The sequence below is a fragment of the Corvus kubaryi genome, unplaced genomic scaffold (assembly GCF_017639235.1).
Source record: "Corvus kubaryi isolate FWS band 111438036 unplaced genomic scaffold, C.kubaryi_AGA036_p1.0 split3-37344, whole genome shotgun sequence".
Classification (NCBI taxonomy): Eukaryota; Metazoa; Chordata; class Aves; order Passeriformes; family Corvidae; genus Corvus; species Corvus kubaryi.
Genome location: NW_024582088.1, coordinates 384,745 through 455,563, shown reverse-complemented (window position 1 = coordinate 455,563; position 70,819 = coordinate 384,745). Strand labels below are relative to the sequence as shown.

At 53.8% G+C, this 70,819-nt stretch overlaps 1 protein-coding gene across 1 annotated transcript; it reads right to left on the bottom strand.

The window, feature by feature from the left end:
- Positions 1–10,861: 10,861 nt before the first annotated feature.
- On the bottom strand, positions 10,862–63,996 carry EPHA8 (EPH receptor A8). Its single transcript, XM_042015871.1, is given in 18 exon segments — positions 10,862–13,127; positions 14,425–14,580; positions 15,586–15,776; positions 16,987–17,136; positions 19,116–19,325; positions 19,665–19,726; positions 20,334–20,519; positions 21,328–21,421; positions 21,423–21,454; positions 21,941–22,008; positions 22,663–22,759; positions 23,530–23,692; positions 23,814–23,938; positions 26,142–26,477; positions 27,755–27,910; positions 41,049–41,712; positions 51,360–51,424; positions 63,732–63,996. Coding segments are annotated over 18 exon segments (2,955 nt in total). The 5' UTR covers positions 63,817–63,996; the 3' UTR covers positions 10,862–13,012.
- Between the last annotated feature and the right edge of the window lie 6,823 nt (positions 63,997–70,819).

The window sequence follows — 70,819 nt, the reverse complement described above, 5'->3', positions numbered from 1 at the left end:
AAGAAGTCCAAGAAGATCATGGCTAACAAGGTGAGGCGAAAGCAGCACCTGTGACAGAAGGTGGACAATGACTGAGGTCTGTTTGCCCCCAAAAGCACCTCTCTAGGGGCTTTACCCGCGTCTGGAAGAGACTGCATGGGACCCTACTGACGTAAGGTGGGGGGTGGGACACAGATCCCATCAGAGAGGCAGATTGCAGTCAGGACCCTCAGCCCATGGCAGGAGCGGGACTGAGGGGCTGCAGCATATCCAGAGCAGGGCAGTGGAGCTGGGGAATGGAGCTGGGGCAGGGCTGGAGCACAAGTCTGAACAGAAACAGCTGAGGGAGCTGGGGGTGCTGAGCTTGGGGAAAAGGAGGCACAGGGGGATCTCATCACTCTCTGCATCTACCTGAAAGGAGCTTGGAGCCAGGTGGGGGTCAGCCTCTGCTCCCAGGTACCTGCGCCAGGGGAGGTTCTGGTTGGATATTAGAGAAAATTTCTTCACCGAAAGGGCTGTCAGGATTGGCGCAGGCTGCCCAGGGCAGTGGTGGAGTCACCACCCCTGAAAGTTTTCAAAACCTTACAGATGTGGCACTTGGCTACAGGGTTTAGTGGTGGCCCTGGCAGTGCTGAGTTTAATGATTGGACTCAATGATCTTGGAGGGCTTTTCCAACCTTAGTGTTTCTGTGATTCCAAAGTTTCTGCTGTGCAGCAGCAGAGCAGTTTCTGGGTGTGAGCAGCTGTGGGGGGACTTGGCTGCAAACTCCCAGCAGGGATGGTGGAGGGAGGCATGCAGGGAAGGCTGATGGAAGCCATGATCAAGGCTGATAAGCAGGAAGAGATAAAGCAGGATTAAAGGACACACAAGCTGGAAGTTAGACAAACGGGCAGGGAGCCATCCCCACTCCTCTTGGAGTTCTGACAAAAGGCACGGAGGACCAAGGCAGGAAACTCCCATTTTAGCTCCACTTGGCCCATTCGTGGTGCTTCTCCCCAGCACACCCAGACCAGTACAGCAGCTGGTGGCAGCTGGTGAGCCTGTCGCTGGGAGAGCCTGCTGCCTTTCCCTTTCCTGTGCTGGGTTTCCATCTCCCACCTGTACTTTCTGCTTTGGCCTTTCATAGAATCACAGAACCATTAGGTTCGAAAAGCCCTCCAAGACCATCAAGTCCAATCATTAACCCAGCACTGCCAACTCCACCACTCAATCATGTCCCCAAGTGCCACATTCACACAGCTTTTAAATCCCACCAAGGATGGTGACGCTACCATTGCCCTGGGCAACCTCTGCCAATGCCTGACCACCCTTTCAGGGAAGAAATTGTTCCTAGTATCCAGCCTAAACCTCCCTGGCCCAGCTTGAGGCTGTTTCCTCTTGTCATATCTTATCCTTCCACGTGGTTCAGGAGATTGCGTGGAGAAGCAGCTGGTGTTGGAGGAAATATCACTGGTGCTGGCCCAGAGCAACCCATGGTTGTCTGCAGGACATTCCATCCATCCCACCACCCTTCCATCCCTGCCTTACTTCCACGCCTACTCTGAGCAACTCTTAGGAGCACAAAAACCAGCAGAGATCCTCCTGCAGTTCAGCAGCAGCTGGTGGGTCCTGCCCTCCCCAAGGTGTGCCTTGGTCACCAGCCAGGTGTCCTGAGCCCTCAGGCTGTGCTCTGGGGGGGACCAGGCTCCCTGCTGTGGCCAGACCCGTGGTGGAAGCTCCAAGAGTAGACTGCAGGCATGTGCCAGTGAAAAGCCCCCACACAACACTGCTGTCTCCCTGGGACTGCGCCCTGCTTTCCACCAGAAGCCACCTCCTGGGCTCCCAAAGCTTTCCATCCACAACTGATGACTCATTTCGGCACCACATAAAGAGGTCCAAGGGCACTCCCAGGCAGCTCCCCCCAGCTCTGTGCTGCCAGCAGGTCAGTGGCAGGGAAGACACCTTTTCCCCACAGCAGATCAGCCCTACATCAGGACGACGCTGAGACAGAAATTTTGCCAATGCAGGCTCAGGGGTAACAGAGCCGTGCAGGAGCAGAGAGATGCCACCACGGGGAAAGAGCAAAGGAAGGACTGGCAGGAGCAGCCGCTGAGGCTGAGGCTCATCAGGGATTGCCACAAGGTTGGGCACCCCTCACCCTCCTCCCAGGGCCACAGAGGATGCTAAAAGGTTCAGGGGTAGTGGCTGAAAAGGTGATTGAACCCTCCAGACTCCAGGTCTCCCACAGGTCTGTGGTATAAGACAGCATCCCACAGTGCGACCTGTGCACTGGGAGAGGGCTGGAACTGAGGACCAACCCCACACGCGGCCTACAGCAACAAGGGGCTCACTTGAGGGCAAACCCAACCTCCTGGAGGTGACCCAGGGCAGGGTGTACCTGTCTTGGCCCCACAAGCTGCATGTTTGCATCCCCAGCTCTGCTCCAAGGGAAAATACAGAAACCACAACAGGGAAAAGAAGGATTCAGGGCAAACAAACAAAAATACCAGCAATTTCCTGCATGGCCACTCTAGGTGGAGCCTTCCCTACCTCTTCCCATCGAGTGTAAACTCACGACGTGTCTGCTGCATCTGCTCTCGTGTCCTACACTTGAGCTTCCAAAGCCCACACAAAAACACAGGCGCAGTGAGAGGCAGCCACAGCAAGATCTGTGAGCAGGCAGCACAGGTGCCTCTCATGGACACTGAACATTCTTTAAAAACTGTGAATGCCACCCCAGCTGTAATGCTGGCCCTTGAAAACCTGTCCCAGGTGCCAACCCTGTGTACCACCCACGGTGTGTGCTGTTGATCCCTTTCCACTGCTCTAAAAGTCCATGGTGTCCCCCAAGCCCCCCAACACCCCTTGCAAAGCTCTGGGATGTAGAGAGGCTTGAAAAATAAATGTGGAGATAGACATGATAGTGGACCTGGAAAATTGAGAACAAATGATGCAGGACTAGAAAGAAGCAGCTGGTACAGACCCTCTTGTCTTCCCAAGACTGTTTCACCAGGCTGGTGGAGAACTGGGCCTGATGCAGCTCATCCTGGAGTTGCTTCTTTTCACCCCAACAGCTTGTTCCTCAGCACAGGCTCTCTCCATCGAATCGCGGAACCAAAGGAAAGTTTGGGCTGGAAGAGACCTTAAAGCTCATTCCATTTCACCCCCCTGCCATGGTCAGGGACACCTTCCACTGTCGCAGATTGCTCCAAGCCTCATCCAACCTGGCCTTGAACATTCCCAGGGATGGGGCAGCCACAGCTGCTCTGGGCACCCTGTGCCAGGGCCTCCCCACCCTCACAGGGAAGAATTTCTTCCCAATATCCCATCTAACCCTGCTCTCCTTCGATTTGAAGTTATTCCCTTTTGTCCTGTCACTCTCTGTCCATGAAAAAAGTTAATCTTCCTCTTTTTTGTAAGCCACCTTTAAGTACTGGAAGGCCACAATGAGATATCCCAGTTACAGGCCGTGAGAATAAAGGTTTTGTCAGACTGCACCGGAGCCCTGGGACGGAACAGGACCAGCAGCCTGTGGATGCTCGGCAAGGGCAGGGCAGGCAGGGAGGGCTCTGTTCGAGGACAGGATCAGTCCCTGTTCAAAGCAGTCATGTCAGGTCTTTGCTGCTGAAATGAGGATGTGTAAAAGCTGAGGATGAGATTTCGTCAGCGGTGGGGAGAGGATCAGACTGAAGGCACAGCTTTGCAAGGGCAGGGAGCTGGTGGCTGTCAGCGCTGGAGGGCTCGTCAAAGCTCCCCGAGCTCCCAGAAGCACACCCCGGGCATTGCTCAGCCCAGCCACGTCTGTCTGTCCATCCTGTCCTCCCAGAGGTGGGCATCTCTGACAGGCTCTCTGCAGAGAGAAAACAAAACGCAGCTCCCACCAGCCCAGGCCCCTCCTGAATACATGTGCGGGGAATTTCAAACGTGCTGCAACTCTGCTTTTCCCTGGAAGGATCTCTGTGCTGCCGTCCTCTTGCAGGCAATGTATTGTCCCTGTCACAGCTGTCCTCCTTGGGCACTGCCCCGCTCAGAGGACACTCTAGGGGAGGTGAAACAGGATTCATAGAATCTGAGACTGGCAGAGATCTGCCACGGGCAGGGACACTTTCAACTATCCCAGGGTGCTCCAAGCCCTGTCCAGCCTGGCCTTGGACACTGCCAGGGATGGGGCAGCCACAGCTGCTCTGGGCACCCTGTGCCAGGGCCTCAGCACCCTCACAGGGAATAATGTCTTCCCAATATCTAGTCCTAATATCCTATTATCTATCAGAATATCTAACATCCTAATTCCTAATATCTGGAATGGGCACTTTGCCTAACCCTGGCCTATTTCATTTTAAAATCATTCCTCCCTCTTCCTATCACTACACGAGTACCATGGAATCCCTGGCCACCGCAGATGTTTCCTCACCCTGCCCACTGCCCTCAGTGGGCTGTGAGGAAGCTGAAGGAGAGGAGGTGGGAGGCTTTCAGGGAGCAGCTGAACACAGGGTCAGGAGAGCAGGGGCAAGGGAAGGGTATGGAAACCAGAGCACGTGAGCTGCAAGAAGTCTCGTGGCCGCTTTCTGCCAGGACAGTACCCCCAGGCTCCTTGCAAGCTGGAAGCAAAGCTTTGCCCGCAGGGAGCCGTCCCAGGTCCTTGTTCCGTGCCTTCTCCCGGCCATGTGCAGACACAAGCTGAGGCTGCCACCATCTTGTCTGCGGGGGCACTGCTGCCACAACGCTGTCAGCTCTCGTCGTGCAGCCTGGACCAACACCAGCCCCTCGTCCTGCAGCCTCTGCCACACCCGGCTGGAACCCACGGCTACTCCAGAGGGTGCAGGACAGGTACAGGTCAGGGTGAGGATGCTGCCTGCAGCTGCAGTGCCAAGCCCTTGCTGCTGAAAAAGGTGGAAGACGTGGAAATGTCTCGGAAAGCTGTGTGATAACATTTGAGTGCTTTATGTGCAGCATTTATTGATGAATTCTGCTGCTTAGAGATGTTTCACTGCCTGGAAAATTCATAGGATGGAGCAGGGCTGGTGAAAGGGACCTCAAGGTTCCCCTGTCCAGCACCATATTTATGGCGTCGCTGTCACTTGTCACAGGTCAGGTTGTCCTGCAGCACTGTGTGTCCCATCCAGGGATGTGGCATGTCCTGGCTGAGCATGGCCGGAGTCCTGCCACCCTCTTCTGACTACAGACTCTTCTGCTGTCTCTCCACTGCCAGCCCCAGCCCCCGGGGCTCTCTGAACAGGCACTCCCAGCCCACTGCAAGCACAGGTGTGTGGTGACACCGTCAGACACAGTGTAGGCAAAGGACCTGTGGCATAGACGGACGAGGGCTGAGATTCTGGCTCAGAAAGGAGCAGGACTCAGAAAGCACTAGGAAACAGAGGCAGCAGCAGCACTGAGGAGACTCACACCTCCCCTCAGGCTGGGTGTCCCTTATCCCCACAAAGCCTGAGAGGGGCCATGCTGGGAACGACAAACCATGTCTGTGCCTATTTCCTGAAGTACCAGAGCATTGATAAAGAAGTGACCTGAAATGAAAGGGCCTGGAAAAGCAAGGATTCGGGGAGGAAGGTCAGGTATTGATAGGAGCAAGGAGTGGAGTTTTTTGCATGGTGAGACCATGCACAGAAATGTGCCCATGGCCAGAGAAGGGGTCACACACCACACACCCATCCTGTTTTCATCTCTCTGAGTAGAGAAGCCAAAGATTTCCCTAGAACTTTTGTTTCCTTTGCAAAGCCTGTGCTCAATAAACCTTTGCCTCTAGCTATGAAAAGCCGTTTTCCACACCAGGCACAGCTTGCCCTGGACTCTTATTTCAGCTACTGCCCCACTCAAGCCTAGCTCGACTTCCCTGTGCTCCTTATCTCTCGCTCCTCCTCCTGCCTCAGCCACATCCTACTTCACCCAAATCTGTCCTGGCCACCTTCCTTTTCCCACCACCCATCCCTCCATCTCTCCTGAAGAATTCCACTCCCTGAGCAAGGTGCTCCCCTGCAATATTTACGTCTCTCAGTGATGGAACTGCAGCGATGGAGCCGGTGGACTTGTGTCTCCTCTGAAGTATCTGTAGTCAAGGAGGCTGCTCCCGAGACCCTGCAGAGCCCAGAGATTTCCAGGTCCCCAGGTTCACCCCTCCCCACACCCTGGCAGTGTCACATCAAAGAGCACAGCCTTTTGTTTAGGCTCTGTTCGAAGTTTGCTGCTAATCTTTGGTATGCACGCAGTGGTGTTCAGCTCCTGCTTGTTCCCGGAATAAATGCTCATTGCATTGCTCTTAAATGATTGGAGACCTCCAATTTTAATCTTTTATTCATAATCTTCTTCCAGCTCAGACACAGAAAAAACATGTAAATTCAAAACCTGCGAGAATTGAAAATTTCATAAGTGCTGCTGACCCTTTGCTGGCAGCTCTGAATGTGAGAGAAATAAAGGAATTGTAATGAGGAACCTCATCTTTTGATAACAGCTTTAGCGGACCCGGGCATTAAATGGGGTTTCACACGTTCCTGCTGTGTGTCCATGAGAGGTGTGGTCAGTCCTGCTGGGCAGGGAGCATAATCCCGCTGCTTCTGCCTCTCTGTCCATCTCGTGCCTCTCCATCTCCTCCTGCCTCTCCATCTCAGCACCTCTGCAGTGAGGTGTGAGCTCACCTGGTGATCACCTGGTGACTTTGGGACATGCCCTGCCCATGTTGCCTCGCCCATTGGTCCCCAAGCTCGTGTCCCATTGGTCACCAAAGCACATCCACCCAAACTGTCTCTGTCCATCTTCTCCATGTTCCCTCAGCTCCTGTCCAGGCACGAAGACCACTGCTCGCCGTGGCCTGCACCACATCCCTCACCTCTCCTTCTTAGAATCATGGAATATCCTCAGGTGGGAGGCACCCAGAAAGATCATTCAGTCCAGCTCCTGGCCCTGCCCAGGACACCCCCAACAATCCCACCCTGTGCCTGGCAGCGCTGTCCAAACACTCCTGGAGCTCTGGCAGCCTCAGGGCTGTGCCCATTCCCTGGGGAGCCTGGGCAGTGCCCAGCACCCTCTGGGGGAAGAACCTTTCCTGAGATCCAACCTAAACCTCCCCAGGCACACCTTCTGCCATTCCTTTGGGTCCTTGATTCCCCCATCCTCTCCACTGTTCTGTGCTTGGGAAGGAATGTTACCTGTTGTTACCTGCTCAGTGCCACCCCCTCCCCCCTCTATCCCACTGCCTGCTCCCTGCAAGGACCCCTTTTTAGGACAACTTTGTGAGAGGAGGTTTAGAAGGCAGGGAGGAAATGAGATACAGAATGAGTAATAAGAAACCTTTAAGAGTCAAAGACTCTGGGGTCAGGCAGACACTGGTGAGTGCTGGGAACAATTTCACCTTCTTTCAGCATTAGCAAAATGAAAATAACTTGTTATGGCTGGGATTCGAGATCAACAAGTTCCAAAGCCTTTACCCTTTTCACAAGTTTCCCATGTGGTGTGCAACCCCTTAGTCCTTTTAACTCAGTAAACTAATTCTTGGGGTTTTTTTCTTCCTGGAATAAGCGGGACGGTGTGTAGGGAAATACTCCCAGCTCTGCATCCAGAAACTTTTCTGGCACTTGCAGATTGTCTGCAATTCTATTCTGGAAGGACCATCATAAGCAGGAGATGTGCATTGGGATTTCCCAAAACACAACTGCCAGGAGTTTTCACCCAGGAAATTTAAGAGGCTTTGTTGTTTTACCGGCTATTGGGGATTTTTGACAGCCTGTTCAAAGAGGATTCTGTATGGGGGCCCAACAAACTGCTGAGGGGGCAGAGATGAGGATTCTGCTCACAGGCACAGCAAACCCTCCCATCCCAGGCCGTGGGGGCTGGGACATGGGTCCCTGAGGAGCTGGGCTGCCAGGCAGTCCCCTGGCACTCCCCTCTGAGTGGGATGCTCCAGGGTGCATCCCATAGACCGGTGGGGCCGGCTGGGATGCACATCATGTGGCTGGAGGTTCACTCAGGCTGCTTAGTCCAGGTTTACACCCAAAGGAGAGAAGAAGTCCCTTTTGCAGGCAGGGGATGAAGTGCTATTGCCTTCCTCCTTTGTCCTGTGGCTGCTCCAAGGGAGCCCTCCTAATGTGAGACCTGCCTCTCTGCTCTGAGTCCTGCCCCATATTCCCAGCCCTGCAGAAGTCAGGGTAGTCCTGGCTCATCTCTCCCCGAGCCCGGCTTGCTCAAGGTGGGGAGACATTGGGCTGATGGCAGAGTGGGCACTTCTGTCATCCTGGGATGAGCTGTGCTGCTATTGCAATCCTTGATGGTGGCTGCCAAGACATGACCTATGGGACACTTCAAAACCCATGCAGAACTTAACCCCATAATCCTTCCAAGAGTTAAAGCAGCAGCTGGGGCTGATATTTCTATCTTACATCAGATTATCCTGAGTAATTTACTTGGACATGACGCTGAACAACTGTGCTAAAAGCAGGGAGAGAAGGTGGTTTGGGAATACAGCCTTCCTTGGCAGACTAAGCTGCTATGTGATCAGACAGGAATCATATCAAGAAATCCGAAGCCGAATTCACCATCTGTTCCCGCCAGCCCCGGAATGCATCTGACCCCTGCAAACCTCCGCAGGGCTGGCACCGACAGGGTGTGGGGGGGAGCCGAGGCGGCGGCTCCACGCAGGGCTCTGCAGGTGCTCCGCAGGTCCAGACTGCCACCTCCAGGCACACAGAGCTCGCAGAGCCTCCCTTCCTAATGACACAGCCAAATCGGGCCCGGGCAGCTGCAAAGGAAATGCTTCCGAGATGAGTTACTGGAAGCCTGGGGTAATGCTGGGTGTCAGTAGACAAGAAAAGCTGTTTTACCAGGGAAAGACCAGCTGCCAGCGGTGCAAGATGGGATAAAATTCTCTTGGGGGACATTTAAGAAGGTGTGAACATCCTGTGGGCTGTTTTGGTACAGGAAGGGGTTTATCTGCTGGTGTATATGAACCAGGGTGTCCATCACCTCTCCTTGGATGGAAGACTTTGCCTCTAGACCAACCCCTTCCCCAGGATCCTCTTCCCAAGGATCCCTGGGTGCCAGCCCTGGCCCCAGCCTGGCCAGATGGGAGTGCAGGAGGTCTGGAAACATGGCTCTGTGTCCTGGAGAAGTGTCCCCAGTGATGGGCCTCTGCCAGGACTGCAATTTCATGGCAATTTCTTTAAAAATGACGCAGCTGTGCCTCATCTTCCTGAGGCTGTGAGCAGGGTGATGCCCTGGGTGTGGTGCTCACAGGCTTTGACAAAGTGATGCTGTAGTGGCTGTGGGCCCCTCCCCACACACAGCCATGCACCGCAGCCTGGCTGAGTGCCGCTGCCACTGCCGCTGCCCCTGCTCCTGCCTGGGGAAGGAGCCAGGCACCAGCATCATCCATCCTTCCAAATGTTTGGGTCTGAGAAATGTAAGAAAACTTTGTACATTTTGCACAATGTGGACACTGGCTTTATTAATAACTGAAATAAAGTAGTGAAATGTGCGTCCTCAGTGAACAGTGACAGGTCCCAGCATGCCCAGGCTGTCTCACTGTGCACTGTGCTCTGGACCATGAGCAAGGTATGATGTGGTTGCTGTCCCTGTCTGTATGAAGTGATGAGGGTCTGAGCAGAACCTGCACAAGTATGTGCACTGCACAGGCACCTGGAGGGGCAGGATGACCTTCAGAGATTCCTTCTAACCATATTTATCAGGGAATGGTTTGGGTTGGAAGGCACCTTAAAGCCCATCTTGTTCCCACCCCCTGCCATGGGCAGGGACACCTTCCTCTGTCCCAAGCTGCTCCAAGCCCCGTCCAACCTGGCCTTGGGCATTTCCAGGGATGGGGCAGCCACAGCTGCTCTGGATAAAGGAGAAGGGTCTGGGAGAGAGTAAGGGTTGTAGGGATGGGAAATGTAAATACAGAAATGGGGTGAAGGTGAAGGGGAATGCAGAGCACAGGACTTGTAAGCTCAACCCTCAGCACAGGGGACACTGACCAGGAGCAGCTTGTCCAGCCTAGGGGCCGGTGCTTCTGGAAAGGGGCACGGGAGAGAGCGGTGGGAGGGGGGACCATGAAGAAGGAAGCTCTGGCTGGGCAGGCAGGATAACCTGACAGTGTGCAGGCAGGCTGGGGTAGGACAGAGCCCCGGGCAGCCAGGCTGGCCTTTCCTCACCTGCGGGATGGGGAGCGGGCTGGGGCAGTGAAGGGTCACCTCCATCCTTGAAGCGTGGCAAAGGCAGGGAGCATGCGAGCAGGCAGTGACGGGTTTAGAGCCTACCCCACACTGTGCTGTGGGACCATTTTGCTTTTATAGGGCGTTTACTGAAAACAGTGCTTGCTTTGTCCTGCGACTCATTTGCTGGTAAATCCTTCACGGAAGGGCAGCTGGAACACTGCTAAACACCCACAGGAAGAGTTTTGCAAGCCCACCTACAACATACTTCAGCTCAGACTTCAGGACATGAGGGCTGAAGTTTTACTGGTTGGGTTTTTTGGTGTTAATTTTTCTTTAAAAAAAAAAAAAAAAAATCTGCACTTCCAGAAGAAGGTAAGGCTGGAAAACCTGCAGGAGACCCCCGAGGTTCAGAGGAGCCTTTGCACACAAGATGTCCTACATGAGATGCTCCTACACAGCAGTGACGTGGTGGTTTTGGGAAGTCCTCTCCCAGCCACAGCACCCCTTCCTTGGGAGCCTACAAACATCCTCTTGGCTCTTCCCTGTCCCTGTGGGCCCATCCCATGGATACTCCTGCTTTGCAGGGAAGCATCCTTCACGTGTGGGAGGCTTTCTGGAGCAAGGGAGGTGGTGACTAGCTGAGCATCCCAGTGCTGGCCCCCCCAAAGCAGCTGCGGTGTCCCCCATTCTCACTGCAAGTGGTGACAGCTCTGTGCAGCCCAATGACAATAACAGGCAAGGAGATGGATCACGGAAAGAGGGGTTTTTATTGTCCAGGAGGAAGTGCACACTCTGAACATAAAAGGCAAACCCTGCCCCACCATCCCCACAGCCAGGAGCAGCCCAGTGACCCCATGCTGCAGGATCTGACTCATGAACCACCTGGAAAGGGGCCATCTGGCAGCTCCCAGCCTCAGATCCTGCATCCCACCTGACTGGGGTTGCCCAGCAAACCCCAAGGACACAGGTGTGGCGCTGGTCTGACCTCTGCTCTCACCAGTGTGTCCATGACGGAGTCCCAAATGTTGGGAAGAGAGGACAGGGCCAGCACCCAGCCCCCTGTGCTGCAGGGCTTGTGTGAGCTCTGTCACGTGCTGGCTGCGGGGAGGGAGTGTGCCAGGGCTGAGTGCAGGACGCAGGGTGCAATACAAATGAAACAACACATTGCATCTATCCCCCTTACAAAAAGCTTCCATAGGAAGAAGTAAAGTGCCCGCCGTAGTCAGAGAATCCATCAGGACACAAGCGCCCTGCATGGAAAGCCAAGCCAGCCCTGGAAAGGCTGGTTTAGCCAGAATTATTGCAGCTGAGAAATGGCTTTAACCCGCCCCCCACCCCCCTTGTGCCCAAACAGGCCTGGCAGGAACAGCCCTCAGGCCAGATCCCGCCAGCACCTGCATTGGAGTGATGCTGGGTGTGCTGTGCCCGTGCGAAGGACAGGGTGCTGTGGGCCAGGCTGGACCCCGGCAGGGAGCATGGCTCCCTCCAGTCCCTCTCCCCTCCTGTCACCCCCCAGCCCAGCCATGCTCCCAGCAGACATTTTTTTGCAGTGAGTTCAGCCCCACAACTGAGGCTTCTGTGCTTTGAGACCATTTTGTGTACTTAACATCCTATTTCAGTAAAACAGTTCCCAAACCCATAGAAAATTGTATTTACACCAAAAGAAACTCCCAGCCCACAGCCTGCCCTGCTCCCCAGTTCATCTGTACCTTGGCACCCAGCTCAGCCTCTTGGACCAGCTCCACACATCTTTGGAGGCCACTGCTGAGCACCAGGCAAGCTCACCCAGAGAAATGCTCCTGTGGAGGACAGACCACCCTCCCAGACACTGGGGTCACCACCAGTGAGATCCTCTGTGCCTGGAGCCCCTGCCCTCAGCCACAGGATGCTGTGATTGAAGCTGGAAATGCTGTCAAGACCCTTCCTCTGCAGGTGACCCTGCAGCTCTGGGCACTGGCAGCCAGGTGATAGCACAGCTCTTGGGTTTCTCTAGGACAATATAAGAACAAAGAATTGTTTCTCTGTCCCTCCATCATGGGAGATGGGAGCATACTGTCCCATTCCTCTCTGTTCTGGGGGAGGCCAGGACAATTCTGCTGGCAGAGAAACCTGAGCTTGCGGCCCTAGAAAACATGCCTGGGCTGCCTGGAGGGCTGTGCTGGATCTGGGGAAGAGTAGTGCTGGTGGGTTAAAGAGGTGGAGAGTGTCCTGCAGCACTCCAGGGCTTCTTGAGGCTCCAGGTAGAAGGCCCTGGACAACTCTCCTCCAAGCTCGGAAGTATGGTCTGAAGGCAGACCCAGCTGTTCCTGGCACTGCCACCTTGTACTCTGTCCCCTGCCCTCCTGCTCTTGGTAGAGGTGGACCATGAAGTCACCTTCAGGCTGGTGCAGTTCAGGAGGTCCAGGCTGGAGTACACTGGGAGGTACCGGAAGCTGCTGTGTGCAGCCTGTGGAGCCCTGCTAGTTCAAGATCCAAGGAACTCCCCAGCTGCCTGATCCAAAGGAGTTGTGTGCCATGGCAAGCCCAGTCCCACTGCTCCTGGTTATTGCTGATGTGTCTGATACCCCTCCACCTGCAGGAGCAGCTGGACCATCCCACTGGGTGGTGGGGTTGCCTCCTGTCCTGCATAGTTGTGTGGAGACCCCCAGTCCCACAGGGAAAGAGCAGAGTCATGATGTGTCCCCAGCCCACTTGGAAGGCTGCTCCCCCCTTCAGGTGGGGGAAGGAGGCAACAGGACCACCAAGGTATTTGGAATACCATGTTTCCACCAACGCTGAAATCAAAGAGATGCTGGCAGGGCTCCAGCTCCTGGTGCCCCTGTTCCTGCTCACCACCCTGCTGCCCCTTTGCCAGGGTAAGTGTTAAGGAATGCCTGATGTGGCTCTGCAGAGCTTGTGATCAGAGATGCCTCCTGGGGCCGTTTGTGTTCAGCAGCTGGGATCTCATGGCCTGGATGCTGCTCAAGATCTTCTTCTGGTGGCCCATCATGGTGATTCCCAGGCTCCGAACATCCCTGGAGAACAAAAACACTGTCAAAGACACCTGTGCCAGGCCCCAGGGAGACAACTGCACCCCATGGACCAGCCCAGGAACCTGTGCCTGGCTCTTCTCCACTTGTCCATCAGCACAAGGCTGGTCCTGACAGGGGTCCATGGGCATCCTCCCAGGGACAGAGAGACTGCCATTCCCTTGGGCACGTCCTCCTGACAAGGCCACTGTGACAGCCCTATGGGGAGCAGGATCACTCCTGACAGGCTGGCAGGTGACAAGATCGATGCTCTGAAATTGGATTCAGTTTTAGTGAGATGCCCTCAGATAACCCAGTCAGAAAGATGGATGGATAATGAGCCTTCCCCATTCAAAAGATTCTCTGATGTGCATGAGAAACAGGGATCACTATCAGCTCAATCCCAGAGCAAAGGCCCCATGTACAGCCCCCGATCGATGCAGACGACAACCCTCTGTCTGTGTCTCTCTGTCTTCCCTTTCACTGCCACAGGAACCACTGTCCAGCAGCTCCATGCCTCTGGACAGGGAACAAGGCTCCTTAGAGGCTGCAGAGGTTGTTGCCAGCCCTGTCACTACTGGTAACAGCACGGGATGGGGGATGTAAGCAGGCATAAGGGTAGGAGCTGGTATAGTTGCCTTCTTTTCTGGTACCGCTTGGATGCTCCACCTTGGAAACTCCCTAGACAGGTGGGAGATCAAGTTCCTCACAGCAGGAGGGTAGTGAGACAGATCTTAACCCACCCTTGGTCATGTGTTAATGACCTTCCAGTGATGCCTCCCTGCTGGCTGCACTGAGCAGGGAACCAGTCCTGTGCATGGGGTCTGGCAAAGCTCCAAGGTAATGCCCAGCTATTATGTTTTCCCAGTGATCCCAGAGAAGTTGCACAGGGTAGCACGGCCACACTCTGGTCCAGAGAGGCCTTTTGCAGGGGAAACAAAGATGAGAAGCACAGGGAGACAGCAACCTCCCGCCTGACCCTGCTGTGACCAGGAGGTTGGATTAGGTGACCTCCTGGAGCACCTTGCAACCTGACTTACCTCCTATGGGCCTATGGTGACATTGGAGAGCCACCACAGAGCACTGGAGGTGACTTGGTGCTCACAGCCTCTCAGTACAACTCCCACACCTTCCCTCAAAGCTCAGCACAGCCTTGGACATTGTCCCAAATCTCAACACCGTTTGCCTAGAGATACGTATGGGGCACCAGGGACCAACTAGAATGAGCCAGCCAAGGCAGGACGGTCACTGTTTGGGGCTAGTGGTTTGGTGCAGGGACACCCAGCCACGCCCTGCTACTCACTCGATGTTCATGCGCATCACCATGCCCAGGGAGGAGTACCCAGCCATGGCAAAGTTCTCCCGGTAGTGCCCCAGTCGGATGGAGTCCAGCCAGTCCTCCACAGTCAAGCAGCTGGTCAGGTCGAGGAGACCCCTGTCCAAGCGTGTCTGGGTGAACCTGGGAGCAGGACAGAAAGGTTGGTCCAAGGTGACCAGGCTGTGAGGGCCACCTGAATGCACCTATAGAATCAGGAAAACATTAAGGCTGGAAAAGCCCTCTAAGATCATTAACTCCAACTGTTGACTCAGCGCTGCCAGGGCTACCACTAAACCATGTCCCCAAGTGCCACATCCACACCTCCAGGGATGGTGACTTCACCACTGCCCTGGGCAGCCTGTGCCAGGGCCTGACCTCCCTTTTCATGAAAAAAATTTCCCTAATTTTAAACCTAAACTTCCCTTGGTGCAACTTGAGGCTGTTTCCTCTTGTCCTGTCCCTCATTCCCTGGGACCAGAGGCCAACTGCTGCCTCGCTGCCCCCTCCTCTCAGGGAGTTGTGCAGAGCCACAGGGTCCCCCCTGAGCCTCCTTTTCCCCAGGCTGAGCCCCTTTCCCAGCTCCCTCAGCCGCTCCTGGTGCTCCAGGCCCTTCCCCAGCTCTGTTCCCTTCTCTGGACATGCTCCAGCCCCTCCATGTCTTTCTTGTCGTGAAGAGCCCAGAACTGCCCCAGGATTCAAGGTGGGGACTCACCACTGCCCAGCACAGGGAGGCAGTCACTGCCCTGGTCCTGCTGGCCACACTATTCCTGATCCAGGCCAGATGCCGTTGGCCTCTTGCCCACCTGGGCACACAGCTGTGACCCTGCAGATCCTGCAGAGCAGGACAGAGAGAGCCTTCACAGGCAGGTAAAGGCAGGGATGCTGCTGCATGGGCAGGGATGCTGCTGCATAGGCACTGCTGCACTTCCTTGGCCTTGGCATGGGGGTGCCATGGAGGGAGCAGGGGGCTGAAGTGCAGGAAGTTCCTCACTACCCACCGCTACCTATGCCCACGGGCCCTGTGCGTGTCCATGGTCCCAAGGGCAGCCATTGGTGCCACAGCCAGTCAGAAATAGCCCTTATTCCTGCAACCCACGTGCCCTGCCCAGTATCAGTCATCAGCCCCTGCTCACACAGAGCCCTCACCTGTTCACGGTGCCCATGCACTTGAGATTGTCAGGGTTGCGGATCAGCTTGTCCAGGATGCCCACAATCTGGGAGAAGCGAGGCCTCTCGCTGCGGTCCTTCTGCCAGCAGTCCAGCATGAGCTGGTGCAGGGTGGTGGGGCAGCCCATGGGGGCAGGCAGGCGGTAGCCTTCCTCCACAGAGTTAATGACCTGGAAGGAAGCCACATGCCGCAGTGGAGCTGCACCCCCATCCCGCTCCCAGCCCCCGATGGGAAGATCCGTGAGAGCTGCTGGGGCCATGGGATGGGGAGCAGAGGGCTGGGCACAAGCTTTGTGCTAAACAACAACTGAATGTCTGCGTGCAGGCTCTAAGCAGAGCTGGCAGCAGGCTGGACACCACACACGTACAGGAAATCAATGCTATGACAGCAGAGTTATTTAGTGGTGCTGTGGCCTAAAATATTGCAGCTTCCCTCCAGCAGACAAGCCACGAGGGCTGCACTCACACTCAGTTGTTCTACAGCCAGGGCGTGGCACTGGTCAGCAAGGCTGGAGGAAACCCTGCTTGAAGGAATTGTGTGGAGGAGGTAGTGTAAGCCACTGCATTCATGCCCTGCTGTCACCAAAGCCACCACAAAATAAAAAGAAACCTAGGAATAGAGGGGAGTCCCAGCACAGGGGGAGATTTATAGAACTCATAGGTTAAAAAAGGAGTCCTGTGATTCTGCAGAGCCAAAATACTCATTTTACTCATTTACTGCCTCCTTTTGGAAATTTTGCCCTCAGGTTGTGGTCAGGATTATAACCTACATTCCCCTTCAGATTTTATACTACTCTTCAGGTGAGAGTGGCTCCACACAACTCAGACAAGCCCAAAGCCTACAGCTGGGTGGGGCTAGCCTGAGGCTGTCAGCAACCTCACCTGGGCACTGGAAGGGATGGATGCCCAGCACTGGGACTGGCAGGCTGGTGCAGTGCAGCTGCAGGGATCCTAGGGAAGCCCTAACCCGTTCCAGGGACTCGGAAAGGTGGCACAATGTGCGGAATCTCTCCAGCCAGCAGAAAGGCAGGACTAGGGACAGCCACGGTGCACACAGGCAGCGTGGCAGCGACCTCCCTGCCTGCATTCATACCAGGCACTTGAGTCAGTGTCCCCAGGACGGGGCAGGACTGGGAAGGGCCAGCAGGTAGGTCAATGACCAGTGAGCTCCGGTCACTCCTGGGAGCCACGGGACTGCAAAGGCAAAGGCTGTGCAGTGCAGAGATGGACTGCTGTCCCCACAGAGGGGACGTGCACCCTGTGCACAGCCCTGTGGGGATGTGAGGAGAGGCAAGAGCTGATCCTTGGGGCCCTGTTCCCAGCCCCCCACCACGCTGGCCTGGGGAGGGCAGGAGGAGGGGCAGGTTTGGCAGCACTCACGTCCCGGTTGGTCATGTTCCAGTAGGGCCGCTCGCCGTAGGCCAGCACCTCCCACATGACTATTCCATAGCTCCACACATCACTGGCTGAGGAGAACTTGCGGTATGCGATGGCCTCGGGAGCCGTCCAGCGGATGGGGATCTTCCCCCCCTGGAAAAGTGAGTGAGAGTGGAGGCTCAGAGCAGGCAGGGCTCAGCGTCCTGAGCTCTGCAGCTAGGACAGCTGTTGGACAAGCAATAAGCTGAGGTGGCGTCTTATGGGAAGGACTGAGGAGGCAGTGTGCACAAGATAAGCCCAAAGGTGTGTGTGAAGGACGACTTCAAGGTGTTTCCAGCAGAGCAGGGAGAACACTGTGCTCTTTTACAAGGTCTTCATGGACAATTTGGTCCCCCAGTGCTCAAGAGACAAGGAATTCACAGTGATGAAGAGGACCCCTGGGCTACCAGAGTACACAAGCACAGAGCTGACCCTGGGTGCAAGCAGAGAACCTGACTTGAGCAGACAGGGAGAGTGATGGGATGTGCTCCCTGTCCTTCCCTGCTTTGACAGGCAAACACCGAAAAAGAAGACGCATTCAATTAAAGGACCATGCTGACAAAAATCAGCAATGTATGGACCAAGAATGCTTTTAAGCTGGAAATGTGGTTGCCAGACATCTGAAGAGGAAAGTTGCAGTATAGGGAACATTGGCTGGGCTTCCCAGAGCATCTGGGGCAGGAATGGTGTGTCTGGGATCACCTTCCAGGGATACCTGTATAGGGAGAGTTGCCTCTACCTCTACCCAGCTCTGCCTGCCCTGGCACATGCCTTGATAAGGACTGAAGATGAACAACGTGTCTCTTGGGAGAGTCCCTTGGGGGAAGCAATCTCCTGAGCACGTTGAAGACAACACAGGAGGAACACAAGTTGCTGAACACAACAGAAACCTCATTTGAAGGGTACCCTGACTGAGACCTCACCAGAGATCCTGACTCTGGCACTGCCTCCTTGTGGTTCAGCTCCACCCACACTATACATTATCCAGTCTTCCTCCACAGCAACCAGCTCTGGTGGGTTTCACTGCACTGAGGTGCCTCAAAGCAGCAGAAACCAAGCAGCAGGAACCTCCCCCAAAGTTAAATTATCTGGAATGCCCTGCTACTTCTTGAGATACCAGAGGGAGCAGGTGAGTGCATGGACACACAAACAGTGAGCCCCTCTGGCTCAGCTTCTCCACTTTGCTGAAGCCATGAAGAGCATGAAGGCCACGTTCATCAGGCTGGGCCATGGTGCACTCATCCCTCAGAGCTGCAGCTGCTCTGGGACTTGCTCGGCATCAGCTACCCCAAAGGAACCTGAAGCCCTTTCTGCTTCTGTAGTCTTGGTCTTTCTGAGAAATGATGCTTGGAATCCTCAGCTACAGCTCCAAACTGGCCTCCATCAGGAACAGTCTGTCCTCCAGATATGTGCCAGGGGAGCACACTAATTCTTTTCATGGAGAGAGAAGAGCAAAAAGAGTTCATTTTATTTAACATATTCTATGTATTTCATGAAAATGTGTTTCATTTTGCTTCTGATGACCTCCCATGGAGGAGAACATCAAGCTCCAGAGCTGCCAGGTTGGCTAGAAAAATCTCAACATGGCTTCACAGACACAAGTGTCCTGCATGAAATAAAAACACAGGTTGCAAAATCAATTCCCACCTTTTCCACATCCATGAATGAGGCAGTCACATGGAAAAACCAGTGTGTGGCCACAATGCTGAAGGGTAGACCAGAACACCCCCCAACGGATTGACGGGTCTAGGACAACTGAGGAGTGAATGGAGCTACACAGCCTAGGGAAGGACTCCAACAGGGACACGTAAGCCACACGTGCCCATGGGAGCAGTTGGTTGGGGATGTTTGATAACTCCCCGCCCTCCCATCCTGCTGCTCTTTGTTCACTGCACACTCAGTTCTGGGATGTCCCTGTGCGAAGGACAACGCTCAGGACCTCTTTGGGTTTGAGCTCTTGGGCCAGATGTCAGCAGGAGGTGACATCACCATTCCTGCCCTACCTGTATTGGCTTGAGAGTCTCTGACTTTTCCATGTGTCAGTGGCCTGAGGCAACAACAGTCACTAGGGACCAGCACTGTGAGCCACCCACCGTGGTGGTGTACGCAGCATCAGGGTCGTCCTCCAGGACGCGGGAGAGGCCGAAGTCGGACACCTTGCACACCAGGTTGCTGTTGACCAGGATGTTGCGGGCGGCCAGGTCCCGGTGCACGTAGCCCAGGTCAGACAGGTACCTCATGCCCGCCCCGATGCCCCGCAGCATCCCCACCAGCTGGATCACCGTGAACTGCCCGTCGTGTTTCTGGAAAGGAAATAACCATCCTGTTGGTGCTGCTGTCATTAAACCAGCCCCCCAGTGCCTCTCATCTTTGGCTTAGTACCAAAGTGCCTCCAGCTTGTGCCCCTGCCCACTTCCTTGCCCTCTCAGTGCCTCTGACACATGCTCAGGCAGTTGTCCCTGCCTTTGCAGTGTCACTCCAGGGAGCCAGACACGATGCCTGGAGCCTGTGTCTGCCAGAGAGGTGAGAGCCCAGCACCCACAGCTCTCTCTAACACAGGGCTTTCAGTGGCTGAGAGGCTGAGGAGCAGGAACCAGCCCCAGGGGATGTGCAGTGAATGAAAATACAAACTCCCTCCTTACCCTGAGAAAGGTGTCTAGTGAGCCGTTCTCCATGTATTCAGTAACAATCATTACCAATTTGCCTGCAGAAGACAAGGGAGGTCAGGTTAGCAGAGAAGTCACCTTCCTCCAGGAAGCCCAGTGCCAGGTTTTTACTGGGAGAGACATGAAACCAGGCCTGTGGGTCTTCTGCAGCCCCTCAGACTGGTGTCACCCCTGCGCTGGGCAGGACTGGCCCAATGATGGGGATGTGGCAACAACCCAGACAGGTACCCCTCCCTCCAGGTGCCATTGATATGGCTGGGTCAGCTTCGTCACCCTGCTGAAATTTGCATGCCATTAGTGTAAGGCTTTGCATCAAAATGTGCCTTTTTGGAGGAAGACTTCAAATTGTGATTCAATACAGGCAGCCTTTAAAGTAAATGCCTTTGAGTAGGACATCTCCCAAACCAACAACAACCTGGAGCACACTGCAGAGCAAGGTGTGGAACTGCCACAGGAACTTTGTCCTGGAAGAGAAGGCAAGGGGGTGGCTGTCCCAGGTAAATGCACGAATCTGAAAAGCCACTGGGGCAGTGAAGGATGGAGTGCACCCAAAGCGAACCCTGACCCCCATCTCCCAGGCTGCTCACAGGGAGATACATCCCAACTCTGCCCCGCCATACGCTCCCTCCCCTGCCAGCCACATACTCCTGGTGACCACACCCTCCAGGTGGATGACATTGGGGTGGTCGAACTGTGCCATGATGCTGGCCTCACTCAGGAAGTCCCGCCTCTGCTTCTCCGTGTAGCCTGCCTTCAGTGCTTTGATGGCCACGGGAATCTCCCTCTTCCCTGGCAGCTTCAGGCGGCCGTAGCACACCTCTCCAGACTCCCCTGCAAGGCAAGGGAAAGTGGGGGCATGGAGAGCTCCTCCACTTCTTGCACTCACCCACCAACACCACAAATCATCCAGTCTGTCAGCATACTCACAGCATGCCCCAGCCCCTCTGGGTTTCAGTCTGAATTTCAACCCCCTCCAACCCCTCCAGGATTCAATCCTCTGAAAGGATTGCTCAGCTCTGGCTTCCTGTTCAGGAAGGGTGGGAACATCAGAAACCACCTGTCTCTGGTGCCTTTCACTGAAGGCAGTGGGCCAAGAGCAGTGATTGCAGTGGCACTTGCTTTATTGTTTTTAATGAACAAATTTGAGAGTCTCAGAGCAGCCAGGATGACCCTCATCATTTCTCTGGGTTAAGCCCTTAGGGTGCTGCTCGTGAAGTTCAAGCTCCATCTCTGCACTGTGCTTCCCTGAAAGCCCCTGCTCCTATGCAAAATTCCCTTTTGTTCTGAAAATTTACCATTTCGCTTGCAATTTCATTTGCATCTTGTCACCCCAGGTTTTTCATGGGTGCATGTTGGGGCACCCATGGGGACAGGCTGAGCCATCTGCTGTGCCAGCCTGAGCCACCAGTGCCACACCTGCTGACAAGCAACCCCCTGCACCAGGCTGCTCCAAAGGGTTTATTTCACTCCCCCAAACCCCCACTCTATCCGAGGTTTTGATCTCACAAGGATAAGGAGCAGATGAAGCCCTGCTGAGCACGGCTCTGATCCCAGCGGGCCAGGGGCACGGCACAACCTCAGATCATGGATTTCCCCGAGCAGACACGATCCAAAGAGGCAGCTGGGCCCCAGGACTCACCAGACCCAATGACCTTCTCGATCTTGATCCGGGAGGCCTCTATTTCACGGGTGAACTCATGCACAGCTTGGCAGGGGTCCTCGTACGTGTGGGGGGTCCACATAAAACTTGGACTCGGGGAACTTCACTGCCAGGTTTCAAAGTGGAGAGAGGAGATCAGCACTCTCAGGCAGCCGTGCTGGGAGGAGGGACACCCAGCAGCAGGGCAGAGGATGGGCAGGGGCAGGACAGGCTGAGGAGCCACAGAGATGCAGCACAAGGAACCCTAAGTCACTCTTTGGCCCAGCAGTGTCCTCAGAGCAGTTCAGGACCGGGCTGCCCAGGCGTTCTCCACATGATTGTCCCACTCCATCACTCCCCCCCCCCCGCCCCTGGCCTGCTGCTCTCTGGGATGATCCTGCTGCAGTCTCAGTGCACCCTGTTCAACCTTTCAACCCCATTACCAGGATGCCCCTGGGATCAGAGCCCCCGCTCAAGTCTCCTAAGACATGTTCCTAGGAGGAGGCAAGATACAAAACCCCTCCCCCTGGAAACCACAGCAGTGTCAGGGGTTAACAGTCCAGCTCTGCCCCTCCATGGGGCTGGCTGGGGTCCTTCCCAGAGACTGTCCTACCTTGCCCATTCTGATAATGCATCTTCTCCTCATCAGAGTCCTGGAAAGCCTTGCTGTACCCACAGTGCCTGCCACAGGGGGACAAGGGTCAGAAAAAAGCCCCCATCCCCCATCCACAAGCATTCCAAGAGCAGGGTGGAAGGCAGTGCATGCCGGGGCTGTGGGCAGCCAGAGAAAACACCTGGCCATCCACCAGCTGCATCCCTGCATCTCGCTGGACTGACACTTTGGTCTGGATCAAAGAACTCTCCAGGTGCTCTCCGAGGCTTGGCAGTGCTAAAAGCATGTGTGCTCCACATGCCTGGCTCAGCCACACTCAGACAGAGCACACAGTCTCCCTTGGATCTGTCTGAGGTAGAAAAGATCTCTCCACTCCTGACCTACCCACCAGTCCATCCAGTCAGCCCTTGTACTGGTACTAGTTCTGGTACTGGAATTGCTATTGCCTGTGCTGCTAATGTTCCATATATCATATATTATAGTGTATATACCAATTTATTACTATTCAGCCTGCTGGCATGAAGAGGGGAAGATCTGGAGACTGGCTCTGACTCAGGGAAAGTGGTGACCCTTAAGTGAAGTCTCTTGGCTGCTTATTAATCCCAGACCTATGGATGCTCTGGACAAACTGAAAGGCGAAAAGTTGTGCCAAAGTTCTCCCGTCCCTCCTGTCCCTGTTGGAGACCTCCAGAAAATCCCCCTGGCCTCCAGAAAACCCTTACCTCTTCTTGCAAATCAGAACTACCAGCAAGGCGACGAGGCCAGTGATGAGTGTCAGGCAGATCCAGACGATCGTCATCGTGTCGTACCGGAGAGACGCTGAAGAAGCAGGGTAGGAAGGGGTGAGCTGAAGTGGGGACTGGAGTGGTGAATGCACTGCTGAGCTCAGGAATGTACCTACCCCATGGTCTTCAAAGGTAAAGCCTTGGGATGACCATGGGGTCATGGTCTTCAAAGATGAAGCACTGTTCCACTTACTCCCAGTTTTAAGCCTCTCCCAGTGTACAGGGACCATTTGCATGTGGGGAAACCAAGCCAAGATCTGAGAAAGCCATGGTGACACAGCAAACTGGTACAGAGAGGAGATTGGAGCCTCAGGACCTCTCTACGTCTTCCCTGAACTAACTGCTACATCCTTCCTCCCTCTTCTTTCTAATGTATAAGCATAGATTCATGGAATCATTAAGGTTGGAAAAGACCTCTAAGATCACTGAGTCCAGCCATCAACCCAGCACAGCCAAGGCCATCACTAAACCACATCCCCAAGTGCCACATCAACAGATTCCTCAAGCACTTCCAGGTGTGGTGATTCCACCACTATCCTGCGCAGCCTGTTCCAATATCTTCTTCCAGTGAAGAAATATTTCCTAATATCCAATCTAAGCCCTGTTTCAATTTGAGTGTTTCCTCTTGTCCCAAACATCTCAGGAGTGCAACCTCAAGCAATCCCTGCAGGCTGAAATGCCAGGGGATGTGCCTCCAGGCCCCCTCCTTGTGTGGTGGAGGAACAGTGGCCACGGAGAAGGGCATCACCAGGGTCCATGCTCTCTGCCCCACACTTCCCTCACCCCACACCTGCACACACTCACCCGGCTTCCCAGTCTCCACCTCCACAGTCTGACTGAACCTCCCACAGCCGGCAGAGGTGCGAGCCCGCACCTGGAAAATGTAGCGGGTTGCAGGCTTGAGCCCAGAGATGGTGGCAGTGGTGCTCTTGGATTTCAGAGTCGAGTAGCTCTGCATTTCCTTGTCCTGGGGACAATCAGCAACAAAACTCTCTCTGCATCAGCACAGTGACCAGAGTCTTCCAAAGAAGCCCCTTGTGCAAGGCTGGCTGATAGCAGGGGCCTCTGAGAAACAAGCTCAGCGTTACCTTCTCGTAGTACTTGATCTCGTACTCCAGGATGATGCCGTTGGGCTGGTCCGGCTCTTGCCACAGCAACGTGACACTGTTCTGGCCTGTGCTCTCCTGGTGCACCACCACCACCTGTGATGGGGCTGGGGACCAGACACAGGGGGTTAGGTGCCTGCTGATGGGGGGGAGCAGGACACAGCAGCAGGGAAGGGTGGAACTGGAGCCCCAGGCAGGACCCCTGGCTTAAATCAGGCTTCTGGTTTAATTAAAGCCATGTGGAGATGAGTGCTGTGATGGGGATTGCAAACAGGCTTTTCCTTGCTTTGGCTGCCTCAGTCTCTTTCCCATGGAGTGAAGCAGCTCTGAGAAGATGAGAAAGGAGGCCACTGTCCCAGGACAGGCAGGAGGGGACACTGGTGATTTGCTGTGATCTGGAGCCAGAGAGGAGAAGTACCAGTGGGGCTGCAGGCCATGGAGACCCCTAACAGGACTCTGTCCTCTCTTGTTCCACCTGGGATAAAGGGAGAGGGGCAGGGGAAGAGGGAAAGGGGAGATGATAAGTGTGGTCAGGGTCTGAGCACCAGTCTAAAAGTGCCCTGGGGGTGCTCTGCCGCCCTGGTATATTTGTCATCTTCCCAGGCCTGAGCTGGGAGCCTGTGAATCAGTTCGTGTACCTGTAGCCACGCCTGAGCTGTTGCTGTCACAGCTGGAGGAACCAACTCACCAGCCTCTTTTCCCACTGGGAAAATACCCACTGGAAGTTCCTCAGAGTGTGATGGCCAGGTGCAGCCATTGGGTATGGCTCATGGGAAGTTTCAGGCCCCACTTGTGAGCTTCACTGTCAGGTGAAAAAAGAGATGTGGCAGCCCTGGGGAAGACAGCTGCTGTGGCCATGGCTGCAGTGCAGGGGTGTCACTGGAGCAGCACAGAGACCAAAAGAGGCCACACAGGGGCTGCAGCAGCAGTGGGGCACCCAGGGACTGAAGGGCAGCAATTAAAGCTCAGTTCATCTTTGGGGCTGGCTCCTCTGAGAAGCAGAAAATGCTGCTGGTACAGAGCACCCTGGGGAGATGGGACAGGATGGGATGCTGGGAATCAGTTAAACTGCATGAGCATGGGCAACGCCTTCGCTCCAAGCAGCCCCAAGGAATCTGTGCTGCATCTGCCTCAGCCGTGCTCAGCCTTTGGGGCTGGGGGGACAAGGGTGACCAGCACCCAGGAGGTCCCCCCATGCAGTGTCAGGGTCCCTCAGCTCTCTGGAGGGCAGGGGGCTCTGTCACATGCAGCAGCTGGAGCACAGTAGCTGAACTACCAAATTCCCAACCCTGCTGCTTTCACAGCACCTGCTCAGAATCCATTTTGCGGCTGAGAAGTCAAAATGGGAATATTCAGCACTTCCTGAGAGCATCTCCATCTGAGGCATCAGGCTGAGGCAGCTCATCAGCACTTGGAGGGATTGTGAGGGATCAAGCCAGCAGGACTGAGCCACTTCCACGTGCTGCAGAAGCGCTACAGGCTGGCATTAGTGACAAAGGGACCTGTTCTCATGCCAGCCTTGAGCTATCCAGCAAGGCTCCCCAGGTTTCTCCTGCTGGTACCCCTGCCATGAGAGCAGAAGGGGCTCAGCATCATGGGAAGTTCTTGGGGGCTCATTTCAAACTGGGAGGACTGACAAGGAAGGTCAGTCCCTGCTCTGAACTCTCTGCCCACAGTGTGCTCCACGGAGAAGTGCCATGGAGCAAGGTCCTGTCCTACCAGGCTACAGCACTGCTCAGTGGTTTCCTGGGGAAAGAGCATTTTGCAGTGAGGAATTTGCAAAGGTGAGACATGCATGGGAAAGACTTTTCCCAGCAAACATTGCTGTCACTTGCTGGGGCCTGGCATTGGTGTGAGCTAAGAGCAGAGCATGAACTGCTGCCTGGCCCTTTGGGAAGGAACAAAAGGCTGGAGGATCAGCCTGAAACATTCATGCTCCACTTAGTGTTCCTGTCAATAAACGAGTGTTCTCCATGTCCCCCGTCTCCTGCAGAAAAGGAGCCTCCAACAGCAGCTGCAGGCTGAAGTGAAGGGAAAGGAGGAGGAAAAAGGACACCGTGAGGCAGAACCAGAGAGGGATAAGAGTTGCCTTGGGCAGCAACTTGTCCCCAGCCCATCCCAGCTCCCCGAACCCACCTCCAGCAGCAGAGAGGACAGGGGTCACATCTGGCTGTCCCAAGCCCATCACCAAACCAGCCCTTCACTGCTAGAGCAGGTTCTGGATCCCACAGACACTGGCTGGAGCAACGTCGGAGCAACATCAGCATCACCCCCACAGGCCAAGCCTGGAGGGGGGTCTGCTCCTCCTACCTGCCTGGTTTGTCGTGATGTTGGCGACCGCGGCTCTCCTGGACTCCAGGCTGAGGTCGGAGACGCCGTTGACGGCCTCCACCCAGAAGGAGTAGTTGGTGTGTGCGAGGAGGTTGGTGACGGTCAGCGCTCCCTGCACCAGGCTCATCTGCTGGGGCACGAAGCGGATGCTGCTGCCGCAGGCCTCGCACGGCCCCGCGTCGCCCGCGCAGCGCCGGCACAGCACGTTGTACACGATGTCCGCACGGCCACCCTTGTCCAGCGGCGGGCCCCACTCCAGGGTCACAGAGGTGCCGTTCACACTGGAGATCAGGTTCACAGGAGCAGAGGGGGGCCCTGGAAGAGAAGTAGGGATTCAGACAGAGCGAGGGCTGCTGGAGTATTGGGAATGGTGGAGTGTGGGACTGATGGAGATGCACCTTGGGCAGCAGGAGCTGAGCGCACAAACACTGCTGCAAGGGACACAGAACTGCCCAGAGCAGGGAATGCACTGGACACGAGACAGCAAAGACTCAGCAGGGCTTGGGGTGAAATGCCTTGGAGGTAAAATGGTCTGGATCAGGATGCCAAGTGCCAGATGTTAGTTTTGGGAGAAGCAGGAAGCAATGGTGAAGCATGAAGATTTGGGGGAAGAGCCACAGTGCTGATGAGCTGGATATGCCCACCTAAAGGGAAAGGTAAACCCACATCTCCTTGGCGAATTAATAAACTTGGGTGGATATTCCTTAGGGAAACACAGGTCAGATGCTGCTGACCCCTCTTTCACCCTGGCCTCAGCTAGCAATGCCATGCCTGTCTGTCCTCCTGGACCAACTACAGAAAGGAGGACTCCCCCTGGGATGTCCTTGTCCCCTTTTAATAGCACTGGGCCCCTCAAAGCAGTCTGTTGCAAAGCTGAGCTGAGACCATATGACAAACCCTGGTGTCACTGTCCACCCACAGAGGAGGAGAGCACAGCAACACTTGCACTGACCCCATGGCTGCCCAGGGGTGTCTGACTACCCGATGCACTTCTGGGAAAGGAAAGCTGGGGTGGGGCCAATCACTTCTCCCAGGTAACAAGTGATAGGACAAGAGGAAATGGCCTCAAGTTGTGCCACGAGAGGGTATTAGAGAAAATTGCATCACAGAAAGGATGGTCAGACATTGGAACAGGCTGTCCAGGGAAATGGTGGAGTTACCATCCCTGGAAGTGTTCCAAAAAATGTGTGGATGTGGCACTCGGGGGCACGGTTTAGTGGTGAACATGGTGGTGGTGCTGGGCTGATGGATGGACTTGATGAACACAGAGGCTTTTCCAACCTCAATGATTCTGTGACTCTCTGATTCTGGTCAGTGGTGTTTGGAGAGCAGCAGGATGGGGGGTGACACAGAGGCAGTGAGGGAGTGCAGCTAAGGGGGGCTCCCAGCTCACGTGCCAGACAGAGACTCAGGGTTGTAGGGCTGGAGGAGCACCTTGGGCATCAGGCCCAGGGCCAGGGGAGAGTGCTGGGCTCAGCCAGGAGCAGCTGCCAGGTCCAAGGATGTGCCACGTGCCCCAGTGCAGCACGGCTGGGCACAGGGCAGCCAGGGGTACTCAGGGGGTACTCAGGGGGTACTCAGGGGGTACTCACGTGTGCAGGCGGCGGAGGGGGGGTCCTGCACGGCACGGTAGAAGCTGCTGTCACAGCGGCACACGCGCGCTGCCCGGCTCTCCGAGTGGCTGTGCAGGGGACACTTGGCACACAGCTGGTCCCCAGGGGCTGATTTGTAAAATCCCAGCTGGCAGGCTGCAGAGAGAAGGACCCAGGTCAGAGGGATGTGCCTGGATGAGGATCATCCCACAGCTCAGAGGATCCCACCAGCACAAAGCTGGGCTGTGCTCACACATTGAGCACAGGAAACCAGCCTTCTCCCCTGCACCGGGGTGAGTCCCCTCCAGCTGCCCACCTGGAAACTGGGCTCTGTGGAAACTTCTGTCTGTTCCCCCAGCTGCACTTACTGCCATCCTGACACCTGTTCCCCACTCTGCTGTTCAGGAGCTGCCTGAAAAGCTCCAGCTGTTCTCCTCGCACCTGTGCCTGCTGTCCAGCCACTGTCTGCCCTCAGGACAGAGAGCACTGCAGGGATCAAACATGCAGCACTGGAAATCTATTGGCAACTATTCCAAAAAATCATTTATGGAGCAAATTTACAACACAGTCCCCACTTCATGGTGGTTGCCACAAACACTGGCTTGTGCCCAGGTTCCCAAAAGCATCCATGTGGGAGGTTTCAGAAATTAAATCTCCACACCTGGGACATGGTACATGTCCCTCCACAAGACCCTGGGGTGCTGCCACACAGAGCAACAAGTTCCCCTGCACAAAACTCCAGGGAAAGAGCCTCTCTTGCTGCATGGCACAGCAAAAAGGCACCGCACGCCCACTGCTCTCTCTCTAGAGGCAGAGGGACATTCAGGCCAAATGAGACAGCCTTGAAAAGAAGTTTTTTTCTGACAACACAATCTGCCTGCAGTTCCTCTGCCTCCTCCTGATGCAGGAGCTCATCCCACGCCAGGTCTGGCATTGCTCTGCTTCATCCTCCCCCCTTCTCCCAGCAGCCCCTCGGGTGGATCATTTGTCACACAAACAAACAGCTCGTCTCTTGTTAGGAAAATCGATTTGTTCAAGAGTGACATGTGGCATGTCAGGTATCTGTCTGGGGGTGGAAGGATCTGCCCTCTCTTGCAGGCTTAGATTCCAAATAAGGGAGAGCAGGCTCTGTCTGGGTCCCTGTACTCCTGAGGTACTTTTAGGACCACTTGCAGTGATTCAAGGATTATTCCTGGCTCTGACTCATCTCCATTTTTCCCCCCTGAGGTAGTAATACCTTCATTTTCTCATCTTTACCTCCAGTGGCCAGATCTGCATACAGCCTCAATCTTTGCTTTCAGGCATGTAAAAGGGTTTTGTTTGTGATCCAGCATCCTCAGTGGGCTGGGTCCCTCCATGCTGTTTGCTCTGTTGTTTCAAGGTGCTGATTTGTTTTCTATTAATAACACTCTTTCCTTGCCACAGATCTCCCTGGACTGATGCTACCAGCATATTCCACCTATCACACACTGCACAGTGACACAACAGTTTTATAACTGAGCTACTCTAGCAATGGCAGCTGAAGGCAGTGCTCCAGTCACACATCCCTCATGTGGAGACCACTTGCTGGTCCCTCTCCAGGCTCTGTCACCAGTTTCTGTGGCACTTTTGCACCAAACGCTCTGTTAACAGCAGAGGAGTGATACCACTGGCAGGATTGACATGTGCTGCACGTGCCAGAGGTGGTACCACAGGCTGGTGTCACAGGCTGGTGTCACAGGTTGGTGTCACATCTTGGTACAGCAAAGGCCAGCAGTTCCAGACTTTGTTCCTAAATTCCTGCTCCTCCACTCCCCAAAGGGCATCAGGGCAAGGAGCAAAAATGCCCAAACGTGGGGATGCAAGGGAATGCAGATGTGAAATTGCAGCAGCTTGGGGCTGGTTTTGTTACCCAGCTCTTCTGGCACCTTTCACTTCCCCAATGGCATCAGGAGAGGAGAGAACACAGGGGATGCAGATTTCAGGGGAGGTTTGCTGTCCCTTGCCAGCCGCACCAAGGACAGCCCAAGACATTTGGCAGGTTCTGGTGCTGACTGGTGCTGATGATACCAAGAGATTCAGGGACTCTGCCCTTGCCAAAGGCCGCCTGATGCTGCAACACCCTCCAGTCTGCAGCCCTTTGGTTTTGGGTGTAAGACTGAGATGAGCACTGATACATCCTGTTCTCAGGTGGGGACAAATCTGGGAGGCAGCTAGCTGGTGAAAAAAAACCCCAACCAAACTCCAAAATAAATTGGAAGAAAGAAGATTTCCCAGTTTTTCTATGTGGGAAAGGATGAAGACACTGCATGAGCACGGCTGGGAGGTGAGCAATGGGACAGCCCCTGTCGGTGCCGGGCAGGTGCAGGTCAGGAACTGCTGCCTCTAACTTGTGCAAATGTCCCTTGGACCTGCAAACCACCATCATCTCTACGCATGCAGCAACCAGGGACTTGTGATTCCAGAGGCATTGGAGTGGCTCCCTCCACCACTATTTAACTAAGAGCAGAGAAATCAGTACTACCTCAGGTAGGGAGAGGCAGGCAGCAGGAAGGATGGGAACACGAAGCACAGCAGATTTGCACAGAGCAATTGTAATCACTTAGCATTTAATGCTGTAAAAAAGCCATTAATTACCTGTAGCAATGAGTCACAATTATTTCAGATGCACTCAAGGGGAAAATTATACTAAATGACAAATTACAGGTGAATTTGTGCACCAGGGCAGAGCCATCGGGAGCCAGCTCCCGGCACATGGACAGCATGAGCACACAGGGAGGGCTGGGGAGCACCTGGGGCTGGGGCAGGCACTGCCTGGGGGGTCATGCACCTCTGGGTGTCTCAGTGCCCACTTTAGAGGGAAGCAGGACACACGTGCAAAGCCTTTCACAGGCACGGGAGAGGGCACCAGCTTGAACCTGCACAAGGTATAAAATACCTCCAGTACAGGACGCCAGGCATGTCCTGCTCCAGATTGAGCTCTCTCATGCCACACCAGTGACATGCAGAAGACCCCCAGGTTAGTTCTGGGAAGAGCAAACAGCAGAGAAGTGCCCAGCAGGAAAAATTCAATCAAATGCACCAGGTCTAAAACACACAGGGCTCCAGAGGTGTGGCTGTGGCACACACAGAAGCCTCCCAAATCTGCAGCCATGCAGCAGAGAGGTGCAAGAGTGGTTGTTCTGCTGTCTTCACTGCAGTCAACTATAGCCACCTGCCAGAAATGCCCTCCCTGGAGCCCTGGGGAAGGTGGGGTTTCTTTTATTCCCATTATTTGATGTAATTGACACCCTTGCTCTGAGTCTGAGGATCCTGCCACTTTGTGAGCCACCAGAAGTGCTGCTATGGAGTGCTCCTGTCCCCAGTGCCACCCCCAGTAACAGGCAGCCCCGCTGCCTGTCCCAGCAGTTTGATCTCACATGACGGTGTGGTTTTGCAGTGCATGTGGGACAGCAGCACCCCTTCACCTGCCACTCAGCTCAAGATTTGCACATCTATGTTCTTCCTGCAGCCCAAACACCTGGCTGATCCCAGTGTCACCAGCAGAGCCTACAAAACCCAGCACTGAACCTGTGCTTGGCAGAGCACATCTCTAGCCCTGTATCACCCCAGACCTGTTTGGATCTGTTCCATGGGGCTTCCGCTGATCCCCCCACCCTGCACTGCACACCTTGCCTGTTTGCCCACCCCACCAGCCCCACTCTCATGCGCCGCCTGCCCAAAGGACTCCGGAGCAGCAGGTTTGCCTCAGGAACAGTGAACATGGAGGGATCTGCCAGCCATCTGGAGTTCGGTCCATTTGTTTCACTCCCCCTCCATCCTCTGGGGACAGGACAACATCTGCTAATAAGCTGGCAGAGCTCAAGAGATGATGGATGGACCTGTCAAGGATACGCTAGCAGGCAATGAGCTGCTCCTCTCCCTCTCAAGTGGCTGCCTGGGAGCAGTGCTCTGCAGGTGGCCCTGGTGGGACCACCAAGGGCTGCTCCAGTGGGGCTGCAAATGTGAGCACTGCCCCCATGTCACTCCCTCTTGGCTCTGTCCTCAGCCCAGGAGGTTTGGGTGGGGTGAGGGCATGGCTGAGAGGGTGACATGGGGCAGCTCTGTGACACTGGTGCCACGAATTGCCCCTTTTCCTGACCCTTTGACAGATCTGGGCATCCACAAGCACCAGAAGAGCAGTCATGTATCTCTCTTTGGCCATGCTGGGAAGAGATAGAGATGGAAATAAAGGTGTCACAGCCACTGTGACAGCCAGAGACAGGCACCAGTCCCAGAGCCCCCCAGGCTGCACAAGCCAGCACAGAAAATCCCAGCTCCTTTCAATCCAGTTTCAGCATGATGCCTCCAATCTCAGCTCCCATATGACACAGACACTGAAACAGAAGCAGGTTATTCTCAGCCCTGTCTTAAAATGAGGCACCTGCCTCATTGCCCAAAATCTTCTGTTTTAGCAGGGCTGTTCTCCCCCTCCCCTGCAACGCCAGGTCAGTCCTGGCTCTGGGCTGTTCAGTGGCCTGGAGGGAGTTTGGGGGTCTGGCTGGGCTGGTGCTCTCAGTAATCTCCTGGTCCTGACATCATGCCTCACCCCACAGTCCTGCTGGTGCTCACACACCCTCCTTGTGCTGCTTGTCCCTGCACTACCCCAGCCCTGGTCACCTCTGGCCTCTGAGCACCACATTAGCCTGTCCAGAGCCCCACTCCCACCTTGCAGCCCCTTCGCACAGTTCACAACTCTTCCCACCCTCAGTACAACCCATCACACCAGTACACAGCCCTGAATTTGTCTTTTACCACCCCAGACTCCAGCTCACATCACCTCCCTGCTGCTTGGCCCTTCTTCCCACAATTAACCCACTTCACACCCCATTGTACCCCTGAGTCTTTCAGAGCGGGGAACAGGAGGAGTTTTTTACCCATGACTGCCTTGCAAAGCCAGCAGAACCCTGTGCTTGAGGCTCCCAGCAAATGGCCCACACAGCAAAGGACACCCTGAATCCCTCTTGGTAACACCCAGATTTCACTGCCGCCAGGACAAGCTGTATTTAGGAGGGTCCCGCCCTTCCAAGTGGAGTAACTTCACTTGAAGTGCTGGGAAAACTGGAACCATAGTTGTACAGACTGGCTGCATCTCAAACTGGAAATCTGCATGATGCTGCCATAGAAAAATCAGCAGGTCTTAGAGTCACAGAATCACTTAGAATCAAACCCCCAGCCTTCGAATTCCAGAATCCCAGAATGGTTTGGTTTGGAAGGGACCTCAGAGATCATCCAGCTCCCCTGCCCTGCCATGGGCAGGGACACCTTCCACTAGACGAGGTTGCTCACATCCCCATTCAGCCTGATCTCAGTACTGTTGGACACACACCTGACTCTCTTCTGCTCTTCCCCACATCTTAAAAAATGAAAAAATAAAAGCAGGAAACACCCAAATCTCAGTTTGCTACGAGTGCTGCTCTGCTGCCTGGTGCAGACATCCTTATGTGGGAGTGGAGGTGACGATGTGCAGACTTGTGTAGGTGAGACAGCCTGGCACGCTCGGAGCAAAGGCTTTTTTATAAAGCTCATCCAGGGAAACGCTACAGCTTGCTGGAGTCAGATGGAAACAGGCAGCCTAGTGCCAGAATTAGAAAAAAAGCTGTTTCCCAAACTCAGTCTTGTCAAAGAGTTTTAGATAAAAGTATCCAAAGCTTCTGAAAAAACCCCACAGATTTCACCAAACCATAAACAAACCCAGAAAACAGAGTCTGGAGGAAGGGGTGGGGCCGAATGGGGCACCCCTGAAGGGGACAGTCCTGGAGGTAACCCTGTGTCGCTGTTGCAAGGCATGAAAGAGGAAAGCACACACAGAACACCAAGAACTTCATCCCATCCCTGGCAGGAGCTGGGATGCAGTTTGGGGGGGCCCTCTCAGCACATCCATATGGCTGTGGATGTGTAGAGGGGCTGAGCTGGAAAATGAGGGTGCCCAGACATCCCAGGGCCAGCACAGCCCTCGCCCCCGCACAGCTGAGCCCCACCAGCCTCTGCAGAAGTGTCAGCAGCAGCAGCTTGTTTTCAGAAGGGGAAGAAGTCATCACACAAACAGTGACATGGGTGGCATCTGGAGCTCCTGCCAAGGGCAGAACAAGTTTCTGGCAGGGCCCTACTGCTCTCACCAAGCCTCTGAATGTGCTGGTGGGGAATTTGAGATCCCCGCCCCCCACAGTTGTTACACTATCCCCAGGGCAAGGACTGGTGCAAAATCCTGGTCTTTCCTTCACTGTGTCCAAACTTCCCCACAACAGCTTCTAAGGCACCTGCACACTGGAAACCCATAGCAACAGCCTGTGTTCACCACCTAAACATGGCCAAATTTTGTGGAAGAGTTCAAAACAAAAATCCCCAAACAAAAAAAAACCACATTCCCAAACTGGTGAATGTCTTCATCCATCACAGCCCAGCTGCTCTTCACCACTTCTCAGAAGGCCACAGAGACCTGCTAAGCACAATTAAAATTTGATTAATCCCCATCACTACCCAGAACTCCAGCTCAGGATCATTCTCACCCTTCATTTCTGTCAGTGCTGAAACACAGAAAACTCAGAGGAAAAGTAGCACACAATAAAATGATCAGCCAAGGACAAACCCCATACTGTTGTGTTGGTGGGACACAGTGCTGCTCTGCAGGCACCTCCATCCTTTTTGTTTGTTCCTTAGCAGAGAAATAAATAGATGGGTTTAGGTGCTGGGGTGCTGCTTTGTTTTGTTTTCCAATTAGCCATTGGATTTTAGAGGAGGGAGTGTTGCTGGAGATCCTGGGATCACCCTGTCCTGCCTCCTGCCCTCTCCAGCGATCTCACTGGGCTGAATCAGCCACACACACACAGCCCAGCACCCCTGGGGTCCAAGCCTAGCAGCCAGGTCTGAGACAGTGAGCTGGAGGTCCCGGTATGAGACAAGTGTGAACCCAAGGATCCCACCCCAAGGCTGGATAAGCCTCTAGGGGAAGAAGTCCTTGCTAATGAAAAAGGAAAGAGAGCAGGTTTAGATGGCATATTGGGAGAAACTCTTCCCTGTGAAGGTGCTGAGGCCATGGCACAGGGTTCCCAGAGAAGCTGTAGCTGTCTCTGGATCCCTGGAAGTGTCCAAGGCCAGGCTGGACGGGGCTTGGAGCAACACGGTCATGTGGGAGGTGTCCCTGCCCGTGGCAGGGGGTGGAACAAGGAGAGCTTTAAGGTCCCTTCCAGTCCAAACCTTTCCATGATTCTGTGTTCATACACAGTCACAGATTATGTGTCTTGGAAAACAAACTGTTTTTTCTTTCTTTCTTTTTCTGGGAGGATGCGGAGCTTTGGGATAACCAGGAGGTGACGTGGTCTCACCAGCCAGTATTCCCTGTATTTTACAGAGCAGCTGGTGGCCTTGCAAATCACAATGAAAATCTTGTGAGTCATCAACTTTTTTTGATTCCCGTTTCTGGCATCACGGAAAGGACTTTTGCATAACTCCCACAGCACCACTTTGGAACTGTTTCTGCCCCTGCCCTCGGAAGCTTTGACTTGGTGTCTTGGGGTGACTCTATGATGTGTATCCCCTATCGCTGCTCTATGCCCAGACATAAATCCTGTGCCTTTGTGTGTCTTCAAGCTGGATTTGTGAGAAAGGGAGAAAAAAAAATGAGCAATTTTGTGTTCAAGGACACAGATACACACTGCCCTGTGTTCCTAGCTGCGACAGAGCAGAGGAAAGCACCTTCCTGCTTTTCCCAGCTCTTGGCTCCTTTTCTCAGGAGAGAGATGGAGAGTTAAACTCCTTTGCTTTTCAGCTAGTCTGCAAGCTGAGGCAAGAAAGTTTTTTTTCCCTGGGACTTTGGCTTCTTCTTCTTCTCTTCTGGAACTGTTCAGAACTTTCCACCAAGGCCTGGAAGGGGCCCAGGCCGACCCAGATCCGAAGAGGAGAGAGAGAGACCACGCCCAAAGAAAGGACTCTAAAATCTTACCAGGTTTCTCTCCACAGCGAGAGGTTTTATTATTTAGCATTATTATTCTTTTCCCGTGTGTCTGTTAAAGAAATAGGTTTTTTCCTTTCACTTTCCTCTGGGGAAAATTTTTTTCCCCCTGAAACTTGGTGGGGGACGGATGGCTGTAACCTGCCTTCTATCAGAGGACGTTAAATTTGGATGTTCCTCCAAATTTGTCTCAAACTGGGACACTGGGTACACTCACGGCAGAACCCCTCTGTGGGGGACACCTGGAGCATTGGTGCCACCAGCTCTGAGTGTGACAGCCTGGTACCCAGACAGCAGGCACAGGATGCTGCAAGCGCTTAAGGCTGTGGCTTGGGCCTGCCATGTGTGTGCTGCGGCTTGCACAGAAATTCCTCTTGAAATCCACACCAAGAAAAGTGAAACACCTTCCAAGATGTTTGCATGGAGCTGCAGTAACAGGGTATTCTCATAGAATCATGGAATCACCAAAGGGTTTGGACTGGAAGGGACCTTAAAGCCCATCTCGTTCCACCTGTGGCAGGGACACCTTCCACTAGACCAGATTGCTCCAAGCCCCATCCAGTGGCTTCACTTGGAACCTTTTTCGCAGGTGTTTCCAGGGCTTTCCCTGCCCCTATGCCAGGCTGTGCCCCCAGCACAGTACATTTCTCCTCCTCTCACACAGCTCTGCTCCCCCCTTGCCCCACCAGCTGTGGGACTTTCTTCATAAATGCCCATGGACACAAAACTATTCACAAGCACATAATTACCAAGCTGGGTATTTTCTCCTCTTAATTAGCAATGCCATGGTGCTTTAATTGCTCGATTAAAGTTGCCCACAAGGAAGGTTTAAGGTACATTAAATCTGCTGATTGGTTCATCAGCATGAATCCCACCAACTGGAAAAAATTAACTGGCTTCCAGATTGCTAACCAGACTCTCCAGATCCATTTCCACCAGCTGTGTCCCACAGGAGGAATGAGAGAGCCCAGCAGTCCTTCCTCTATTCCCACCTCTCCTTCACTTTGGGGGCTGGAAGGGAAGGGTTCCAGCAGGGGCAGTGTCCCTCTCTTCTCTTGTCCAGAGGAAAAAGGCCATCTTTTAGCTGAAGCAGAGCTGGGTAAAGTCTAACCCAGGGCCAGATCCTCATTCGGCCACACACAGCAAACCTGAGTTTGGTGGCTGTTCTCACTCAGGCTACAAACACTCATCTCGTGTGCACATGGGCTGCTGGAGCAGGAATTAGGAATTGCTCAGTTCCTGCTCTCTCATCACTGTTTTCCATCTAAAGGGAACAGCCAAGCTGAAGGTCCCAAGAACAGCAGAGGGACAGCAGCCAGAGCAATCAGAACACCCAGAGGATAAGATGCCTGTTCCCAAACTTCAGACAGAAATGTCTGAACGGCTCCTGAAAGCCATGGATATTCAACAAAGAAGCTTTTTGGGAGTGGCATTTCTGCCAAAGGCTCATCCACCCACTCTGACAACAGGGAAGAGGGCCCATCCTCTTTTCCACTTGTTTATTAAAGAAAACCCTTCCTGGGAGATTCTCTGCTCCTGGGGGTCCCCGTGGCTGGATGCTGGATGGGTTTGTGTCAGCTCCCAGAGAGCAGCACCATGATCCACAGCCATGGCACTGCTGCTGATGCTCCAAACCAACTCCCTCTGCATGTACAACCTGTGAGCAGCTGAACAGATTTTAGCCCAACTTGAAGTTTTGCTCACTGATAGCTGGTGAGAGATGCAGCCCAAGAAATAATTCAGACCTGACTCAAAAGGGGGACCCTGATGCAAGGACTATGAATTTACATGGTCCAAGGACCAAGGTCTATCCACCAAGGACCACCACCACAACCCAAGGTCTTGGTGGCTCAGGAGCCTAGCAGCCCTCCCCAAAGAGGGGCTGACTGGGGCTGGTAGGAGGGATGTGGTTGAAGAGCCACTGTCCTCACCTGCCTGAGCCTCCATGTCCTCCTCTTCATCCATCCATCCATCCATCCACCCACAGGACAGGGTACTCATGTCCCAGCTCTCAGCCTTCCCTGCCCACAGAAGCACAACCAGGCTCCCCTTTCCCATCCCTCTAATTGCACTGACCTTATTGAAATGGGTCTCTATTTGTCCTGCACAGCAGCTGCATATCAATAAGGTGAATTATGCTGATTGTCTCCTTATCTGATGAATTGCTGGGACAGATCCTTTTCCCTCCTGCTCTTGCTTATTCTGCTGTTTAGGCAGAGCAGTTGCTATTTGCTGTGTGTAAGAGATGTTAATGTGTCATGTGTGGACTGATGCGTTTCAAGGAGGAAAGAGCAGCACGTCCGAGGCTGTGGGTGAGGGGGTGAGGGAAGAAAAGTCTTTCAGAACCTTGAAAACAGAGGGAGAAGCAAGTGGGCTGTGCTGTCCCAGGAGGGGTTTCCTCCTTGAGGTGGCTGTGGCACAAGATGCTGTGGGACTAAATGCTGGGAATGTTAGGAGCTGGCAGACCCCAGGATGCCATCAACAGATGTGGGAATTCCTGCTCAAATCCCATTTCTGCCCAGTTAGGAACTGTAGCACACGTGCCCAGTCCCAGCTGGAGAAGGGGATTCTCTGGGGAGGAACCTGGCAGAGGCATTAGGCATGGATACAGGGACAAATGTCTGGTGTGTGGGGGCTGTGACACATCTGATGCCAAGCCAGCTGGCATCTCAGATGGCCCTGATCCCAGCACCCCTGGGCTGAGATCTGGCCCCCTCAATCCCATGGAAACTGCCCCTCACATCCTTATGGCAAACAGCAGGACATCAAAGCAAGGTGAAACGTGTGGATCCTGCTGGGATGAGTGCAGGAGTAGGAGATCCCAGCCACCACCCTCCTGCCCCAAAAAAGGGCAGCAGAGGATCCAACATGATGGATGACAGCAAAGCCCCATCCCTGCAAGTGTCCAAGGCCAGGTTGGACAGGGCTTGGAGCAACCTGGTCAAGTGGAACCCCATGGCAGAGGGTGGAATGGGATGAACTTTAAGGTCCCTTTCAACCCCAGTCTGGGATTCTACAACTCTGTAATGGGGATGAGAGGCAAAGAAGTTCCTGATGTTCCTACACATCTTTCACCACATCCCACCTCACCCCTTTCTTCCCAGGTCTGTGGCACTACTTTCCTTCTCCTCTGAAGGGCTGGGAACACCTCTGGCCATGGTCTGGTTTCCTGAGCTGTCTTCCATCACTCTGGCAGGCCCTTAGAAAAATGAATGTTAAAGAGGAGGGGGAGAAACCTCCACTGTTCAAATACCTTTAGCTTTGACAAATAAGGCGTCCGGCTGTGAAAGGCAGAAGGAAATTAATTTGGAATCATATTTTAAACACTGCCATAGAGGCAAAGTATCTTCTCTCTAATTTTTCCCCCTCCACACCTCCCCTCCCCAACCAAAAAATGAATTTCCCTGGTATTTATAGAAAGATTATTAGGGCCACAAGGAGTGATTTATATCATCTCATCCCTGTGACCGAGAATGAAAAATTGCTGGGGCGACAGCCACTGGAATCCTGCTTTTGTCCGCCTGACAATTAAAATGGCTAATTTCCAACTCCAACAGATCCATCGGGGTTATAAATCATCCCCAAAAGGCACTTTTCATCCTGAAAAATGAACTCTGCCCCAATCAGGCACAAGATCAGAGATTAGCATGTTTGCCTTCACGTGTAAATGTATGTCCTGCTGCCCCACCAAAGGAGATGCAGGCAAGGAGGTGCTGCCCCTGTTCACTTGATGCTGGGTCAGCAAACTGTGCTGGAGCCAGAAAAATGGGACAGGGAAGGAAGGAGGGTGAGACAACACTGAGGTCAGAGAAAGTCCAGTGACGTTTCTGTCCTGATTCTGATGCCACAAGGCTTGGAGAGCTTCACCAGAGAGCACTGCTGGGTCTGAGTCCATCTGCAGGGCCACCTGGGAACATATGTTGGACCACGCTTCCTCCTGTGCCATGCCTGTGGTTGGAGCAATCCCACCAGAAATGGGCAGGAGGGCAGAGAAGGGGCCCACAGAGCAAAACTCCCACAGTTTTGCTGCAAGGAGAGAGCAAACCTGTCCAAGGAATCACATGAAAATGAGGCAGGCAGAGCCCAGCACCAACGCCACAGCCTCGCTCAGCCTCCTGCTTTTGGGGTGGGGATGTCCTGGGGCAGAGTGTGCAGTAGAGGACTGCTGGAGGGGAATACAAGGAAGGGCTGTTTGGTCCATCTGAGCCACCTTGCAGCTCCTTGCAGTGGTGGGGCTGGCACAGCCAGCCAGGAGGCCCATGCCAGTGCCCCCTCCTGCAGTAGCACATGCCTGGCCCCACATACATCTTGCACCCACTCTTTAACATGCTGGAAGACCTTTTCTGAGTTATTAGATCTATCCCAGGATGACTTTCACATCAACTGCCACAGACAGGAGGAGTTTCAGATAAAAGCATTTATTCTGCCCATCCTTCCCACTCTGTAGCTGGAGACCTGCAGGAGCCCCTGGATCCGTTCCAGTCCAGTGTCGGATGTCCTAACCTTGAGTCAAGTCTCCCTAAGACAAATGCTCCACTTGATGTTTCCTCACTTGACGAAACTCAAACAAAGGCCCCGCACTCGTATTTGTGCTGCTCCCCCTCACCATGTCCCATGAAGAAACAGAGAGCAAACAAATGTGTGTGGAGGGCTCTCCCGGGGAGCCTGTGCTCTGTACACACACATCCCTGTGCCTGCTGCTGGTCACCCCACTTCCTTATCACAGTTTGTTCAGTTGGCAGCTCGAAGCTGCCCAGCAGCACTGAGGGCCCCTGGGAAGGCTCCCCACACCCGCGGACAAGGGGCTCTGCAGCAGCCCCGGGAGGTGAGGCATGGACGCAATGACCTTGTTCCATGAAAGCTCAGTGTTCTCCTTTTTGCTTTCCTCTCTTTTAAGCCCCTGCCAGCGGTGGGTGTTTCGGTGAGGGCAAGTAGTGCCTTGCTGGAGCACACCAGAGATCTCAGCACCAGGCAGAGCTGCTGGGGGCACTGAGCTGGGATGTCTGGGCCAGTGATCCATGGTAGGGAAAGACGGAGCCAGAGCAGCCCCTGTCCTGATGCCAGCCAGTCCCCATCCCAAGGCCATGCCCTGTGCACCAGGACCTGTCAGAGCCACAGGAACCCCCAGGGAGTTTGGCAGTGGTACCAGCCACACATTTTGGAAGCATGAAGCCAGCTAGCAAAGGCATGGACAGCCTCCACAGAGACTGGCTGTCCCAGCTTCTGTGAGCAGGCTTCTGTCCTCAGCCCTTCCACAAAGAGGCAAGAGCCCTTGCAGCCACCCCTCCCCCTTGGAGGCACTGCAGGCAAGAAGTAAGGACTCACCCATGCAGGAATCCCGCTGCTCTTCATAGCCAGCACTGCACACGCACTTCCCAATGGGCACCAACCACTCTCCCTCGGCACTGCAGTACATTTTGGGGGTGTCCCTCTCCTCCGAATGGCCCACGCATTCTCCCCGCACTTCCACCAAGGAGGACGAGTCTGCCCCAGTCACAGCCTCGGAGAAGGATGCCAAGTTCCTCACTGTAGCTGGGCACTTCTTGTAGTACACCCGCACCGAGACGATGGCAATGCAGGCACCTATATCCTGGAAGGCCAGGTAGAACCCCCTCTTGCTCAGCGGTCCCACACCCCGCACCTCTGTGTTCAGCTTCAGGCGCCGCACACCCAGGTCCACATTGGTGAAGCTCTCATCTGCTGCGATCGTGTCAATCTTCAGGAACTGGCTCTCCCGGGTGCTGGTGCCCAGGTCCCGGTCAGACTCCATGTAGTAGAGGTTGAAGGTCTCCTTGCAGGTGCCCAGCACACCTGGCATGCTGTTACAGTCCCTCAGTGTGAATTTGATCTCTGCATAGACCCGCCGCGCTCCATCCCGCTGGACCCAGTTGGTCCGGAGCCAGTTGTTCTGGTTGGGGGTCATGACGTTACAGACCTGGTAGGTGTGGATGGGGCTGAAAAACTCATCCATTTCATTGATCGAATCCCACTGCAGGACAGAGAAAACAGGTCACTGCAGATGTCCCCAACCCCTGGGGGAGCAGGGAGCATGCAGGAGTGTGTGCCATCTCCCACCCCGCTGCTCCTGTGTCTGGATGGGAGGTCACTGGTGCCACAGGGCAAAGGGAAATGAGGAGCAGTCGCTAGCCACACCAATTTGGGCAGTGACACCCGGTTGCAGCACTGTGGGAGATGCAGCCCTGCTTGCAAACGGGAACACTTGCTGATGTCCTGGCAGAAGGTGAGGGCAGTATGTGTTTGGGAGGGCTCCAAACCCTCCAGGTCATGTTTGTGAGTCCCTTTTCTTGGTGCTCAGCCTGTCATTTGCAGCAGTAGCAGGAACCACCTGCGTGGTGCTCACCTGGGTCTCCTCTGGCTCATGCACTGTCCATGCACAAACTAAACTGGGCACTTTCCATCTGGAGGAGTTTCAGGGTGGATACCAGAGGGTGAAGGGGAAGCATGTACTGAGCACAGGACTGTCAGCAAGAAATGTGGGCCCATGGGGGCTTAGAGGTCCCTTCTTCCCTGCAAGGTGATGCCAGTGTGGCTCCTTGGAGTGAGCCCACAGTGCCCAACCCAGCTGAGAGGCTGGATCACGGCTGGTTCTGGGAACCTGGATGCTCATAGCTTGACAGCTCAGGGGTGAAAATTCCACATACCAGTGGCTGCAGGGTGAGCCTGAGGAGGATATGCTGGCAAAAGTAGGTTGCAGCAAGCAGGATTGCAATGGAGGGTGGTCTGGGTGAGGGACAGGGACATGGGTGTCACACAATGGAGGGATGCTAAGTGGGTTTAAGTGATAAGAAGTGAGAAGTAGTGATATTTTGGATATGAGTTCCATAGGTGAGGGACATGTAGAACTCAGCTGTTTGGGGCTACATGACACTTCTGGGGGCTCAGTCTTGCCTCACGTCTCCCTCTCTACTCTCACCAAATACCTCACCAGGACTCACAGACTTTCGCTGCGCTGGGGGCTTTCCACCACCTCTTCAGCTCAGATTTCTGCTCAAACCAGATACTCTGATCACACCCCCATGGACGGGTCTGGGACCCCTGATTTTTTATGAGAGAAGGGGAGGAGGAAGAGGAGCAGAGGAGAACTTCAAACCATCTGGCTTTTCCCTAAACTTAGAAACAGGCTTTGAAGTTCCACCCCCATGCCCAAGTCCAGCTGTAAGGGACAGCCCCAGATGCAGTGCTGCAGAAGCTGGGGAAGGTACTGGCACTCCTGCTCCTCTGCCTTACAAATCATCACTACCGTCCTCACCCCAGCCTCAGCATTCCCCTCCTGCACCTTCCTGGGGTCCTGGCTCTGCCTGGAAGCTGGCAGGGAGCAGCCCCCACTTTGGAACCTGTGTGTACCCAGCTGTCTGTGGGGGTTGGGGGAGCCAAGCAGATCCCCAGCCATGCTGCAAAGAGCAGGAAAACAAATCTTTCAGGCAGCATTATAAGTACATTAAAATAAACCTCTAGGCTTGCTCTGACAGGGCAAAAATGTTGTTTTCTTATGCAAGTGGTGACTTGGTTTCATTAGACACAAAACCAACAGCAGTCCCAAGAGAAGGATGCTCAGCTCAAAGGGGGTGAGCCTTCAGCCCTCACCCCAGTGACATGGGAGCTGACAAGGATGCAGATCCCTGGGATCCCTGGGACAGGCACCCTCCAGCCTCGCTGTGTGGCTGCCAGCAGTGCAGGGACAGGGCACAGCTAGGAGAGGGCAGCACACCTCCAGAGCATGAGAGATACAGGAAGGAGGAATCAGTGATACCTGTAAGACAGCCCACTCCCTTCTCCCCTCTCCGATGGGAATGTCCTTCCTCGTTTGACCTCCCCCACCCGCTGCTCCTGGGGAGGTGGTGTGGTGCCTTCTGCTCGTGTGAGGGTGATCAGAGCAGTCACTGCACTCATGTACATCTTCAGTTTTCCCCAGAATCTCCAGTTTTCTCCTGCATTTAGGAGAAAACTCTGCTTCTCTGTCCTATGCAGCTTAAAGCAACCTGGAAAAGGCAGCAGCTGCAGGTGCAAACTACAATGGAAGCTCATTTTAAGGGGAATATGCTAGCAAAGGGGGTCAAAGTCAAGCCACTCCCTGGAAAGAAAAATGCTTGTGATGCATTTTAAAAAATTATCTTCTGAATTCCAGAAATGTCCAGGTTTGTCCTGGGATCACTGGGAACATGCCCTGCACTCCAGTGCTCAGGTGGACAACATGGAAAGGGGCCAGGCTACGGGTGTGCTTGGCTGGAGGGATGAGGGCAGCACCCCTCAGCTTCCCAAGCCCAGGCACGAGCCTGTCGAAGGTGCTGTGACACGCAGGACACTGTCCTGCCGCTGGGTCAGGGGCACAGGGGTGCTGGGCAGTGTGGGCAGCACCAGGCACAGCCCAGCCCCTGCTGGCGCTGCGGAGCAGAGAGCTCCCCGCTCCCGCACCCCACTTGTGCTCACGCTGCTGCGGCGCTTCCGAGGGGTGGAAGTCGCTGTCGAAATTAATCGAGCACAAATTAACACAACATCTGTTTCCTGTCTTTTCCCTGCCGAGTTTCCCGGGGGAAGTGAAGCAGAGCTGTGCACAGGAGGAGACGCACGGGCTAAGGGCAGAGCTGTGGGGGTGTGGGGGTGAGCAGGAGTGTCCCCCACGATGCACAGCCAGCTTCCCTCGGCATTGCCTGTGGGGTCAGGGCTCTCCACGAGGGTCTGGCAAGGGAAAGATGAGGTTACTGTGCGCACCAAGATGCTTTGGCTCCAGCTCACCTCGTTGGTTTTGGTCTCCAGACATTCACTTCTCTCCCAAATTTGGCAGAGGAGATGGAGCTCACTACTGCTGTGTCCCCAAACGCTTGTGGCACTGCCAGAGCTGGCAGCATCCTCCCCGTTGACAGAGCAGGAGATAATGCCCACCTCCAAGCACCAGCAACAGTCGGTATCAGCCACACCTCCACCCCTCCTAGGGTGAATTTGAAGAGTTTGCATTTGCACCATCACTCTTGGTGCTTTTTTGCACAGCAGCTGCACTGTCAGTTCTGTTCCAGGGTCCCTTGGGATCCCAGTCTGAGACCAGCCCAAAACACCACACTTGGCCTGCACAGAAAGTGCTCTAAGAATGGGGCAGGCAGGCTACCTGAGCTCGTGGCTCAGATGCCACAGATTCATCTTCCCAGCGTGTCACAAGGCAACCAAAGTCCCATAGGCTCTGCCAGGTCCTGGGACTCGCAGGGCATTTGGGATCACAGAATCTGAGAATGGTTTGGGTTGGAAGGGACCATCTTGTTCCACCCCCTGCCATGGGCAGAGACACCTTCCACCATCCCAGGGTGCTCCAAGCCCCGTCCAACCTGGCCTTGGGCACTGCGTGGGATGGGGCAGCCACAGCTTCTCTGGGCAACCTGTGCCAGGGTGTACCACTCTCATAGAGAAGAATTTTTTCCCAATATCCAATCTGAATATACCCTCCTTCAGCTTAAAGCCATTCCCCCTTATTCTATCACTGCTTAACCTTGCAAAAAGTTCCTCTCCAATCTTCCCGTAGGCCCTTCTAGGTACCAGAAGGGGGATGGAAGGACCTGCTTCAGGAATCCCCATGACTGGAGGGGTTTTCTGTTTCACCTTAGTTCCAGGTTCTGTGGGCAGGAGGGGACATCTGTGACACTGGGTACCACTGGCTCAAGAGCGCAGGCACCGTGCACACCCCAGGCACTGCTGGCTCTCAGTTCATGGGTTGAAGTGGTTTTATGAACCAAAGCTCAGCTCAGCCCCACCAGTGTGATAAGATCCCCCAGCGAGACAGAAATGAGGACATCATAATTAACGTGGTGAGCGCACACGCTGGGGGATGATGTGATTGCATCTGCATTCAGGAGTTTGCCTAATAGTTTAAATTAAAGTCAACACCAGTTATAAAAAATTTTCCAGATTATGAAAGGCAAGAGATGCAAACACCAGATATCTGGGCAGCTGAGTAAGGTCTTATAAGTCTCCCAGGGCCTGTGTGGAACAGCAGAGGAGAAGGAGGAGGAGCTGAGGAGAGACTGTGTCCCCCTGGAGCAGCAGATCAGCCTCCCACCACCCTTGCAGTGCAAAGGAACGAATGTCCCCAGCCCTGAGACATCTTCCAGGAGGGATGCCAGGTCTGCCTGGCATAGCAAAGCTTTTGTGGCCACAGATATCCAGCACTTTCCTTCCCAGCATGCCATGGCACCTCCTCGCACCATTGTCACTGGGAGAGGAAAAAAAGAGAAGGCTGTTATTGCAGCTATAAATCATTAGATGGGAGGCCTTAATGGAGATAATCCCCATGAAATCAGTCACTGCTGTGGCTAAGGAGGGATTTGTCAGGCAGTTAACTACCCTGAGCTTCACTGCAGGTGATTAACTCCTGGTAGTGACCAGCATCTGGGGAATTAGCAATAACCCAGCATTTACTGAACAAGCACCGGGAGATGAGCTTTTATCTCAATTACCAGTCTAAATCTTTATTTTCCAATGTTCCATTCCTACACCTTTTTTTTCCCAAAGAAAATTAATTTCACCGCAGCTTGAGCTGTAACTTTCTGGTATTCCTGAATCCAGATAGAGGCTCCAGCTTGGAAGAGAAACCCAAGAAATACAACACGGACATCAAAGTGAGGGAGAGCAGAGACATGGCCTAGGCACATGGGAGAGCCCCAATATCTCTTGGTGCTCTGAGAAGAAGAGATGAACCTGAAGCGGGGTGGAATATCAAGGACACAGCACAGCTCAGACTGGGGATGGGGTTTTACAGGGTGGGCTTGGGGCAAAGGGAGACCCCGCTCCATGACACATGGGGCTTATCCAAGCCATGAACTCATTGTTGGCTGAAGGACCAGACCCAGGTAAAAAAAGTCCCCTGGTGCATAGGCATGGCTCTGGAAATAGCTCAGTCCCAGGGCTGGAATCCCCGTTCTTGGTGCACAAATACTGCTGGGAGACCATCCTGTGGGCACGTCTGTGCTTTCAGCTGGGGGTTCCAGCAGATCTGGTGCCTTTCTGACAGCATTCTCTCTGGGTGCTGTAGGATGAAGGAGGAGCACCCTTGGCCAATTGTGCCCAGGGGCCTCAGGATACATCCCTTTTTGAAGAGCCAAGGGGCAGGGATGGGGAGCTGCAAACCTCTCTGAAGGTATCTCCTGGTGTGCCCACCAGCAAAGCCAACATGAAGCATGCCAGGTGGGATTGCTGGGGATTGTACAGGGCCAGGAGCTGGACTCAATAACCCTTGTGAGTCCTTCCAGCTCAGGATATTCCATGACTCTGTGATAGCTGCTGGGGCAGCTGCCTGGGTGGCAAGGCCCAGCAGCTCTCTGGGCTGACCCCAGCCCCTGCAGCACGGGGGAAGCTGTGGGGCCACCACAGGAGGTGCTGGTGGGGGCGGATGGGGAGGTCGTGAGCAGCATGGGGGGCCTTTCTCCAGCACTCAAGGTGCTCCCATTCTAATTAGCTTTTGCAAGGCATCATTCAAGCTCCTTAGATACCCTGTGTCTGAACAAAATCATTTCCTGTTTGACTTTGTAAATCAAAGTAGACGATACAATAATTATTAATAATATGTTGACTTATCTCATCAGTGTTTTAATTAGTCAGTAGAAAGGCAATTTGCAAAGGGGCTGATCAGGCTCCCTCTGATCCAGCAGCTCTCGTGCCAAGCAAGCAGAGGGGAGAGAAGGGCACTGGGGCACTGGGGCTTTTTGCTGGGGAGAACTGGGATACAGGAGGCATGGCAAGGGAAGGGGTTGACCACACTGATAAGAACTTAATTTTCAATGCAAAGGGAATTGTTCAGGGAAAGGAGTGAGCTGCAAAGCTCCTGGGAGCCCTTTGAAGTTATAATTGAGAGGAACCGCAGCCTGCGGGACGGGGATGCTCCCGGTGACCCTTCCGCTTCCTGCACGTGTCTCTGGGGTGGAGGTGAGGGGGGGGATGCAATTAAACCCCTGAGCAGCAATTACAGCCAATTACCCCTCAGTTAATTGTCTGGCAAGAGAAAATGTCAAAACAGGCCAGGCATGGCTCCCTGATGGCCTGACACTCCCCAGGGCCCAGGGCACTGCTGACCCTCACCATGCCCACTGCTCCCAGCTCCGGCTCCTCTGCTCTTGCTGGCCATGGCAAAGCCAGAGAGGGATACAACCTTCCAGTGAGGCAAGTTCACTTTGCCCACAGGTGTGATGAGAACATCAGGACTTTGCAAGTGGTACCCATCCAGTTTTGCAGTGCTGATGCTTTGGACTGTTGCCCTGGCTGTGCAGGCAGCTCTGGGATCTCCCAGTCAGAGGAAGAAGCCTCTGAGGCTGCTGCCTTTCCTCTGGATCCCCAGGTGTGACAGGACCTGCAGGTGCTGGAACAGCAAGCCATAGGGCACTAGGCAGTGAGCTAGCAGACACATGTCCCCTCCTGAAGCTCCTCAGGCTGGGGGCCAAGGCTCTGTGCTGCTTAGAGACATGAAAAGACCCAGGCAGAACAACCCACCTCCTACTGTCACCCATGTGGTGGCCCTGGGGGGAATGGAGATGTGAGTAAAGCAAAACAGACATGACTTCAGCCAGCAGTGCTTGGCAGGAGGATGCTGTGTCTGCCCAGGGATGGAGCGGATACACTGTGGGGAAATCCTGCACCCTCCAGCACCAAGTGCACGCTCCAACTGTGGTCCAGGCAGGACAGCTGGCAGGCAGTAGGGATGGGGGAGCACTGCCACCAATCTTTCAGGCAGAGTATCTAAATAAGAAAATGGCAGCAAAAATAAAGGACCTCAATGAAAATCTGGCTTCACAATACAGTGCCTCTATACAACCCCAGCCCAGGCCTTCCAAAGCCACAGCACAGGGCAGTGGGCAGGGACAGCCCCAGGGACACCCAAAGCACTGGGCACAGATGGTGACCAGCAAATGGAGTCCCTTTCTAAGAGCAGGGATCACACCGGATCTCCCCCACCTGAGCCTGAACTGTGCTGTAGGGGCTGCTCGGGAGGCATCTGTCTGCTCAGAGCCAAACCATTGGCACTGAGAGTGAGTATTCTACCCCAGCTTCCCTGAGACACCAGCACCCTAATCCACCTCCTGGTGGATCCAGCAAGCAGATCCAAGGGCAAATTTACTACTCAGAAAGGACATGGAGCTGAAGGACCAGCAGAGAGGCAAAGGAATGAGATGCTCTTTCCGGATGATATAATGCAATGGCCCTGGAGGAAGAACTATGGCCCCGACAAGCATTTAGAGGAGCCATTAAAACATCCAGCTGGAAAAAGATATGCAAAGTTGAGGGTGTTCAAGACAGTTTCCACACAGGTGAGTGGTCATCATGTCGGTAACAGGGCCACAATTTGGGCAAAAGCACAGGGTAAGTGCACAGAGGAGTTACCCCACGACTGAGGTCCTGTAGGACTCAGCACCATGGCCAAGAGGTGGCTCTGGCATTGGGTGCTACACAGCACCTTATGTTGTGAGCCTTTTTGGTCTTCTTTTACTTTTTTGGCATCCAGTATTATAATTTCTTTTTATTCTTTATTATATTTATTATTTACTCTTTATTTAATTTGCTTATAATTTTATTTAATTTATTATGTATTATTTAATTTATTATACATATTATTTATTTTATTATTTATTTTTAATAAACATCACTAATAACATGGAGAATTCAGATGTATTAGTGTTCAAGAGCTGCTGGTGAAGGACTGCTGGGCATCTGCTGCAGAGAGCCTTGAGAGCCGGCCCCAGCCCCCGTGGTCACCTGACAGTCACACCTGACAGTCCAAATGGCTTGGGGCTCTGGATTCATCCCTGGATTTGTGAATGTCCAGTACAGGGTGCTGCACCTTAGCTGGCCATGGAAGTCCCTGATGTGGTGAGATTGAGGCTCCTGTAGGCTCAATCCTTTGTCTGCTTTGGGAGTGCAAGGCCCTGCCCAGCACAGCCGGCTCAGGTGGATTCATCGTCACCCAAGTCACCTCAGTGATGAGGTGATCCCGCCTGCGTTCCTGACAGGGAGCAAGGGCCTGGGAATGCGGTCATCCAGAAGGAAAGTCTTGGGCAGTCTGTGGATGGTCTGAGTATGGGGAGGAATTGCCTAGGGAGGGATGAAGGACAGAACGCTGGATGTGGACAATGGAAAACAGCCCTGACTCCCAGAAAATCCCAGAAACATTCTCCCTTGCAGGAGAGCAGAGGAAGCCCTGGTCCCTGATTCCCTGAATGTGTGTCAGACCCCTCCAGGATGCCAGGATTTGGCAGCAGGGCTGGGATGAGATGACAGCTAAGTAGTGACAGGACAGTAGTGACAGCCAAGGGCAGCCATGAGGAGGACAACATCTGCCTCAGCCAGGCAGAGGCAGAAGAAGGTCCCCTGGCTGGAGACCAGAGCCAGGCAAACCCTCGATGGGTTTTTAACAGGGGCCCGTTAACAGTATCGCCACAGGACCTGCAGGATTTACCAGCACCAGCAATTTTGCAGCCAAGGATGTTTTTTCCTCAAAGCTGGGCTGCTCTGAGATGTGAATGAATTGACAGGTCTGAAGGCCCGTATTTATGCAGGAGATCACATCACATTAGTTCCGCGGTCCCCTCTGACCTTGTACCTCTCAATCTCTTGCATTCCCAGGATACTCATCATTGCAACAACTAACTGCTAAAATTAGAGCTGAGTTAACGATTTCATATATTTACATATATGATAAAGTCTGATAGAAATCTGATCATTGGTATTATTATGAATTCACTGTTCTGATCACTCCTGCTCAAGCAGCATGGGGATTGAAAGTCTCAAGCAACAGATCAATGAAAATTATTAGAGGCCTGGGAAGATTTCTGTGGGAGGTGGAATTGAAAAGATTAGGACCGTTTAGTTCAGAGAGAGGATGAAAAAGAATGGACATGAAAAATCAACACAGCAGCAACAGCCAGGTAGGCACCCTAATTTTGCACATTCTGTGCCTGCAGAAAGCCCCACTGTGCGTTGCAGTTGGTCCTGTGGGTATTTATGGGATTGTTTCTGTTCGCTAAATGAACGAGCAAAATCCTTCCAGCCAGGTCACCCTGAATCTGAAGCTCACTATTTCCAAAAAGCTACTGTGTGGGGAAAACCTGGCATGGAAATGCAACTGAAGGGAACGTGTGGAGAGGATCCAGCCAGTGGAGATGGCCGGCTCACGTGGGGGTCACCACCCCACCATCCCTCCTGGACATGCCACAGGGCTGTGAGTTTGCATCCCCTTTCCCTCCCCTCCACAGGGGAGGCTCCCCTGCCACTCTTGCCCAGTTCCCACAGAAACTCCTTGGATTACAGGTTGTTGGGAGCTCCGTGGTCATTTGGGGCTGTTCCCCCTGATGCTCACCTGGTGCAGTGAGGAATGAGACGCTTCTTAGCACGTCCCAGCTCTTGAGTCCCCCCACACCAGACCTGGTGAAAACCTGGTCCCTAGCAGGGGATGTGGAAGGTTAAATGGCATTTCCAAAACAGCTGTCAGGCTGGCATTTTCCCAACAGACATGGTCTGTTTGTCTCATCAGCACTGACTTGGGGCTGAGATGTCCACTCTCTATCCATCCCCTGATCCCTGCCACAGCGACCCATGGTGACCCATCCCACTGGGGTCCCTCAGTGCCAACAGTCACTTCATACTCACCCCGTGTGAGGGATAAGTCATCCAGCCCCAGTCTCCCGGGATTGTTGACGTGTCTAGCAAGTTCACTGGAAAACACAGGAGCAAAAGCTGTGTTAGAAAGCTTTGTCCCCATCCCCAAGGGGTGAGGAACAGAGCCACCATGAAGAAGCCCTCCTCATAGGCCACTTCCCTGAAAATGCCCCCCCCCCCCATCAATCTTTCACCAGGGACTGCCTGGCTGGATATGAGGCAGGTACTGAGTTTGGGATGGCAACAAGCGATGCTCCCCAGAGCTGGTGGTTCAGGGTAGAGTTGAGTTCTGGCCCAAGCACTGAGAGCAGTGTGACCTTTTGGAGGAGGCTGCAAACAGCCGGTTGGAGGGAATGCAAAGCAAGGAAGGGCTGTGGAAACAAACTCCCAGCACCAGGGTGTCCACCAGTCCCACCTTGGGCCTGGTGCAACTGGAGCATCATTCCTCAGCTGGACACTTCTCCTCTGGAAGCCCTTTAGGCTCAGCTCCCTCCCAGCATCACTGGTTTGAAGCCTGCACTCCAGCAGCTGCTGTAATTGCACACTGCAGTGCCCAGCTCCAGCACAAAGAGACTCCCCATGGTCCTGGCTGACACCCCACTGGAAAAGTCCATCAAAGCCAACCCCTCCAAATCCCTGCCACCACCAGGAGCCCAGCTTAAAGAGGAGACAGAGGCAAACTGCAGGAAGAGGGGAGCAGATTGTGTGGGGGGAGAGGCGAGGATGCTTTCCAATGTGCTCAGGAGCTTCCTGTGGAAACCTGTGCAGTGGCAGCAGTGGAGGAAAGCAGGATGCCGTGGCACTGCTGCCTCTGAGCCATCTGCGCCCCACGCCCAGATCCTGCAGCAGCAGGCAGAGGAGAGCCTTGCCCTGCCTGATAACCCCGACTTGCTCAGCACCTGGGGAAGGAGCCCAAGCCCCAGCTCCATGGTGCAGATCCAGGGGGATGGAGGCTTGGGGGAGGGTGACAGCAAGGCACCCTGATCCTGGGAATGAGTGCAGGGGGCACCAGCACCTCGATGCCTCAACCTCAAGAGCACCAGGCTCCCACAGGGACCCCCAGTGCCTCCAGCTTTCCCCATTCCCTTTCTCCTGAGGCCACCCAGTGAGGTCAATGCCTCCAGAGGCTTCATCCTTGCCTGCTGCCTTTCCTCACCCTTGAGGAGCACTAAACTGGACTGGAGGCACTTTGTCAGCATCCCTCTGCAGCACCAGGGCTGGGCTGGTCCCTGGGCTTCGGAGGGACAGTGGTCCTGTTGCCAGGACCAGCTTGTCATAGCAGGGACAGGGCATATCAGGACAGCGGCTCCAGTCCTGGCATAGACTGGGCTCAGCATGAGGCTGGTCCCTGTAGCCCGAGGAACGGGTGCCACTTTCATTTACTATTACCAGGCAGGAAAGGAGGGGGGGAGAGAGGAGCAGAGACGTGAGCTGGCTGTGAAACACCCGGACGTCATGCTCCTGACAGAGCAGATTAGGAGCTTTTGAGGCATTTATTAATGTTAGCAGAACAATTTGAAAGAATTTCCAGGGTTTCTTGTGTGGTTCCATTGGCCCAACAGCAGGCCAAGCCCCTCCACTCCCTGCGTGGCGCTGCTCCCACTGCTGAAGAGGCCCCTTGCCCTCAGCACAGAGTAATTACCTCGGAGATCTCAAATCCATTTTTATTTGTTATTGTTAATCTGAAGATTTTCTGCCTATTTTCCCTGGGTAATTCGCCCAGCAGGAGCCCAGGCTTGGGAGTTTCCCTGCTCACAGTGCAGGAGCACAGTCCCGGTGACCCTCAGCAGGCAGGTTGCAGGGAGGGGACAGCTTTCGCAGACCCTCTCTCCCCCCCACCGTGGTCTCTGCACCCTCTTTCCCACGCTGGGATGCTCAGCAATGGATGTGGCTGCCTCACACTGCTCTGCAGGCAGCAGGAGGAGCCTGCATGGACTGGGGTCCAGCGGGAGCATCGTGTTGTGAGGAATGATGCTGAGAGCAAATAGAGGGTGTAGCCCAGACTTGTCTGCCAACAGTGTGTGGGACCTGGAATCAGCTTGCTACACCCCATCTCACCACGCTGACCATGTGGTCATCACCCAGTCTCACAGAAATGTCATGACGACTTGAAGGAGCCATCTCCTTTCGGTTGCTTTGGTTCCAAGACAACCTACGCCAGCTTGCATCCCTGCATCCCACCCATGGTCAGATTCCTCTTTGCAGGAAGAGGGATAAGTTATTTCTTTTATTCCCTCGATTCAGCCAAGTGCAGAGAGCCCTGCGTTCTAAGGCCACACAGTGGGCACTGCACAAACACAAAGGCATTGTGCGTCTGAGAGCTCCCGTTAACTCATGGGATAGCACACACGCCTGTGGATCCCAGTGTCCATCCAGCAGCACTGCGACATGCTCGGATACGGGGACACCAATGCTCTCCCAAAACCCAAGCAGTTACAGCCCAGGTTACAGCCCAGCTCCGAAGGGAACCCGCCACACCTCATGCGACAAAGTGCCTGTCCAGCCCCATGCAGGTGAGCGCGCGGCTGTGCTGCTTCTCCGGGGGTGATGCTCAGAGCCCGCCCTCGATGACGCAGGGTGAGCAAGACCACCACAAAGGACCCCTTTCAGCTGAAATATTTTTTCAGAAAATGTGCCGGTTTGGGAGACCTCTCTCCTACAGCTGGGTGATTCTGTTTGATGTTATGGACTGTCTGCATGTATCAGTCTCAAACCGCAAGCTCCATTTTGTTTTCCTTAGCACCATTTTGTTGTTTCCCTATTCTGTGCCTTGGCCTTGACTCGGCGTATTGAGCCAAAACACCAGGAGGTGTCAGGGGAAATTCTCACCCTGGTGGAAAAGCTGTCAAGCTTGATTGCCTGTTCAAATGGAAGCACCTAGGAGCAAGCAGGTCGCTTCCCGGCACAACTGGGGTCTGCAGACGGAGCCTCACATAAGGCAGACCCTCTTGCTGCATAAAGTTGTATCGTGTAATGGTGCATGAGTATTGCACATTGCAGCCTCATAGATGCAGACTAGGCAGGAGTCAATGTGTGAATCAGTATATGATGTTTGTGTATATTGTATTTATACCTATATCTCTATTTTTGGATCTATATCTGTATCCATTTCCATACCCAGATCTACCAAATTCTAAACCCTGCTTGGGAAGAGTGAGGCAGCTGAGACTGGGACTAACATCCAGAGGATGTGTGTTTTTCTTGGGACCACATATCTCTTGCCATCTATCTATATCTGTGTCTATATATCTCTTATATATATATTTATATCACTATCTGTATCTGTATCGTGTATATGTATATCTATATCTATATCTATATCTATATCTATATCTCTATCTGTATCTGTATCTATATCTATATCTCTATATCTGTATCTGTATCTATATCTATATCTGTATCTGTATCTGTATCTGTATCTATATCTATATCATCTATAAAGACTGAGTACTTAGATACCCTTCCCAACTCGTGCACTGGTGGCCACAGCTCTACAGGGATGTATTGCATCCCTATAAACAGGTGTGTGGGCACCTTGCGGTCTCACATCCAAGCATCCCGGGCTCAGGAATGGACTCACGGTATTTAGGGGAGCCTGTGCATCCTCAGCCCACCCTGGGTTCATGGTGGGGTGGTGGAACAAGACTGGGGGTGACACACTGGTGGATGTGCTGAGCCCCAGCCTCTGGAAGAGCAGTGGGGGACCAAAGAGGGCTCTGAACACCCTCACTAATTGTTAACCCACTGCGGTCCTCCCTCTAATTACTCCACCATCTCCCTCTTAGGCAGGGGCTTTGTAGCGCAAGCATGGGGAGGAAGGGTCAGTGGGAGCAGCCCCGTTCCCTTGGGCTTCAGTTCCTCTCCATCAGAACTTCAAAGGCCTCCCAAGATTCACAGCAAGGCTCCCTCCCATGCAACAACGCCTTTTGCATCGATAATTAAACTCTTGTCAGCGCAGTTTGGCTGCTCCCCACTACCCAAAGACCAGCAGGCTCAGCTCCACAACCCCAGCAGGTCTGCACACCCCACACCGTCCCCACAGCCCCAGCCCCTCTTCATGGGGGAATGACACAGGGAGGGTTATCCACAGTGGGAAGAGAGTCTGAGAAAGGGGCAGCAAGAGGCTCCCTGAGAGGAGGGGAACAAGAGCTAGTGGCATTCATTTCCCATCATCTGGCGCAGAACTCTGAAGGGGCAGGTGGGGCTGGGGTGGGTCAGCTATTTGTGTCTCACCGTTTAATCCAAGGGCCGGCTGAATAGGCAGCTGTGAGCTTTCCAACTCGGGATGCAAAGCTGAGACACAAAGTTGTGTCTTACTGGCCTCGGAACATGGTGAGGGGACAGGATGGGAAGCTTCGCTTTCAGCATCCTGATCCCTGGGACAATATTTATCCTTAAGGAATGAAAAATAGCCATTTATTCCCCAACACACGAGGCCAACCGTTGGGGCTTGGGAGGGAGGAGCAGCACGCCTGGAGGGTAGGTCAGCTCTCCCCGGTCGGGAGCTGTGTGCGGGGATGTTCCCCACGGATCCGGGTCAGCAGTGGGGTGCTGCTCTGCCAGACCAGCAGCCAGATCCAGCCAGGATTTGTCCAGCAGCTGCTCATCCCCGAGGCTGCACATACTAAGGACACAGCGGGGATGGGGCTCCCCTTGACACTCGCCAGACTCGGCTGCCCAGAGAAGGAGTTTAGAAAAGCACTGCGGGTAAATCCAGAAAATATCATCAAATCTGGCAGGAATTTTGGATTTCCACACCTCTGGAAGTGACAGAATCAGGCTGGAAAACAAAACAAAAAAACCAATATCCAAAAAAGGGAAAAAAAAATAAAGAGAAGAAAAATCCCAACCAACCAACAAAAAAAACCAACCAAAAAAAAAAAAACCAAACAACCAAAAAAACCAAGCTAAAAAGAAACATTTTCAAACTAAAGCAGTGCTGCTTTTTGGCTGTGCCCTAATTCCCACTTCAGGATTTCTTCTCAGACCTCCAGATTGTTGCTGTGAACCTTCTGTATTTAATTTTATATCATTTTGTAATGCATCAGGAGCGGCAATGCCCATAAGGACTGCCCAGAGGGTCACCCCTTTTCACTACACCCAGAGCAGGAGATACTTTGATGTGGGAAGAAAGCTTGTTTGTTCAATCAGTGCTAACAAAAAGCCTCAGTTCAGGTTTTAAAAATAAAATTATCAACCTGATCCTTCCAGCCCCTGCATGATATGTAAGATAATGTGCAGCGCAAGAGCATAACCTGTGGTAGGACTGAGGTGTTGTGAAATAATGCAAAAAATGAAACAAAACAAAACAAAACAGAACACCCTGAATAAAGTATTTCTAAGGCTAAAAACCTTGAAATTATAGGGCAGGTTTTTTCTTCCCAGAAAAAAAAAAAGCACATCAAAAGCCAAACAACAAAAAGCTGTTCCCTCTCAAAACTACAGGTGAGAAAATAGAGATGTAAAATGGTCATGTTTCCTGCTTGCTTTGAGACCCCCAGTGCTTGTGTGCAGTGGGACAGACAGGGAGAACCGGGCAGGCTGGTGTAGGAGACCCAAATTAAACATGCTACCCACCACTAGGCAGGGTGTTACGGTACTGGTGTGCACCCATCCCCAGTACAGGTGTGCAGCCCCGCACTGTGGCACCCACTGGTTCCAGTGCAAGCTGAAACTGGAAATGTCAGAAACCCCCGGGCTGTGCCAGGGCTCGAGCACGGGTGTGTGGGGCTGGACAGGGCTCAGAGTGAGGGTGAGCCCACACTTCCATGTGCCTGGTCCCAGAGCCTGTGGGAAAGGAACTGTTTCAGGCTCTAGGGGTGACTGGGCTTGTTGTAATTCAGGACAGAAGCCAGAGGAGGAGGTGGGAAGGCTCTGGGGATGGGGGATTGGAAAGGTCAGGGAGGCAAGAAATTCCATGGAAACCAATCCAATGTGAGCAGGGGAAGAAGCAAGACTGTGGCGAGGCTGGGGAAGGTGCCCCGGGGTCCCTGTGGCCCTGGAGAAGGCACAACTGGTGCCCCCAGGTCTGGATTTGGCCATCTGGGAGTCACAGGAGTTTTTCCACCACAATGTCCCCAGCCTGAGGGACGGCACAATGACACGGCCCTGTCCATCAGCAGAGAGGAGCTCATGCCTGGCACAGCCACTCCTTGACATGTCATCTGGCTAAAGCCCTGTGAGAACTGATCCATTCAACCCCCACACCACCAAAGGGCGGCTCCTGGCATCCCTGACCACTGTCCCCAAAGCCAGAAGCTTGAGGAACAGGTAATGGGCCCGCACCCGAACCGGGACTTCCCACTTCCCGCTGAGCTGCAGTCCAGGTACAGGGACAGCCTAAACACCTCATGGTACCAGTAATGCAATATCATGACAGCCTTTAAAAATGACACAGGAGTTTTCTAACACAAAATAAATGTCTTCTGCTTGCAGTCAGCAACACTTCTGTGGTACAGACTCCAAGAAATGGGAGCTGTGTCCAGAGGGGTTTGTCCCAGTGTCCTCACACCAGTCCTGACTCCCTCTTCTCTTTTCTCACATCTGTTGGGTTTAATAAAATAGACACAAATGTATTTTCAGCTTTAGCCACCGAGGTTTCCAACCTCTGCTGCATTTTTTGGACATTGAAGCTCGTGCCAGGTAAGCTGCTAACCCTGTCCCAAGTCCTTTTCCCAGAGTATCTCACTCCCTACATGTAAGCTGCGTGCCCACTCTGTTATCTCCTGCCTGTTTGGGATTTGGAAGATTTCTTACCCCAAACTGCCACTTTCCATGCCACCCACAGTGACTCAGGCAGACCTGCCACTGGAGATCTATGCCTGTATCAGAGCCAGGGCAAACCTTGCAGCACCCTGAAAATGCCACCCTGCCCTTCCCACCAATCCCTGCATCCCAGCAGTCCTGGCAAAGCTTTGAGTGTTATCCTCTCTGGAATCCTCACTAGGGAAATGTGGGTTTTGCAAATGTGCTCGCTTATCTGGATTATCTGGAGGGGCTTTGCATGGCAGCTTTTCAGGCTGTCGTATGATTTTTCCCTAATTTCTCTTAGGACGTTTTTGCTCTCACACCAGTTGGCCACCCTAAACCATGCTGAGCTGTTTGTACCCCGGTGACATTTTTAATGCAAGATAATTTCTTTTAAAGGCTTTTGCCTTTGCTCTCTTAAAAATAGCTTTCTAAAATGAAACATTTTCACAGACAAAAATACCAATACTAACTGCATTTGAGGGGACAGCCTGAATATCTCATACCACTGGTAATTAAATATCACGGAAGTCCTTAAAAATTGCACGGAAGGTGCATAACACAGAAGGTATTTCATCCAAGGAAAGACCCAGGAACTTGGTGCTGGGATGGAGCTGGAATGGAACTCATCTATCCAGCTGCAGCCAGCACTGTTGCCACTCACTAATGTGATTAAATAAACATTTTAAATATGAGAAATTGGACATAGAGCAGAAGATAGCACAGGCACAAGCATGATAACCAGGGCTGGAGGTAAAGGAAAATCACAGAAGGGAACCTGCAGAGCCCAATCTGCTCGTGCCCACAAGGGTTGCGAGGTGCCCAGGTTGAGTTTAGCACTTCCACAGCCGAAAAATATGGACTCTTTAATCCTGCAGGAAAAGTCTAACAAGAACAAATGGCTGGAAGGTGAAGCCAGGAAAATTCGCATTAGGGAAAGAGGAGGCCGATTTTTAAAGGCTGGAGCTGATGAGCCCTTGGAAGGGATTATTAAAAGCAGCGGTGCCTTTGTCGATGTCTTCAGATAAACAGTGAAAACCTTTCTGGACACTATCCCTGGGCCAAACACACTTCATTAGGCTTTATTGGTGTGCCTGGATCTGATCCATTAAGGAGTTACATCTTTTACATGGTTGTTTTATGACACCGAGTATCGCGCATCGACATGGGCAGGACAGGAGGGTTTTGTTTCATTTTGAAGGAAATACAAGTGCCTGATTCCACCATGCACTTTGGAACTGGTAGGGCTGAAGGGGTTAATTGCCTCTGTGACAGAGGAATCATTTTGAGTGTTGGCCAGGCAAAGAGGCTGGGTTAGGAGAATGAACTATCAAAAACTGTCAGGGTATGAATAGAGTTATCATATGAATGGATGTGCCCCTGGAGATAAAGGCAGCACCGAAGACTGCCAGTGAGGCCAGCAGGGACAGGCAAAACACAGGACCCGACCAGAACAAAGAGCAGAGGTGTGGGGACGTCTCCATGAAACCGGTGCTCCCCCAAGTCCTGCCGCCAGGACCCAGCACCGATGCCGGGATGTGTGGGATGAGCTTCCGCCCTTCCTGAGCATCTTTGGGGCCTGGGGTTCACTGCTGGGTTGTTGGGGGTTTTTTGAGTAAAATATTTTGCTAACCATCTTTCAGCAATTGAAAAAATAAGGAATTCTTTCCTCACTGTAGCAATTCATCGGGTTTTCAGTTGTACTTAAATTTGGCTTCATCAGATCCATTTCCACCATCACCAAAATGGGTGCTCATTTATTGTCACTGGAAACAACCCCTTGCAATTTCAGGAAACAAGAATTCAAGGAGAATGAAAAAACCTGTCAAAGTAAGTGTGTATTGTGCCCTGGTGTGTTATTTTTCTGCAAATTTTGGAGGTTGATTTTCCAGAAGTTTTATACGTTATTAATATAAGAGAGATGGAAATGAAGATGGCACCAGAAACATACCCCCATAAACCCACCTAAAATTATGCAAATATTTGCTTTATTTCAGCATTTTGGGAGTAATAAAAAAATTAAACACCCCCCCATTCTTTTTTCACTAATGTAGCCTAAATCAGCTCCCTGTTTCAAACCAATGCTTCTCCATCCCCCATCACCAGAAGTCCATATGCCTAAACGCTCGTTTCCTACCCTTACAGAGGAACACATATCCCCACAGCCTTTTTAAAACGGAAAAGGCGATTTCCTCTCCCTTTCAGTGCCTTGCTTTTCCCGCAGCCCCGACTTCGGCATTGCTGCAGAGGAGTAGGAAAGAAGGGTTGAATAAACATGCAGATGAGTTTTTACCTTTTTTTCTGTTTGAGCAGAGGGGCAATTAATGAGATTACGATGAGAGATTAGCAGGAGAGACCCCCATGAACCCTCCCTGTGGCCCCTGTTTCAGCAGCGCAGCAAGCGGCTAGGTTTTCCCAGGGAACCTGGTGCTTTCCCGCACCCCATCCCTGTTGAGTGGAGGAACAAAAGCCCATCACCATGGTACGAGGAAAAGATGAGGATCCCCTCATCAGCTCTGCATCCTCCCCTGTACATCACCCCATCCCCATCACCTGCTGTTTGCCTCAGCCAGCCCGACATGTCCCAAAATGCTGGGGGAGATGGCCCCAAATCCCCCTTCCCTGCTTCACGAGGTCGCCACAAGGACACCCCCAAGCTCACCTGCGGGTCATGGGGTCCATGCTGTGATGGGGAGGAAGGTCACCCATCTCATGGACGGAGGGCAGAGCTGAGCTGGGGGCATCACCCGGGAGGGAGCAGACCCCCAGCAGCAGCATTTGAAGTGCCGTTTTTGGGCAGAAAATACAATTTTGTTACCCTCCACCTGAGCCCCAAATGGGGTAATTTCTGCTCATCTAATTTTCTTTCAATATAACAAAGATATTTCATATTTTATTATTGAACTTCAATTCGCGCTATAATATAAAATACCAGCTTTAATATTTTCACCTATGCAACTCAGAGTGCAATAGTGTAAATATTTTAGTCTCTCATACTTCATATTATTGAAAATAACTTTTCTACCTCCCTGCTCTAAAGCAATTTAATAATTTCAGACAATTCTTTTTTCAGTGCTCCAAATAAAAATCTTCCACATCTTGCAAATTTCTACCCCTCAAAAAAAAAAAATCTGAGTTTTGGCTTTCAATGCATTTCGCAATGGCTGCCGTGCTGAAATGGGGGATTTCCCACGGAATGGCGAATCCCTTTTCCTCCTATTTCTCGGGTACCCCTGCACACAAGACTGAAAGGAATAAAAAATATAAGCTTAAAACTCCTTGGAACAAATATTTCAGGAAGGAGAAAGGCACTGGGAGCTCTTGGAAAGAAAAAACCTAGGATTGAATCTGGTTTTTTGGTTAATGCATGTTTTTATACACCAATTGCCTCCCAATACATGCAGGCAGAGTGTAGCTCATCCCAGCCTGAAATTTGCTTTGCGGTTGTAATTTTCTACCCTGCAGTTCCCAAACCAGCACTGGGTTTGCTCGGGAGCACGGCCAGAAATGCAGGGCACAGAGAGGCTGTGGGAGCAGGCAGAGGTGACGGGCAACAGGGCTACACCCTCACACCGTGCCCGCACTCACCACACGCTCTGAGAATGGGGCAGCCAAGCCTGGCACAACTGGAGTGTGGCACGCACCAGGGCCAGGCTGTCCTCTGCGGCATCTCCCACACTTCCAGTTCCATCCCATGCCATGGTGCTCAGCGACCAGCACCACAGCCGATCCCAGCGCGGACGTCGCTCCCAGCCCAGCCCATCCCAGCACCGGGGACACGGGAACTGGCAGAGCCCAAAGCCACATCCCAGCTCCACTGCTCATGCTGGAGACCCAGCTGGCACTGAGTGCCCCATCCCAGGGCACAGCAGAGCCCCAGGATCCACGGCGCCCTGAGCATTATCAGAGCAGTGGATGGAGCACTGCCGGCTTTCTGCAGGCTCCCACACCTTTTCTTGATGCCACTCAGCACCTCCTGTCTGGTCTAATCCAGATCCAGCCCTCTAGGTCTGCCCCAGAGCCTGGATCATGCCCAGCCCTGTGCAACCTCCTGACCAAAACTCATCTGCTGTAATTGAGGATAGCTTTCTTTTCCATCAAGTCTTGTGGGAAAGCCAGGTCTTTCCTAGCTGGTGACAGACAGACAGCAGTCCAGGGCCTGGCTGTCCATGCAGACACCATAAAACCCAACCCAGCATCCAGCGATCTCCTCCGTAGAGGACAGCAAGGAGGGTGCGCCAAGTCCAGGCAGGGATGTTTGGCTTTGCCGGACTGCAGCACTGAGAGGCTGGTGCGGCACGGGCAGAATCCTGCACCACTCCCTACCCAGGGCACGGGGCACAGGGCAGCAGCAAAGACCGGGCAAGGACTGGGAGTGTTGGGGGCACTGGGGCCCCATTCCGCACCTTCACAGCCCATCCACAGCAATGAGAGCCCAATGCATCCCCCTGCATGGGCAGCAAAGCGGATGGGAAAAGGAGCAGGAAGAGGGGCAGAAAGCAGACATCAGGCAGAAAATAGGGTTAGGACCAGAAATAGCTGGAAATTGGGAGTAGAAGTGAGGAAGATGCTGGTGGGTGTTGGACGATGGCAGTAAGCACAAGGACCCAGCCCAGCAGGATGCTGCAAAGTGCACGAGGAGCAGCGGGGGCAGCCCTTGGGCCTCAGCATGCTGGAAGGATGGCAGAGATGCAGGGGCAGGAGAAGGGAGAGATGCCACCGCCTCCACGGGGCAGGGACACCGGCCCCAGGGCTCGCTGCAGAGGCTGTGCCGTGCTGGTCGTGGCTCTCAAGCACAGCAGAAGGGAGGAAGGATGCTGCTGCCGGTGCCAAGGACACGCTCGGGAGCGGGAACGGCAGATCTCTGGCGATGAAGATCAGCAGACCTGGGAAGCAGCCGTGCCACCGCTGCCAGCGCAGAGGGAGGCAGGCGAGCAGGTGGGTGGCAGGAGCAGAAGCAGCACTGCCAAAACCGAGGAGGGCCTCAGATATCGGAGTAGGGACGCGGACAAGGGCCAGGGATGAGGGCAGCTGGCCGGGTGGAGAGAGCAGGCCTGACGTGGCTGGCACCAAGATGTCGGGAGAGGATCCCCAGCTGCATCCCTGCTTTCCACTTCAGAAGTTTCCAGCCCTTTCTCTCACGAGAAGTTTCCCACCTGAGTGCCCTTTCCAGCTCCCTTCATCCTCTGCACACTTTCCTGTGCCCACCCACTCGCTCCATCACAGCCCACACTGCTTGGCCAACGCGCACGGCCCCACGCTGCTGCCTTCTCCGGTCATGGGGATCACCACGGCTGAGCCGGTGGCAGTGTCCCTGTCCCCTCTGCAGCCACCCCTGCATGCTGCAGCAGAGCCCGGGCAGGGGAGGGAGGCAGAGCTGCCGGCATTGCTGCAGAATTAGGTTCTCCTGACCAGCTCCGAAGTTTTGCCTCTGGTGCAAAAGCTCCAGGATCTGCAAACTCAGGCAGGCAGGAACCTGGAGCTGCCCTCCCCTGGGAGCACGGAGAAGCCAAGCCCGGCAGGGCTAAGCCCATGTGGACACATCCAAACAGACACAGCGATCCCGCGGGTCCCCCCAACACTGCTCCGTCACTCCAGGGCCACCCCGGTTCCTACCTTCGCTGGTGGTGGCGGAGAGGCAGGCAGCCAAGGTGATGACGATGGAGAGCGAGGATGTCAGATCCCCCTGTGCCCATGCCATGGTCCGAAAGGGGCCACCAGGCGCGGGATAGGGCCACCTCGGTTGTCCCAGCACCTCTGCGAGCGAGCTACCTACCTCTGCCCACAGCTACGGCACTCGCCGGCTAATGCAAAGGCACTTTGCGCACATTGCTCGCAGCCACACAGGCGAGCGAGCAGGGAGGGAGCAGCCTGCCCGTCACCGCTCGCAAGCCAATGGGCTGGGTGGGCTCTGCAGTGAGCCCCCCTTTCCGCACCACACGCGCTCGCTGTACCCAGACCCAGCATCCGGACTCAGGCTCCCACTCCCCACTTTCCCCCACCCCCCCGGCCTCGGGAAGCTCCAACAGTCCCCCCTGCATCTTGTGCCCCCCATCCCTCTTCGCTGTTCTCACTGGCCGCGGCGAGAGGCAAACTTGCAGCCCTGCGGGGAGCTCTGCGCTCGGTCGGGGTCAGGTGTGAAGGGGATGGGGTTACCCGTCCCTCCCGATGTGCACAGAGCGGAAAACCCCTTGTAAGCGCTCCACTTGCATGTCTGAAGGAGACAGGCGGGACACCCCCATCCCGATGCTTTCCATGCCACATCGTTCTGGGATAGGTACTCCGCTCACAATTGACCTGTGGCAGTGGGAGCAGGGGACAGCAGAGCCAGGGCTCACAACGCCCTGTTTACTGCCACGTTGGTCACCTGAGAGAAGGCCAGCCCTTTCCAAAGCAGTTTGGGAAGACACAGTAGTTGTGCTAAGGCAGAAAGGCTGGGCACTGGGCAAGGGTGTCCTGCGACAGGGGCCTGGGGCTACCTGGGAAACACAAAGCATCCTTCCCCCAGCCTCTGCATCCCTCCTGCTTGGATCCACCAGAATCACCGAGCCAGGTGAGTACCTTGCTCAGCATTAAACACTCGACATCTGTCAACAGATGCCCTACAGCCACAACTGCTTCCCCATCTAAATGCTGAACAATCATTAATACCTGCCTGTGATAACCACAGATGCTAACTCCCATCTACGCCACGTGCAGTGAGTTATTTGCTCCTTCATGCACTCGTGGCCAGTGCATTGTGACTGCAGCTCTACCCCACCCCAGGAACTATCCCTGGACAAGTCACACAGGGCAGGCTGGGCATCTCTCTGTTGTCTGTCAGGCCATCCCTTGGAAAAAGCTCATCCCAGACTTGCTCAGTGGCCACAGGGAGGGAGAGGGGGTGTTGCACTCTGTGCACCCTGTGTGTTCCCTAGAGATGCTAGACCTCATGCTGGGGCACCTCACGGTTCTACCAGCAGCTTCCTGTGTGGAGGGGTGAGAGGAGCTCCCTGCCCAACTCCCAGCATGTAGTGGCAAAAGATCCTCATTCAGAACAGATGAGGACTGTACCTGCAGGGACATGTCTGCACCACTCATCACCAGGACCTGGGAACAGCACAGAGCCTCGGGTCCCTCCAGGTTTTTTACCCTGCCTGCCTGGGAAGCCGTCCATCCAGAGACAGTGCTGGAGAGATCCTGTCATCAGCGGTATCACGGGATGGGCTTGCAGAGCGGCTTAGGCAGGGACACAGCTGTGGCTCAGGAAGACGCCAGACGTTCCCAAGGCAGCTGGCAGAGGCCGAGCAGTGTGGTAGGGCAGGGGATGCAGCTACACAGTGGCCTTTGCAGTGGACCTTGGAGCAAAGGGGTCAGGGCTGATGGTCTCCAAAATGGCACCAAGGCACCAGGAAGCCCCAGAGGATGCCAAAGTAGTTGCACCCCTGCAGCTGGTGAGAAAGCAAATTTTCTGCCAGCTATCACATTGCTACTCTGATCCAGACATCTCCATTTGCTGAAAGGGCTTGTCACAGCTCAGTGCTGGATCCTTCAGCTCTCTGTCCCCCGGTGCCCAAGCAGAGCCAGGCATTCCAGAGGGACACCATTCACACTGCCACCATCTTCAGCTTGGCTCTTGTGCAGGGGGGCTCCCCTGCAGAGCTACCTCCAGCTCTGGGGTCCCCAACATTAGAAGGATGTGGACTCATTGGAGCAAGTCCAGAGGAGACCACAGAGATGCTCCAAGGGCTGGAGACAGGCTGGGAGAGCTGGGGGTGTTCACCTGGAGAAGAGAAGGCTCTGGGGAGACCTCAAAGCCCTTTCCAGGGCCTAAAGGGGCTCCAGAAGAGCTGGAGAGAGACTGGGGACAAGGGCTGGAGTGACAAGATAAGGGGGAATGGCTTTGCACTCATACAGGGAAGGGATAGATGGGATATTGGGAAGAAATTTCTCCCTGTGAGGGTGGGGAGGCCCTGGCACAGGGTGCCCAGAGCAGCTGTGGCTGCCCCATCCCTGGGAATGTTCAAGGCCAGGCTGGGTAGGGCTTGGAGCAGCCTGGTCTGTTGGATATGGGGTGGAACAAGATGGTCTTTAAGGTCCTTTCCAACACAAAAATTTCTATGATTCTGTGATCTCAGTCCCAAACTCTGGCAAAAGCTCTGAGGAGGCAGAAGCCAGCTTTTGCCTTCCAGCACTGAGTGATTCCATTCCCAGTGCCATGCCCCTACCCTGCAGACCTTCAACATACTCCAGCCACCCACATGGGCTCTCCAGTCCCCTGGTGCCATCCCAGCCCCATGTGTGACAGGAATGTGGGTCCTCTGGGTCTTGCAAAGGTGCCAAGAGCTACCAGCTATTGCACATCCCCACAGGTTTTGGCTTTGCTGAGCCCCAGGATCCCAGAGAAGCTGTGTTGGCTGAGCATTGTTACACACTGTAAAGCAGCTTTGCAGGAGCCAAGACACAGCCACTCCAGAAATGCCCCAAAATCCCTTCCAGGGAGTGGGAGGCCTCTCAGATATGCTGTCAGCTCTGGTGAGAGGGGATGGTGTGTAATGGGATGCCTGCAAGCAGTGGTGGGTGCAGCAGGGTCAGTGTGAACTCTGTACCACAACACAGTGCACACACAATGGGCACTGAAGGGCTGTGGGGGTAGGGGCAGACATCCTGGTCTCCCTGGACACCTGGTTTTGTGGTCAGAATGTGCCTTGAGTGCATAATCAATGCATGTGCGTGGAGGCTGGGCACTGTCAGGGGCGTTGGAGCTGGTACAGGGTCAAACAATTCTGGGGTGCTCCTGACTGGGAATGCAGACCCCTTCCATACTAGGATTCATGTGCAGCCACAGACACGGTCACAAGGCATCCTGGGAACCCCAAACAGACCAGGAAACAGAAGCATGGAGGGCATCACACCAGGATCCCTGGCCCTCTCCCTACCTGCAGCCTTCCCCAGGCTCCCATTCAGCTCTCCCTGGCCTGAGCCCAGCTGCCTTCCCCTTCTTGCTGAGTGCCGCTGCCTCCAGTCCTTGGTGAGAATCTTGCCACGTCCCTCAGCTGTGGTCCTGCACCTGGCTGTCATCGAGATGGGGAGGATATTTATAGATGCAGCGGAGAGAGGAGAGAGCAGCTCAGACAGGGAGGATCAGCAAAGGAGGGAAGCAAGCCTGGGTTTGCCCCCTTTTAGCAGCACCCAGGTCACTGTGCATTTAGCAGGGAGGCTACAGCCTCCTCGCTAACTCGGTAGCTCAAACTGAGTGGTTGTTGCCCTTTGCACACAGCTTTGCACCCAGGGATTGCCCATTGCACCCCTGAAAGAGCAAAGCTGTGCCTGGGCTGAGGAGGGCAGCCCTGTCTCTGGTGTTCCAGCACTTTTCCAGCACATCCAGGCACTTCTGCTCTCCTGTAGCATCTACAGGGCCACGTTCCTCAGGGTCAAGGCTGGTGGATACACCAGGTGACAGTCATCAAGGGCATGGCACCATCTTCACACCCATGTCACTCTGGTTGGGACACCAGCAGAGCCAGGACTCCCTGCTCCAACCCCTGCAGAGAAGGAGATGCTCAGGGCAGGGACAGAGCCATGCTGCAGGTCCCTGTAACCCCTCACACCTGTTCATCCATCTGTCCTCTGCTGTACATTCCTTTCCCAGGAGGAGGATACAGGATGGGACGTGGGTGCCCTCTCCCAAGCCCAGTGTTCTTCCCTGTCCCGCTCATCAGGTGTCTGCAGAAGGAGGACAAGGACAAGCTGTGTATGTCCCTGAGCAGTGGCAACACCGCACAGAGGTCCCGGATCCTCCCAGCAAAGCACTGATCATTGTGGGTAGGGGGACAGGACTCCTGGGGGACTTTCTCCACCCAAATAGCCTTAAAGGATGCTCCATCCATGTCTTGACCAGGCAACAGCCCTCAATCCAAGGAGGTCTAAAACCTGAGGTTGAACAAGTCAGATTCCTACTGCCTTCCCCCACAACCCTGAGCCCTCCAACCTGGCTCTACAGCAGAGCCCCAGAGGTCACAGGACAGGAGGAGGGTGCTGGACCCATGCAGGTGAGACATCCCCCTCCACACTTCTAGTGGCTGTGGCATCCCCCAGCAAAGTTTGCATTTGGTGCCCCAACCTGAGCTGTCAGCAGGAATTCCCAGGGAACTCCAGTGTGCCCCATGTAAGGATGCCTGTGGACAGCCCTTTAAACTGGCATCTGCTACATAAACAAGCTGACAAGCTATCTACATCCATGTAACAGTTCACCTGGAGCAATCTGGGTGCTAAATCACTGTAATTCCTTGTGCTGTGTCATGGCTGGGACAGATTGCTCAGCTGCAAGGTTGAGGATCACAGGGACCACATCTCACCTCCCCCCTGCCTCCTGGGCAGCCTGACAGACTTTTTTCTCTCCAGTGCCCTGGGGTTGTTCTTTTCCTAATGTGTCAAGACCCTTTTTCAGCCAGGTGCCTTCCTTGCTTGCCCAGTCCTCCCTGGGGCTCACCAGTATTCCCATCATTGCCTGGCCTCTTATGCAGGGGAGCAGCCATCCAGCCAGGATCTTTCATGACATGCCATGGCTCAAGATCTCCTCCAGTCCTTCAGCACAGCCAGGTGGAGGGTGCTGCTCCCTCCTCGTTATCACAGGCAGGTGCCCAGGTTGTTCCATTAATGCCAGCAGAGAGGGCCAGCCCTTGGCATCACTCGTGATGAGGCACAACTGTGGGAACCACTGGCCAGCTGAGCAATCAGCACCCAATTAATTCAGGTCAAGGCTGGGGAGGCTGGGCATGCCTCTCCTCCTTGTCATTATCAGAAATGCTGTGTATTAATATCCTTTATATTAAAAAAAAATCTTATCATAATTTTTCTTCATTGAAAGAGACAGTTTGGAATTGGAATTGAGACAAATGCAAGCCAAGAGAATCAGCTGCAGAAGGGGAGAGTTTAAGAAAGGTCTTTTGGTAATATCCATCGTTCCCTTATCAGTGAGGATATTAAATGTATTGAAATGCTAAGCAGCTCTTTAAGGGCTGTCTCTGATTTTCATTAAACAAGCAGGGGATGAGCTGGAGGGAAGGGGATGCAGCACTGTTCTCTCTCTAAGAAATTCTGATTGCTGGATATTAACAGCATTAATGTCCTTTATCCAAGAGTGCCAGGGTTGCACTTGCCTTCTTGCCTATTTTGTGTCTTGCTGAAGTGGAACTAAGTCTCTGCTGCCTAACATGGGCACACAGTGGCTTTGGAGCTCTTAGGGACCAGGGCTGTACAGAGATGCACAGCAAGAGTCTCCCAGGGACATGAGTTGGGTCCCTGTATCTCCCAGTCCCACCATGTTCCTGCTACCCAAAAGGAGATGTTAGCTCATGCCTTGGCAGGGCAGTCCAGTCCTGTGAGGAGACGGGGATGAGCAGTCAGAAGTTTAACCCGAGTGAAATCACCCCAACAGCCCCAGGCCCAAGGTGGAAGCATCACCTGAGAGATGGTGAGGGATGGGCTACACCCTTGAAATGTATCTGGCATTGAGTCCTGGTGATCCCCAGGCATCTCCAAGCATGGAGAAAAATGCTTCTGTGCCCTGTCTGAAGGGAGGTCTGGGGAACACCTCTGCCCCACTCTGGGGAACACACAGTGCTGTAATGACCTCAGGGACCATCCCTCAGCTTCCCAAACAGGGACATGGCTATGGGAATGTTGGGGGGAGCCACCACAGCACTCAGTGCTACGGCATGGGTTGACTGCAGGGCTGGGGCCACACAGGGCCACAGGAGAGGGTTTGGGGTGCTCTGCAGAGGGTCTCAAGCCTGTCTGCAATGCTGGCATGGCCAGCTGAGCACTTGCAGGAGCTCCAGCCCACACTCCAGCTCTGACACCCAGGCAGGGCTGTGACAGCCTCTGGATTTCTCTGCAGACAGCCCAAGCAAAGATGCCTTGCTGGCTGAAGAAGGAGAGGTGCAACACAGCCAAGTCCAACCACTTCAAAGACACATCATGAAACAAAAGCCGTGAATCAGGTGCTAAAATGGCACAAGAGCCACAAGGACACCTCAGCGCTCTTAATATCTCTCCTTTGCCTAGTTTCTAACCTTGGCATGCCCGTGGCTCTGCTCTGAATGATCATAGAGGCTGAAGGCTCTGCTGCTATAACCACAGGCCTCCAGGAGTTGGGTCTTGAAAATACTCGAAAACAACAAGGCTGCCCATGGTATCTGTGAGAGACAGCAGCTGCGGAAGAAAGCAGGCAACCCCCATCCAGTGCACCTGCATTTGGAAAAGAAAGGGACACAGGGACAGCCCCAGAGCTCTCTAGAGAAGGGCTGGTACAAACAAACAGAAATTAGCTGGAGCTAATAAAATGGGGGCTGCCACAAGCCCAGGCAGCACGGCATGTGTTTAACCCCAGTCTCCAGAGCCCAGCAGCTCCGATATTGCCAAAGGGAATGGTTTTGTGGGCTAAGCAGGTGGTTTGAAATGCTCAAACTTTGGGAAAACACAGGGTCCCTGCAGGACAGCTGAGTCTGCAACCCAGCTCACCTATCCCTCCCACACAGGACCCTGGCATCACCCTGCTCTGGGCCATCCCTCTTGTGTCTTTGGACTCAGCTTGTGCTTCTTTCTTCCCAATTTATTCCACACTTTTTCTTCACTCCCTTCTGTCCTTGCTCTTTCCTTTCTTGTGCATGGTTTGTTCTGTTCTGTCTCTGGGGCTTTATCCCACATGGACAGATGAACAG